Source organism: Oculina patagonica, chromosome 14 (assembly GCF_052425735.1).
Source record: "Oculina patagonica isolate OP01 chromosome 14, crgOcupat, whole genome shotgun sequence".
NCBI classification, from domain to species: Eukaryota; Metazoa; Cnidaria; class Anthozoa; order Scleractinia; family Oculinidae; genus Oculina; species Oculina patagonica.
In genome coordinates, this window is record NC_135771.1 from 17,807,839 (window position 1) to 17,878,487 (window position 70,649).

At 38.6% G+C, this 70,649-nt stretch overlaps 6 protein-coding genes and 2 long non-coding RNA genes across 9 annotated transcripts; 2 read left to right on the forward strand and 6 right to left on the reverse strand.

Annotated features, from left to right (window-relative positions):
* Positions 1–6,636: 6,636 nt before the first annotated feature.
* On the reverse strand, positions 6,637–15,152 carry LOC144638682 (uncharacterized). The gene is made up of 6 exons (XM_078497910.1): positions 15,044–15,152; positions 14,365–14,584; positions 14,152–14,268; positions 7,789–7,965; positions 7,325–7,413; positions 6,637–7,072 (listed from the first exon to the last, which is right to left on the reverse strand). Exons 4-6 carry the CDS (start codon positions 7,900–7,902, stop codon positions 6,952–6,954), a joined length of 324 nt encoding a protein of 107 aa, XP_078354036.1. The 5' UTR covers positions 7,903–7,965; positions 14,152–14,268; positions 14,365–14,584; positions 15,044–15,152; the 3' UTR covers positions 6,637–6,951.
* Positions 15,153–16,484: 1,332 nt separating this feature from the next.
* Positions 16,485–20,325, reverse strand: LOC144638644 (allatostatin-A receptor-like). Its single transcript, XM_078497860.1, has 2 exons — positions 20,256–20,325; positions 16,485–17,782 (listed from the first exon to the last, which is right to left on the reverse strand). The coding sequence occupies exon 2, from the start codon at positions 17,776–17,778 to the stop codon at positions 16,807–16,809; it is 972 nt and encodes a 323-aa protein (XP_078353986.1). The 5' UTR covers positions 17,779–17,782; positions 20,256–20,325; the 3' UTR covers positions 16,485–16,806.
* Positions 20,326–23,679: 3,354 nt separating this feature from the next.
* On the forward strand, positions 23,680–25,460 carry LOC144638693 (uncharacterized). The gene is made up of 2 exons (XR_013567984.1): positions 23,680–24,361; positions 24,779–25,460. It is a non-coding gene; the product is annotated as an uncharacterized LOC144638693 (long non-coding RNA).
* A 735-nt stretch (positions 25,461–26,195) lies between these two features.
* Positions 26,196–27,465, reverse strand: LOC144638692 (uncharacterized). Its single transcript, XR_013567983.1, has 2 exons — positions 26,775–27,465; positions 26,196–26,399 (listed from the first exon to the last, which is right to left on the reverse strand). It is a non-coding gene; the product is annotated as an uncharacterized LOC144638692 (long non-coding RNA).
* A 4,507-nt stretch (positions 27,466–31,972) lies between these two features.
* LOC144638683 (uncharacterized) lies at positions 31,973–36,793 on the forward strand. Its single transcript, XM_078497911.1, has 2 exons — positions 31,973–32,310; positions 36,740–36,793. Exons 1-2 carry the CDS (start codon positions 32,023–32,025, stop codon positions 36,761–36,763), a joined length of 312 nt encoding a protein of 103 aa, XP_078354037.1. The 5' UTR covers positions 31,973–32,022; the 3' UTR covers positions 36,764–36,793.
* A 5,579-nt stretch (positions 36,794–42,372) lies between these two features.
* Positions 42,373–47,643, reverse strand: LOC144638681 (uncharacterized). Of its 2 annotated transcripts, none has more exons than XM_078497908.1 (4): positions 47,494–47,643; positions 45,260–45,336; positions 44,194–44,463; positions 42,373–42,515 (listed from the first exon to the last, which is right to left on the reverse strand). In XM_078497908.1, exons 2-3 carry the CDS (start codon positions 45,321–45,323, stop codon positions 44,195–44,197), a joined length of 333 nt encoding a protein of 110 aa, XP_078354034.1. In that variant the 5' UTR covers positions 45,324–45,336; positions 47,494–47,643; the 3' UTR covers positions 42,373–42,515; position 44,194. The 2 variants fall into 2 exon arrangements, with proteins under 2 accessions (XP_078354034.1, XP_078354033.1); XM_078497907.1 differs by having other exon boundaries at positions 44,194–44,466.
* Positions 47,644–50,348: 2,705 nt separating this feature from the next.
* Positions 50,349–52,638, reverse strand: LOC144638636 (uncharacterized). Its single transcript, XM_078497844.1, has one exon. It carries the CDS (start codon positions 52,636–52,638, stop codon positions 51,376–51,378), a length of 1,263 nt encoding a protein of 420 aa, XP_078353970.1. The 3' UTR covers positions 50,349–51,375.
* A 1,940-nt stretch (positions 52,639–54,578) lies between these two features.
* LOC144638616 (uncharacterized) lies at positions 54,579–70,447 on the reverse strand. Its single transcript, XM_078497816.1, has 8 exons — positions 70,251–70,447; positions 67,403–68,041; positions 66,177–66,473; positions 65,335–65,730; positions 59,852–60,139; positions 58,900–59,151; positions 56,789–57,061; positions 54,579–55,776 (listed from the first exon to the last, which is right to left on the reverse strand). Exons 1-8 carry the CDS (start codon positions 70,330–70,332, stop codon positions 55,454–55,456), a joined length of 2,550 nt encoding a protein of 849 aa, XP_078353942.1. The 5' UTR covers positions 70,333–70,447; the 3' UTR covers positions 54,579–55,453.
* Positions 70,448–70,649: the final 202 nt, after the last annotated feature.

Genomic DNA, 70,649 nt, shown 5'->3' on the forward strand with positions numbered 1-70,649 from the left:
TTCTACTCTTTGTGACAAACGACTTGACGACCAATTGTTCAGAAATGAAAATCGACACAGTTCTTGCTAAATAAAAAAAAAGTTTTACGGCGGAGTCAGGCTCAAAAAATATACCGCAAGATCACACCCCCATTCATAGTCAGAAACCAGCAAACCATCTAGTTTGCTAAAAAAAACACTGCGTGACATCAATGACGTTACCTTTTTCATTTACAAAAATAACTTTAACTTGTCAAAGTAAGTGCAATTTCACAATGGTGAATATCAGTACAGTATGGGGCCCAGTATCTCGGCCGGGTCCAGTTCTCGGCCACTTTGTGTTTAACGCGTTTTTTCACACTCCAGTTGAATCAAAAGAAAAAGGTATTTCCTTCAAACGATAGACTGATTCATGTGCTTTAAGTATCTTGAGTTTGATCGTTCAATTCGATATAGAAAGCTCACACGTCGAGTTTACGCGGAGGTAGGTGAATTTGCATTCCCGAAAAAGTTGTTTGTTTACGGCTCCAAATTCATGGATGTAGTTAAATTCGTATTTTATCCAAAAGCCCCCACCATACGAGCTAATTTTTGGCATGTGAAACGTAGAATAATTCAGCTTTCTGCTTTAGTTAACTTTTCGTTGAACCGTTGTATTTTTTGGTCTTAATTTACTTCGAAATTTTTTCTTGCGACGTTTGCGTATTTGCCAGTTCTCGGCCACCCTGCTCGCTATCACAGCTTAGCGCTTGGTTTTTAATATAATTTCATCTGCTGCTGCCAGAATGAAAGAAATAAATGTTTTAAAAATAAAGTTCAATCTTATCTCTAAGTTTTGAGCTGACTCTTGTCTTGTCTATTATTTCTACAACACCTAAATCTTTCAAGACCTTTTCACTGCAAAATAAACCATCTAAACGCACGGGTCACACAATGCGGTTTTGCCAGAACCTGCACATAGGCAACTAGGCGCGTTAAAATCCTTCTTTTCTAAAGTAAAACAAAGCATCATAAAAATAATTTGGGATCGATATAGTATAAATAGGTTTACAGAGTGATTTTATGACTGTGAAAATTAATTGAGCATTTTTTTACAGATAATTACGCACAAGCTTTTTAGTGGCCGAGAACTGGGCCAAGGTGGCCGAGAACTGGGCCCACAAATGGAGCTTTTATTTTTATTATTGCTCGGGCAAATTAATTTTTGACTGGTCGATAGCTTTACACCAAAAAGCTGAATAATGTAGCTAGTTCTGGGAGAAATTTCAAGTTCCTGCGGTTCTTCTGAGGTAAGAAATACAAGTTTACGTCAAAAGTGGCCGAGAACTGGGCCAAGGTGGCCGAGAACTGGGCCCACAAATGGAGCTTTTATTTTTATTATTGCTCGGGCAAATTAATTTTTGACTGGTCGATAGCTTTACACCAAAAAGCTGAATAATGTAGCTAGCTCTGGGAGAAATTTCAAGTTCCTGCGGTTCTTCTGAGGTAAGAAATACAAGTTTACGTCAAAAGTGGCCGAGAACTGGGCCAAGGTGGCCGAGAACTGGGCCCACAAATGGAGCTTTTATTTTTATTATTGCTCGGGCAAATTAATTTTTGACCGGTCGATAGCTTTACACCAAAAAGCTGAATAATGTAGCTAGCTCTGGGAGAAATTTCAAGTTCCTGCGGTTCTTCTGAGGTAAGAAATACAAGTTTACGTCAAAAGTGGCCGAGAACTGGGCCCCATACTGTACTTTGCACCGTAAGCTTTTTTCTCTGTCCTTCCGCCGAAGCAAAAAAACACAATCTGATTACACATTAACCCAAAAGTCGACCAAGTGTGCCTGCAACGATTTCCTGTCAAAACTAAAATGAAAACCATTGCGGTATGCGTCACCCGTAGCGGTTTTGTAGCAACCCCGAGCTATCCCCGTCTTTTTGGCCGCGCCAGGAGACTACGCTCTAGGACGACCAAAGGGTAAACCTTAAATCGGCCACGCCCGATTAATAATAATAATAATAATAATGTAATGTTTGACAGAAGCCTAGATCTTATGGACAATCGTTCTTGGAGAACAGATTTTCTCTTTCGGTGTTACGACAAACTGTCGTGGTTGACACATTTTTCGTATTCCGATCGTTCTTAGTGGAAGAACAAAATTTTCAACTTCCGTTTTCTGTTCGCCCTTTATTAACGTGGCGCGCACGCGTAAAACACAATCCGCTGGTCACTGTCAAGATTACGGTTGCGAGCCTCTCTTGGGCCCGCAACAGACAGAGCTGAATAATGTCTGCGCGTGCGCCAGGTACCCGCGGTATGAATTGCGGGCTCGGGCGCGGGCTTATTTAAACTAACAGAAATTTAAGGATCTGAAACGGCTGGCACAAAAAACCGAAAAATAAGGACGTGGTTAAAAAAATAAGGTTTTAGTTGCCACTTTTGAGAAGAAACAACATTTTTCCAAAAAATGAGGGGGTGTCGGCATTGTAAAAAAATTGTTCTCGCGCCGACAAACAGCCTTTCGAGAAAATTTTCAGTAAGTTGTCAACTCCGCTCAATTAGCGACAATTACCGGTGGTGTTTACGTTTCTTTACTGGCTTTTTTGGCCACTTTACCGTCTACTTCTTCAAATGTTGGTTTGCTGGTAAAACAAGGAACAGCAAAGAGGAATGTTATGGTGATTTTAGGTCCCTACCACCAGCAGGAGCTTCAAACTTACGTACCGAAGGAAACTGTATTCTTTTACGACATTGATAAGCGATGGAAGGACAAGACAGTCGCTGCTTTCGCCGGTTTAAGGGCAACATTTGGAGAAACTAACAGATATATAAGTTAGCCTTTTCGACTTCCAAGGTAAAGAAAACTTGGAGTATCACCCTAGGATCAAATTGTGTAATGGTGTAAAGTAAAATTTCACAAAAATGTCGAAGGCGTCTGTGAGTAAAGCAATATAAGCTTAAAACAAAACTAACTTTAGGCAGGTTGACCTAATCGAAACCTTTCCCTGAGAAGCAGTCTGCAAATATTTCAAGTCTGATCATTTTAAAAAGCAGCAATGAAGAACAGTTTCTAAGGGAAGAGAAAAGTTGTGCAAAGCTGAAAAGTGCAGCCCCCTGCAAAAAGAACTAAATGTAATAATTTTAGCGTACCTCCCATTTGAATAATTCTTAGCATTATAATAGACTTTACTTTTACCCCAAGCTATAATTATAGACTGTAATGGGCCCCTAACTGTTTGAAAAGAAATGTCTTTTATTAGAATCAACTATTGACAGGAAATATTATTATTTATCAGTTTTATTATTAAAGCAGAGCCACAATCAAAATTGTGATTTGTTTGGTTGATCACAAAAACCATCTGAACTACAAATTGGTCCATCGGGGGATTTACATGACCCATGTTTAGGTATAGGGGTGCTTCTGGGGGTTTGAAACCTCGACAGTTTAGGACATTAAAAACTTAAAATACCTACTTTGTGAAGGACAGCACCCCCTTTTTTAGACTCTACTTAGGACAAAGGGCGCATCAATAATCATGATCATTTGTACGCTGTGTTATATTGCTGATTGGGTGAATAAAGGACACTGACAACAATAACGTCCTGAAAGTATTTTAATGTCTGCTAAGTAGATAGAGATAAATGTTTCTGATTTTGGATTGCTACATATTCAATGACAGTCTTGCAGTTATACCCTGTCTAGGAGGGGTTCAGACCCAGATTTGGACAGATGAACTTGAAATTATATACCAGAGCTGGAGAGGTAAAAAAAAACATACCCTATCCAGCAGTACCCCTCAGGGGTACATCAGCTGGTAAGATAATTGGACTTAGTACCACATGCCATGCCATGCTCAGCATCTAATAATCTGCTCTATTCAGAATTACACTGAGTTGAGAACACATACAAACATAGAACAAAGTCAAAGTAAAACAAAAGTCAGCCTAGCATGCAACACAAAATAAACCGCCTGTTCTGCAACACCGTCTTGCAGGCTACAATCAGCCCAACTATGTTTTGTTTTGGAATTTAAAATCATAACATAATTATTGTAATAAAATAAAATAAAAAAATGAATAAAAAAAATCACAAATGTCTTTGGTTATATCTGAGTTTATTCATTCTCTGCTGCATTGTAGAGATAACACTGAGTATTGCCCTGGCCCCAGTTGTTTCGAAAGGTGGATAACGCTATCCACCGGATAAATTGCTATCCAGTGTATAAGTGTTAGCAAGACATACTACACTACCCAACGGATAGCGATTTATCCCGTGGATGGTGATATTCACCTTTCGAACAACTGGGGCCTGGTGTACAAGCCAAAGCTCTTTACATCCAATGGTGATTTTGTATTTCAAAACCAGCTGGTTACCTGTGGAAGAAAATATGTTTTAGTTAATATGAAATTATTGCCATTACAATTTTCTGGTGTCCTCAGCTGGTGTGTTTTTTTTTTCACTTAAACCAATTAAGACTGACCACAACTTTGCCATTCAAAAGTCTTAAGTTACTGGCATAGTGCAAGTGCTCATAGACACTATGGTGACACAAACTCACCCACTTACAGCAAGCGGAAGCTGATTTTTCAGTCATGACATCATTAATCAGAATAATTTATTTCATGGTTATCCTTTTTTTGCTGATTTTGGTTACATCTGGAACAACTCACACAAAGATTAATATTATCCTGAAGAAGCTTGATTCTTAGGGTGAAATAAATATCTTTGCCAGACAACTTTGAAAGAAGTTTAACCTGCAATGCTTGTCAAGTGACAAAATTATCAATCCCAATTAATCAGTTGATATTGATAACACCAGTACACAATGCTTACAGACACATATTCTCAAATTGTGGTAAATTATGGAAGAAGTTTATAATTATAATACCCTGACAGAAACTCCTGACCCTACATAATTTGTGCATTTCTTTCAGAAAACTTATTGAAGGCGTGACTCTATTTTAAGGTTGCACAGGTTATATAGTTTTTTAACCACGACAAGTCTACAGTCACCATAAGAAATTGTGAGAATTATAAGCTCCTATGTGAGCACTCCTTTCAAAAATAAAATTCTACCCCAAAATAAGCTTATATGAACTTGACCTCTTTCGACTGATCACAACGGGTCTATAAGCAAATATAATCACAAGTATTTTTCTCACTACAAAGAAAGCACAGGTAGCCAACACAAAGTTGAAGAAATATATGTGCGTTTTTTTACATGGAGCTAATATGTGAAACAGTACACAGCAACACTACAGTTTTCGTTTTGAACACAACAGTGTGTACGCGTTTAGTGAACAATGCTGACATTATAACTGGATTTCACTTGACTAAAAATTCAATTATCTATAAAATTCTCACCTCTTAATCACTCCAATCTCCCTTGTTGTCATCAATGGCCTCCAAACATCGTTTTTCCGCAAAAAAGAAACAGGCGAAGCGAAGTTCCCTAGTTCAGGCGGTTGAATCAATTCAATGCTTCAAATATTTTAAATTACGTTACAACTGAGTTTTGTCGAATTCCCTGGCATTTCTGGGCCAGAAAACTTCGATGTGAACTCTGAAGTGTTTAAATTTTTATCTATCGGAAGAAGGCAGAGGAACAATACGCGTTCTGATTAAAAAATAAAAGGAAATTCTCTCCTCTCTCCTTGCCGACTTTCAGAACGACAAAAGAACCACATATCACGTTCGCGCCGAAATTTGTCATGTCATCCCGCACATGCGCAGACGTTATTCAGCTCTGTCCCCGCAACAAAGAAAATAACAAAAGCAAAACGGTACGTTGGAAAAGGGAACTTACCTTTTCAATCGCCATTACTATAGCCTGCGTAGCAGGCGTCTGAGTAGTTTTTGTAGCGCGCGTATGGACGCCTGCTACGCAGGCTACCATTACTATGGTACTGATAGATAGCGGGCAGTCCGTGTTATTACGAAAGCGTGTCGAGGAAATGTGCAACTGAATAGCTCATAGGCACGTGGTTTAAGGTCGCGGGGGACACCTTAGGCTTATCATTATGCATTTATTTAAAGTATATGCACGACTTACAACGACTGACATCAACAACTTTACGAGATATTTATGACTGGATATAAATATGGGCGCGTGCGCGTGATTTGAAAAATATCTGTTTCTTTGATATTTTAATCAATCTAAAACAACACTTACGTTATACGTTTATATAGATTGTACAATCTTGAATCGCCCGAAATTGTAATTAATAGTTCGGCACTGACAATATTATTTTAAAGGTTGATTCCAAACAAATGCGCCAAGGGGTTTTTTTAACCATGTAGTAAAATTCAGTGTAAGATCCAAGATGGGAACCCATGTTGAAAAACCGAAATAAAAAGGTGGGGCCCCGATTGAAAAAGTAAAAAGTGGAGCTCCGGGGGGGGGGGGGGGGAACAAATACACGAAGTAAACAAAAAAAGCGGGCGATCGAAAAAGCACTGCAGTACTTATGTTGGTAATTCATGGACGTACAGTGTAGACATTCTCAATCGAACTCTTAAATTTTATTGCTTTTCAAACTTTATATCTGTCTTTTATAAAACTCTTACAATGTGTAGAAATAACAAATAACATTTCTACATACAAATTTAATCTAAGAGAAAAATTTAAAATTTTTATAAATGCATGTCTACATTGTATGTCTATAAATTGTCCAAAGCACGATTAAGCTAATCCAGGATTAGTGTGAAGTTTGATTCCAGTTTTTTAACTTATCATTGAGGTTTTCTGTTTATATTTTCTGTCCTCCATTATTGACATCGACTAATCTCAAGCTCCACAAAACATAAGCAATAAAAACACTTTTATCCACGAGAAATTGAACCCTCGATAAACTTTTAATCCTGGGTTAGTGTTAATCGGCTTTCGAACAACCCGGCCCTGAGAAAAAGTGAATTTCTTTCCAAATTGATATTTTTGTTTCATAATAGAAATACTCCCTCAGCGTCTCTTTGCCAGCTCATAATGGCATCAATGAGTCTTCGGCCACTCTTTGAAAGAAATCTGATTCCCCACCTCTTTTGATGCTAGCCTATCAATAGTTTGTTTTACTTCCTTCTTTATCATTTCTTTGTCTAAAAGATCCATGGGTCTATAAATGAGACATAGGTGTTACATGATATAAAACAATATCTGCTATTTTCCCAACAAAATCACCCGAAACCTCATTCAAAAGAACAGTTATTTTACTATGCTATGAGATTTTCCGCTATTTAAGTAATATAGATGTATCCCGCCCTAAAGAGTATCGGGGTTTAGAGCCATTTATAGATTTTGCCATGTTATATTGTGTCGTACAAGGCGTTGCATGAAAAGAAAAGAAAGCTAAACATGCTCTACTTACATGACTTCGACGCCAGCTGCCTTGAGGATGGTCAGCGCCTTTGCACTGATATTGGTTGGCGAAATGAAATAAAGGCGTTTCACTCTTGCCTGCATTTAAATAAAGAAGGATAATGACTTAGACATGTTCACGTGGGAAACTGCTTGAAACAAACTTGTTTTATAGCATCTGTTACAACGAAGACAAGGATGGACGATTGATTATTGTGTAGTAGGTCGGTTGATTCCAGGGTTAATTTAATAACGAGACCGTCGTCTCAAAGTTTGTCTTTCATTTTTTTTTTGGGGGGGGGGGGGGGTAACAGACTGGAAACTTATAAAACCTCTTTATCTAAGACAGTTTGAAAGTATATTACAAAGTTTTTTTTTATTAATGGTGTAAATTTAAATCCAATGGTAATGACATGAGAAGGAATGAAACATGGAATCTTCACTCGGTACAATACAATATTTTGAATTTCTCACCTGTGCGAGATTCTTCACCTCATTTTCACTTGGAAAATGCGTCGAAAACGCATAGAAATGGTTGCCTTCAGAAAAGCGAAGTGCTAGAACGTTGCCGATTGCGGACACCATCATGGTCTCACAACCAGGCCCTCCTTCAACGCCTCTAGGATACCCTTTCTACGATAGGGAACAGATCTGTAATTGCAATACATAACATGTCATTTTTTCGTCTCCTTTGCTTGTTTACAAGCAAGAAAAGAAAAATAGTGGATAAGTTGTTCTATCTCGAACCACATTCTTTTTTTTTTTTTAATTGCAAAACACAGAAAAAAAACAACTTACAGTTCACTTACTTACATTGCTTACGGGACAATTACCTACATCACTTACTGGATAATTACTTACAATACAATTGCTTACATTACTTACACTACATTAAGTTACATTATATTAATTAATTAATTAATTAATTAACGAGACTACTTACATACAATACACGTTACTTACAATACCAACAAAGTGCAACACTTATTAAGGTTGACCTACAAATACAATTATTTCAGTACAGTGTTAGCCTTAGGGTTTTCTTCATTTTTTTAACAGTTGCTTGTTGCTAAATATGTTTAATTATAATTATCACCCACTTAGATTTCTAACAATTATCATTTGACGCTGCTCCAGTTTTGAGGCTGTTGTAACATGCCAGAAAGACAGAGAAATGTTTCATTTCAGGGGACAAGTTTCGTGTCCTACAGGACCATATATAATATCTCGCCAAAAGAAAATTAAAATTAAGTTTCTGTTTATTTTTGGATGTGTCTGGCCTTAGGCCTAAAACTATATTTAGAGAAAGGTTGTATGTTCTCAGCGCAAGATTTTGGCTTACAAGAAGTTGCTTAAAGTTTTGCCAGAAGGTAGAGACAACTCTACAGGACCAGAAAAGATGAATTAGGCTTTCCTTCTCAGTTTTGCAGAAACTACAGAGATCGTTATCTTTTATTCCTACTTTTTTAAGAAAATCATTAGTCGCCAGTCGTCTATGCAGCAATTTGAATTGAAATACAATTAGTTTTGTAGATTTGGTACACTGGAAAGATAGCTGGTACGCTGCATTCCAGTCTATTGGTTCATGGGCTTCAAAGGGGCAATCCATAGCCCATTTTTAAGTCGTGAATGTAATGAACGAATTATTGCGGTCTGCTGGAGTGTGTAAACTCCCTTGGTAACCTAGCAATTTTATATTAAGTTTAAATTAGTAATAGTAATTGGACTGAGTGGAGTACAATTCAGGGAGTAATCGGGCGAGTCATTTCGAAATCGGCCGAGCGCGCAGCGCGAGGCCGATTTGAAATTACGAGCACGATTATTCTTTGAATTGTACGACACGAAGTTCAATTACTAATTAATCGTGTCAATAACAAAATTCGAGGTTAGGAAGTCTTTAGGAACCTTTTCTTTAAGAAAAAGTCAAAGGTAAATTCAATTGGTTGCACAAAAAGTTAGAAAACAGCAAGAAAAAAACATTCAAATGCGCGTGATTGACGCGCGGATGGCGTAGGTGTCCAATTACAGGTATCCAATTTGAAGTTGCTCAAATTGGATACCTGAAATTGGACACCCACGTGATCGCGCGCCGATTACGCGACAAATAGGCGCGCGCAGAACCAATCAAAATCGAGGATTTTGTTATAGATACGATTAAGTTCAAAATGGCGGATGAACGTAGACAAGGGCTCAGCCTGGTTTCCCGAGTTGTAATGCGAACTTGTGGATGTACATCAGGAGAATACGAATATTTTTTTCCTTTCTGGAAGGAATTTTTCTAGTGAGGCCAGTGCTCGTATTCACATTTACACACAATGCAACGGAAAGGATGGCCAAGGAATCAAGAAACTTGCACGCCGAACAATAGCTTATTTTGAAAGTCCGCGGATATGAAATTAACTTATCTTTCATTGAAATGCAATCAAATAGTTGGTAAGTAATAAATCACCCTAAATAAGGCTGTATTTTCCGCTACAAATAAGTCTCACTAGTGATGCGTTTCGAAAAAATTAGAGATATCTATAGTTGGCTTCCTTTGTCTTTCGGTCGATCATTCATTTGCACGTTCGTCAAGTTTTTGTATCTAGTAATATTTTATATTCGTTGTCACACTCTCGTTAACGAAGTTCCCAAGTACATCTATCTCGTGACTTAAACTTAAATCAAAATTTCCTCTGGCATTCGTAGCTCATTAGGTAGCAAGCCTTATGTGAATGAAAAATTTGCTCTGCTTTTGAAGGTTAAACTACATTTGTAAACACAGTATTATGCATTGATCAGTCCCTTACAATTATTTTTTCTTCATACACATGGTCTGTCAAAAAAGGGACACATTAGTTCAACTGTGGTAATTGTAGTTCTCCAGGGGTGTATCATTGCACTCCGGTAATTTTTTGCTTTGTCAACATCCACTGAGTGCTATGGGGTAGACATTCAAAGAAATACTGAGAGAGTACTATTGTTAGCAGCTTAATTTTAGCGAATTTTTCTGAGCAAGATTTAGCGACTATTTAATATAGGGATTTTCCAAAAACTTCAAAAAATAGTAATATCGTGTAAACCAGCTTTTACTGGCCGGTGATGAACATATGGCTAAGATGAAAATAAATGTTCAGTAAAAGAAAAAAACTACCGTATCTTGACATTGAATGAACAAAAATTGCATTGCCTAAAAGAACAAGTTACCAGTATCCATTTTTGTGTTCCATTAGGGTGGGAAGGGGGTACCGGGGAGGTACTTGAAATTTGACTAAGACAAATTTTAGCAAGTACTTAATTTAGCGATTTTCGCCCAACTCACTAAAATCGCTAAAATGTAATAGCCACTTATATAACAATAGTAACCTTAAGATCGATTTCTGTACATGTCCTATGCCTCCCCCCCACCCCCCCCCCCCCCAAAAAAAAAAAAAAAAAAAAAAATGCATGCAGTCATCTCAGCCGAAAAGGAACCTGGTTGCATGCCATGCTGATAAATAACAAATTGCTTACACTTAGATGGTTTGTTGTACGTGTTGTCCTTCAGATTTATTTTGACAAGGCACATAGAACAATATCCTACAATACAGCACATCACTGAACTCTGCATGGGGCTAGGCTGTCAAGAGGTTTGGGCTGGAATGAACATCCTGCAGTAACTTGTATGAAACACATGATCAGAAAAAGAATTTTATTTCAAATTTACTCTCATTTCACAAACAGTGAATACTGCTCTCTATAAATTGACTTTTAGCAGACTGTACAGCTTGAAAAATAAAATATTTGGAAGTTATTGTTATTGACTGCTGAAAAACAAAGAGTAAAAGATAAACAAGCTTTAAGGTTCAGATCCTTTAATCCAACATGGCCATCAAATTTATGCAGGATGGCTGGCAATGTATAGAGATTATATTTAAAAACGAATTGATAAGGCTGGTTAAAATGCATTGATGATTTTCGTGGCATGTAAAGGGGTAAAGTAAACTTTTTGGTTGCAAGTAAAGATACCAGAAAAGGAAATAAGTAGCAGTTTTCATTTGTTACATGTATCAGGCCTCTAAATTGATAATAAATTATGTTGACTTTACTGTTTCCTTTCAATTTCAATTCTTAGAAGTCACATGTATGAGGCATCTGTTAGTTTCTTTTAATTATTTGCCTTCTGTCACAGTGTCTCCCATTCTTTAACAGAGAAAAATGTTTGTCGAATAATACCACTGTCCTGTATGAAATGGCTAAGTTACCTGGTTATTAATTAAAGAACCCTTTAGCAATTGTGAAACAGTTTGTTGAAAAAAAATTCCCTAGCTTCTTTCCATTACCAGCTTCGCAGCATCTTATAATAATAATAATCTCAAGGTACCTCATATCTTGTTACCACTATACGTGTCTCTCTCAGCATTAATTATTTTAAGCTCTGAAATAATCTTCACTTCTTAGCTGCTTAGCTAGAAGGCCTCGATGGACTACTGGACGGTTATTTTTCAGTTAGAATATGGGGTTATTTATCACTTACCAGCTAGAATTTTAAACATGACTCAACTATGACGTACGTTAACAGATTTCATAGACGATTACAAAAATTGTCGTTTGTCAGCAGACATTTAAAATTTATTTTGGCTAATTCTGGGCTGTCAGTTTATAATATACCACATTCACGACTTTGCTCATAGAGCCTTTGATTCTTGACTATTGGTTGGACACCTTTGTTTAAGACTAATTGACTTTTTATAGGCCTGTCTGCTTGCCTTACTTGCTTTCATAAATTTCGTATAAAAGCTTTCGTATTGTATATTTGTATTGATAGGAAAGTATTTGAATCTTTCATCAAATGCGAAACCCTGTAAATTCCTTTTTGCTGCCATTTTTTGTAGAAGATTGGTTCGAACCACATTATTGTAAACTCTCAAGGGACTGCTTTAATTTCTCAAGGGAATACTTTCCGCTGTGGGTGATCAAAGCGCGTGACTTGTAAAGTGTCACTCTATAGTTGTGCTTCAACACTTCCGTTCTTGTGCTAAAAACGTGACTTGTCAAATTTACAAACGTTATATAACAATTAATCTTACGTGACATAACCAATTAAGAATGTGAGGGGCTCAGCGCTCGAAGGCAACGAACTTTAAAACGATTAAGAACGCAATTTGTACTGGTACAAGTCTTTAGGCGCTAATATTAATTTAACCTAAAACGATTAACAACGCAAATTTGTACTGGTACAAGTCTTTCACACACTAAAACGTTGCTAATAGTTAACCAAAGGGAACTCATTTCATGGCAATTGATTATTTCTGCTGAGTTGCACAATTTAGAATTGCAACATCATTCAATGCAGGTGTGAAGTGATATTTACAAGTGTTTTTGTAGCCTGTTGTGAAATTACTTCCGGTGGAAGCAGTAAACGCTAAACGTTTTTGCTTCTGTTCAGAAGTTAATGCATCGCCATTAGAAAAAAAAAACAGAAATGGCATGTGTAGCCGTAAGATAAAGAATAACGCGAGGAGAAGCGGCTTTTGGTAATATCCAAACGAAAATTTACTTCTCAATGTGGGGTTAAGATTGCGTGACGAGACAAAAGGTAACTCTGTCGTGTGTAACTTTTATCTGGAACCCTGAACAAAACCGAGTAGTAATCATTCTAACTCGAAAGGAAACAACTCATTTGATTAAAGGCAAACGTCAAAATTTACTATTTTTAACCAAGCCAAAGTATATGAGTCGCAGAGCGCCCAGCTGTCGCGATCGACAAATACAGCATTTCCTCCGCGAAAATAAAAATAAAATGCTTGAACTGACTGAATACGTTTGAATTCTTCCATGATATGTTCGAACAACAATGCCCAGGATAAACCTTCTACTCATACTAACTTCATGCAAAAAAGTCAATATCTCAAAGAGATCTATGATTAGGCCATGACGATCACTTGATGTTATGAGGCGGTCGGCGGGATCTACTAAATTTTGTTTTGAACTACCGATCAATTGCTGGCTTGCAACCACATGACAAGGCGGCCATGTTGAAGGTCAAAATAATAAAAAATGTTTTGGCGGAATTTGCATGATAAAGAAGTTTAGTTCCCAGCGGAGGGAAACGCTTTGTTGTTGTCCATCAGCATGACCGCCGTGACGCCAGTTGCAACCCAGCAGTGGAGTCAAATGGAACTGGGAGCTAGGTATGCTGCCAAGCGATAAATACGCCTCATATTCCCTTTGTTACTCGAACTGAGACTGTTACTGGTCAGCGTGTGCCCTGTATATTGCAAGGCTGATCGGACAGCTAAAAGGTTAAATAAATTTTACTTGATTCGTTTAAAATTGTTTTAACCTATTTCTGGAGTATGGCCGCCATGTTTTTCGACGTCGTCGTCGTCCGGACGTTTGGCGCACACGGCCGCGAACCATGACGCTAGCCATGTTATCTTCATCACTTGTTATAAGTTATGTTATACACGACGACATCAGCTCTGCTGTAAAGTTATCGTGTCTATATAAAAGATCTATTTAACAAATAGATTCCATTTTGCCATGCGTCTGTTCAGTTATAGATCACAGATGACGTCAAAATGTGGTAAGAACAAAAAAAGTGGCCCACGAGCCGCTAGGCGAGTGGGTCACTGTTGTTCTTACCACATTTTGACGTCTTCTGTGATCTATAACTGAACAGACCCACGGTAAAATTGAATCTATTTGTTTTATATAATAAAACTAAGATTTGGACTATGAACTCTGATCACGCACGCGAGTCACACCACCGCGTGACGTCATCTATGCGTCTGTACTCTAATAGATCATAAGTTAGAACCAATCAAAATGCGCGTAGAATTCAGGTTATTATATAAATCACAATAACACACGCACCTTTAACGTTTCAGAATCTATAAGCAGTGCTCCTTCGCTCTCGATTCTCGGCGAAGACCTTGAGCTTGCAATAATGGAAAGGAAGAGGAAATAGTCTATCCATTTCCTGAACAACACCTAGTTTAAAGATTTTCGGAGTAAGACGTTAACTTGGTTAAGGAAAAATTGACGATCATAGTTTCAAATAGTTGGCAAAACAAATTTGTTAATTACCTTTTCAGTTTGGCTTGACCCTGGTTGGATCAAATCTCTGGCCCACTGACTTGTAATGTCGGTTTCCCTCAACTCTTTCTTTTCCACTTTTAACCATTTGTATAATTCCGAATAGGTCTCATTGGCACAAATGTCGTTTGTCGTCGCCTGATCGAGTATCTTGATGAATCTTTGTTGAAATGCTGCCAATTGCAAGTTTTCATCATTTCTTTTGAAGGGCCTGAAAGCAAGGAAAATAAAATATTTAATTTATTTACATGCACACTTTAATTATTACATAATTCGTTTTTAATTCACGATTTAGATTCAAGATTTATCCAGAAAGGCCAAAACTGTGCATTATACACCAAATGGCTGTTCCGAGCTGAGAAACAAAATTTAATAACTGGTTTCCTTTGGGATCAGTCATTAAATGTTTTGTTATATAGCACGACGAGGACTTTGAAAATGACGCAAATCGGTCAACACTCGCGGGCAATATTACAATGTTACCTATGACGTCATAGATTTTGAATTGTTGCCCGCTAAGAAACTTTTCGGGGGAAACAGTTTTAATTGTTAGATGTCATGTGACCACGAATAAGCCAATAAGAGCACGCTGTTAGGGAAAAATGTCTAGTTATATAACAATTTGAGTTAAAAACTGGCGTTTCTGATGTCGTTACGTAAATCAACTTACACATACTCCACATTTGCTTCTTTAAAGATTTTTTCTGACTCCCTATATTTATCCCTGAACGAGAGGTAGCACACTTTTCGAACTCCAGCCTAATAAAAGATAATATAGGAAGAATAGGTGGTGTTTTTAAAAATGCATTAATATAATAAAAGTCCAATTTCTTGAGCGAAAAAATCATTGACAAAATGGCTACTCTTAGGCCGCATTTCCTTACCCTCAATTCTGTTGATACAGAATGCTAGCTGGGAATAATTCGACATCCATGTAGTCCAAATGATATGCGCGGTTCTGACTCGAGTAACTAGAGAGAGCTTAACGTTATACGGCAAACGGCAAACGCGAGCTTGCCTTTCATTTTGCTACCTTTTTATTGAATTCTAAAATTAATCCTTATCAATAAGGGTTTTTTAAAACATTTCACAATAAAAGTTAACGGTAAAAATAAGCGACGTTTCGACCGATCTTCGGTCATTATCAAGCTAAGTGTAAGAAATAAAATTTGCATAGATATATATAGCTACAAAGAGGTAAAAATGTGTGAGAAATATTAATGAAGTAAAAATATGTAAAAATGTAAGTAAAAATAATTTACAACGTAGTTGCTAAAAACAATAAAAGGCATGAAAAGCCTATAAATAAATATTATTTAAAAACTTTCGCACGTATAGAGTCAGACTGTACATTGAGACTGGGTCTCAGTTCGTGGATAAAAAACATTTCAAAAATAAGACAATCAAACTTCGTTTTACATTTCTTTAAAATCGAAAAATTCTTTGTTAGATCGTTAGGGGCCAAAGCGTGTTCCTCGCGATAATGTTTTCCAATTGATGACGATGCGTTCTTGTGCTCATCGACGCGCTGGTGCAATTGCCGGCCCCTAAGGATCTAACTAAGAATTTTTCGATTTTAAAGAATTTTTTTTTTTTTTTTTTGGTTTTATGAAATTTTTTATTATTGCAACACACACACACAAAAAAATACATCACAAAAAAGTAAACAATACAGCTACTTACAGACCAATTGCATACAAAACTTAAAATAAAATAACTTACACTTATTTTACACTTGTCATGTAATATATACAAAGTAATACAAAGACAAATAAAGGGAAATATACGCAGGAAATAAAGTAATATGAGGGCTATGCATTAGATTAATATTTGAACATATTACAACTTTGTTATTATTCTTAATTTTTTTTTTATAGTGCGAGCAAAGTTATCTATTTCTTATTAATTGTGCAATAAGATACCCGGAGAAAGTTATTCAGTCATTGTTTGAAAATGAGAGCAGTTTTCTAATTTCCATTGAACAGTGACTTTACTCACGAATTCATTGACAGAGAGTTTTTTCTCAAGACGTTTAGAAGCATAGATATATTGTTTGGCCAAGATGATGAGGAAGTCTAATCTGCGATTTATGGGACTGGAAAGCCCTTCAGACAGATGCGATATGTCATGAAGAGCAATTTGTTTATTGGATAAAATGATCGCAGTATCTTGACAATGATTAAACCAAGATAAAATTTGTGAATAAAAGATTGCAGAATCATTACAGTCAATAAAGGTATGTTCAATTGAGTCCGAACTAGAAAACTAAAAATGTGATCATTTTTCAACTAACAGTTAAAATTTTGACCAATTCTCAGCTCTTAGTTACACTCTATCCAGACTCTAGGTCCCTTTCAGAAGTGCCCTTACATGTACTTGGACGATTACAACAGACGAAATACTGATACTCCTGGCTACAAACCGTTCTCTTATTCACAAATGTGTGTCTTGGGTCTGTTGGGTTTCGTTTATTGCTCTAGGCCTCATCTCATTGTCCTCCGTTCTCTTCCCGATCATCCTGGTAAACGCTTTGTACATCTTGCTGTTCATGCCAACGTACAACCATGGGTTAATAGCACTGTTATTGTAGCCAAACCAATAGCAGGCAACCGATACATTGCGTAAATCTTTCTCCCATTCTGTAATCGCCACATACAGCTGATAGATCTGCCCTGGAAGCCAGCAGACAGCAAACGTAGTGAAGACGATGATGAGCATTCGAACCACTTTCCTCTTGGTGATTTCCTGTTGCTGGTGGTTTTGGCTCAAGCCATCCCCTGGCGCAACATGGAACCATAACTTGCGTGCAGTTATGGTGTACAGAATGGAAATGATACTTACAGGAAACAGATAATTGATCACGAAAAAGTAAATGTAGATCCCGGGAATGGCTATCGATGGGTCTCCCAAGATGGAAAAGAAGGCTCCACACTTATATTTCGAGTTTTCGGCAGACAAGTCGACAAAAACTGGAACGATACACATCAAAACCATTGGCAGAATCCAGACAACCGGTGTCAGGACTTTTGGTCTTCGGAACCAAAGAAGGCGTTGAAATGGATAAACGACTGCATAGAACCTGTCAACCGCCATGAAGGTCAGACATAGAATAGATGTACTTATTGTGAAAAAAGCGACGAATAGCACTGTTCTACAAGTGATTTCTCCAAGGACCCCAGACATCGGCCACACGCCCACCATGTAAAAATCTGAAACGGTGTAAGGAATCACAACCAATGTGACCAGTAAATCTGCCACGGCCATGTTGACAAACATGAAGCTGGTCAGTGATCGCACGTTAGGTTTCTTCCACACGATGTAGATGAGAAGAGTGTTTCCCACCAAGGATACAAGGAACGTTATGGCGTACATGACGGTAAATAAGATGTTTTCTGTGGATGCCATCTTCCTGTTGGGAGAATTTTTCTTATAAATATAATGTCGATTTATGAATTGTGTCATTTATTAAATTATTGCACTATTTAATTGGATTTTATTTATTTGATCATTTTTAAGCTAAACCAAATGTAAATGCAAAGAATAATATTGACAAAGATCCTTGAACGCAAAATGTTTCTAATTACAGTATACAGTCGAACCCCTATTAAGCGGCCACCCATTAAGCGGCCAACCACTATCAAGCGGCCAGTTACTAAAGACCCGAAAATATTGTCAGTAAAATACTGTAAATATAACCTCTTTTAAGCGGCCACCCCTATTAAGCGGCTGCGGCCACCTTTATGCCGCCCCGATGAGCGTTCTTCTATTGTTTTTACCTCTATTTAGCGGCCAATAAGAATGTAATAAACGATATTTAAATTAATTTCCAACAATCTCAGACCGTGACGGCCGATAAAATCATTCAAACACAGGTTTATTGTCGTCTTCCTGTGATTCCGTTATTCCTTTTAACCTTATTTTGTATTGAAATAATGTTACCTTTTAAAAAGACCTTATGCTAATTTCTGACAAACCCCTATTAAGCGGCCAGTTGCCATTTCCCCGAGGGTGGCCGCTTAATAGGGGTTCAACTGTACTTGCAAATTATTGTGCAACTTCTCTGTTCATTTCGGAAATGTGCTACTACAGTGGAACCTCGATTTAACGAAGTGCCAATGGACTGGGAAAAATTGTTCGTTATATCGAGGGTTCGTTATATCGAAAACCTCGATATAACGAATTCTCGGAAAAACAACCAAAATATTCGTAATATCGAGGTATAGTTAATCAATTTTTAACAATTTTACGCTGCACTACGAACCCAGCATTTTCGGATATTGACGATTTCTGAAAATAACATCTGTATAATGTCTAATATATGCACATAGTAAGAGCATACTGTACTTGTACTTGTTCTCTTGTTACAGGATTAAAGGATTTTCATCTTTGTTGGTCTGTTTACATTCATCTTTTGTCGCGTGTTGACATTTTTTCGTTATATCGAGGTACATTTTACGTTGGGTCTCTGGATTGTGTTCGTTATAACGAGGATTTCGTTATATCGAGGTTCGTTATATCGAGGTCCTGTTCCATACATTTTACTGTACCTTTGGACGGGCTGAAGAAAATCGTTCGTTAAATCGAGGTTCCACTGTACCTTATTCTCACTAAATTTCGCGAGTATAAAATTTCGCGATTTTGAGAGGAAGGTAGTATAAGAGAGTACAAAATTTCGCGATTTTTTTCTATTCAATAGCTTTGACCTCAGAACTGTAACAACATTATTAATACGATCGTCATCGTAAAAAAGAGACGCGGTGGCCTAATGGTTAGCGTGCTCGACTCCGAGTCGAACGGCCCGGGTTCGAGGCCTGGCCGGGGCGCTGCGTTGTGTTCTTGGGCAAGACGCTTTACTCTCATAGTGCCTCTCTCCACCCAGGTGTATAAATGGGTACCGGCGAATTTACTGCTGGGGGGTAACCCTGCGATGGACTAGCATCCCATCCAGGGGGAGTAGCAATACTCCTAGTCGCTTAATGCTACGGAAACCGAGATAAGCTCCGGCTCTATGGGCCACTTAGGCTCGGACAGACTTTACATCCTAAAAAAAAGCAAACAAAACAGGCTGAACATAACAAAGCATAAAACATTCCACAGTCTTAATACCCGATAGTACATCTACGCCTGCATAAGCGAGATTTAGAAGAACTTAACTGCAGAGCACAGTTCGGACAGTGAGAGTGATGCAGAGGAAGATAACTGATGAAGAAAATTAAGCCAAAACATGAAGCTGAGACATGTTGAAATAACTGTAATAAAGCAATTAAATTTTATTATCTTTAATATTGATATTATAAACGGTATTAAATTTTGCGATTTGAGTTTTCGCGTGTCTTACATTTTGCGAGTATTAAATTTCGCGATTTTGAAAAAAAATCACGAAATCGCGAAATTAAGAGAGAATAAGGAAATGGTTCAATGACCAAATGAGCCAAGATTTAGAAGTTGCCATCGATTTGCTATCCAAAGGTAAATCGCATTAATATAGTAAACTTGAAGTCACGAGAAACCGTTTGCCGAACAAGGGGACATTTTCAGCATTTGCTACTTGAAACAAGCACGTATTTGACGATCATGGTTTGACTTTTTACCGACAAAACAAACGGAGATTTAGAGTTCGCATCATTTTGATAATGTTCCTTCACCGAACATGGCAAGAATCACGAACAGCATAGCAAAACCAGTCAAAGTTATAACCTTCGCATTACAAAAAGATTGATAAAAAAAGTCTCCATTATAAATAAGATTCCTTTTGTAGGTACAGAAAAATCGATCAATGACTGAGTGAAACGCATTCGAAATTTAAAACGATTCCACTTTAAATGTTTCGATTCATATATTTTAAAGTAAGATTAAATATTTCATGTTGAACCTATTCCTACCTTAACTTGGCTGTATCACTGATTTAGAATATATAGAACCACAGACCAAACGTTCACCAACGTTAACAAATTAAATAGTTTAAGCCATGCAACAGCATCAGTCAGAATGGCACGGAGCTCTGACATTCCGCGGTTCTTAAACTGCTTAGACAAGCGACTAGATGCTAATTTACTATGACTATTTAATTTTCCATTAACTGAAAGACAAAACTTTACATCCTATGCATTAGATATTGTTAGTGTAAATTTGAGATCACTCTTGCAGAATGACCGACAACATATTAAAATATTCGATCGCCTTTGATCTTCTTTTTTAGTAGATGTGGCACACTTGGCTCGTTAGTTTTAAATGAGATTCCTTTTGTACGAACAAAAAACTCGATCTATAACTGAGTGAAACGCAAGCGAAATATGAAACCATTCCACTTAAGGAAGATTAAGCCATCTTGCATCTGTTCTCATGTAACTTTCCTGCATCAATTTAGAATATATATTATTACAGCCAGAACTGTTCCCCAACTGAAATACAATAAAGCCAACGCACAGGATATGGTATTCAGCCTGAGCAGACATTTACATTCCGAGGTTTTTAAGCTGACAAGACAGGGCAAGCGACTAGATGCTTAATATTTACTTTTACCATTTAGTTTGCCATTTACTGGAAGACAAAACTCTGTCAACATCTCATGCATATTATTACTGTAAAATGGAAATTGTCATTCTAGCAGAATGATCGACAAGATAGTGAAACACTTGACCGCCTTTGATTATTTTTTAAAGCAGAATTGGCGCTGCTTGCTTGATTGGAAAAAAAGGTTGACTTAAAGAGAATATTTTGTGGGGAATTTTGTAAATGATTTTTCGTTACTGTCTTACGTGAAGATGTTCTAGCCGACCTAAAAATCAACGCAAACCAACTTCCATAAAGAAAATTTTCTCGTTTATTATGGCAAAAATTAATAGTCTGTGGTTAGAGAAAGGTACATTTAATGTAAACTTTATGTTTATTTAAATAATGGTGAAATCAGTTTTAACATCCATTCTAGTTTGTTTACACGGATATGATTATAATGCATGAAAATATTAATTCTCAAACATTGCAGTCAAATTTGTCACAGATTTGTGAGTTACTGTAAAGACCAATCGAGTTCAGAGGCGCAAAGCAAAAGGAGCCCAAACACACTCAAGGAAGATTAAAGGGACCCTGAACTTGCTCAAACAAGCTTTACGGAGGCTCAAAGGGGTTAAACAAGCTCTACGGGGCTCAATCAAGCTCAAAGGAAGCTCAAATGTAATCGCTAGTACGTAATCTGTAATTATTGGAAACATTCATTTGAATCCCATTAAAATTATGTTTATTTATGTGAAGAGAGAATAAGCAAATTTCTAGCACGGTGAAAGCAATTTAAATATCCGTTCTATTTTGTTTACAAGGACAATTGCATGCAATGTTGATTGTTAAATATCAGAATCAAAATCGTTATAAATTTCTAAGTTACGGCAAGAACTGAGTCCGGATGTACGAAGCAACGGGATGTCAATTTAGTAAATAGTGACTAATCGCTGCAGAATTGAGAATGGGCGCCAGTAAGTCTGGCAGGAAGACAGAAATTAAGGTGGATTTCCACCGACGCCTAAAATTACGTGCGATTAGGGACTGGTCAATAAGTACCGGGGGGGGGGGGGGGTGGGCCGGAGCAATTGGAAAAGTGGTGGCTCGAAAATTTGTGACCCACCCCTTCTTTCTGGCTCAAAACTGACTGACCCACCCCTGATAGGGGGTTGAAAATTACATGACCCACCCCCTTTGCTAAAAAAAAAATCAAGTGACCAATCATTTATTTAATCATCAGTTAGGGGTTGAAGGTTTTTGATTTGACTTCAGCTTTTAAAGTGAAATTCCCTACATAGACATTTTCTCTGATGGACCCTGCTGTTCTCAACACACCAAAGAAGGATGAATTTATTACTTCTTATACTAGCCTTTTGTAAGTTTCCCAAAAATTTGTGTGTAAAGTCCATGGGGAAATCATATGCAAAAAACTGAATCTGTTTGTAATATTAATTCATAATCAATTATTGAAGAGTTCATATTTTTATACAGAAATTAATGATAGAAACTACAACCACTGTCCATCATTCATAATATTTGCAAAGTGTTTTACTAAAGAGTTTACTGGTATTAAAAGGCCTAAAGCCAAGCGTGAATCTATGCAGGTGAGAGACAGGCAAAACTGATGTTATGATCTCGCTCCCTCTAGGGGGGTCAGGGGGCATGCTCCCCCGGGAAATATTTATATTTGGGCCTTTAAAAATCGCTAGAAATTCATTTAAAACTTCTGACACATGGAGAAATTTATCAATTTTTTGAACTAATGAATACAACTTTCTTGGAACTATAATAGTTGATTTTCAGTGAATAAATAAGATGACCCACCCCCTATGTGTAGATCAAAATATCATAACCCACCCCTTTTCGAGGGCTCAAAAACTGATGACCCACCCCCTTTCTGCTCCTATTATTAAGAATTATTTATTAGGAAATGTACTTCATTACCTTATGAAATGAATTTCCTAAGGTAATGAAGTACATCTCCTAATAAATAATTCCTAATAATACATTTCCTAACCTAGTGATCATGTTCATGTTCACTAGGTTAGGAAATGTATTATTAGGAATTATTTATTAGGAAATGTACTTCATTACCTTAGGACTTTAGGACTTCATTACCTTACCTTCCTAAGGTAATGAAGTACATTTCCTAATAAATAATTCCTAATAATACATTTCCTAACCTAGTGAACATGAACATGATCCCGGGCGTATTTCTCTTCAAAGTGAAAATTATTCTTGAGGTTTGGCTGAAATGTTCGATAAATGTTCATGCTGCTTCTCGTTGACTATTCGCTCATAAGTAGTTGAACTGTTATTTAGAAAACAATTGAAAACCAATTAAAATTCGTGGACTTCCAAAAGAACACGGTGACTGTGTGTACTAATAGCTAATGCTTCAATTATAAACTGAATACATTAGCTTCTTAATCCTGAAACATCTTTGATCCGCTTTTATCATTATAATTGTAATATTTATACAGCTGCTGATGTACAGTTGCGATATCTTCTTACTTAAAAATATATTCAAAGAGAATTTAGACGTGTGTGTGTGTGTTTTTCTAGCACAGTTTTTTTCCCGCTGAAGACATGTACATATGCCTTTTCTTTAGCCTTAAACAGCAGTGAACATTTACTTCAAAGTTTTCCACCGTTAAATGCTCAAAATCGTTTCACATACTTTACAAGAGAATGTGTTATTAAGAATGCCGGTCGCTAAGAATCCAACATTGCCTGGCAAGAGGATGGAACTTCGATTTCTTTCATACTTTAAAGTTAGGTAGGCTAGGGTAAAACTTAAATCTATGGTGGGTGATTACCGTCATAATTAAACTTTGGATTATGTTACTTGTTATTGCATTTTGTTTTACAATAAGTTGCTTGTGTGTTTGAATTTTATGTTGGTTGTATCAATTTTCTGTCAGAATTCAGAAATTTTCGCCTAATCAAATTTTCGGTAACTCTAAACTTTCTAGTCATTTGAATTTTTCAGGTTGTGCCAGTTTTCGGGAACTATTCCAATTTCAGACTGTTTTCCAATGCTTTGCATCTCCGATTCGTTTTTCGTTTCTGGTGTATTTTTTGCCAGTAGTTCGAATTTTCGGACACATTCAATTTTCTGCTAGTAGTTCGAATTTTCGGACACATTCAATTTTCTGCTAGTTCCCGGCGCCATATTGGAATAGTAACCGCGCAGACATGATAGCGAGGCTACCGGTGACCCGTGGCTGAGCGTGAAGAGAGATTACAGTGAGGATTCGGCAATTAGCCCGTGTTTTTTCGCGTTTTTCGGAACATAAGCGAAAGTTTTGATTCTAATAATACTCCTTCGTCATCTTCTAAGATGAATGGAAAATATTGGGCCGCTTTTGGCTGTAAAAAAGGCGAGTAAACTTCTCAGGGGCTATCAGTAGTTTGCGTAACAAAACACAAGGAGATCCAGTGAAGAAATCGCATCCATGGTGTAATCTGATAAGACGCCAGCATGAGCATGGTGAGGACAATTTTCTTCGTCTTTAAAGCAATTTTTCTTTGTACTAATCATTACAAAAAAGGAAATATACACAGCTCTCCTGAGCAAGTCGTTGGGATCAGAAAGAAAGGTTTTTAACATGCAATGTTTACAGAACTTTTGTTTTATACTTGCTTCTAATCACTGAAGTTGTTTGATAATATTTTATATCTAGGAAAGCCCTTCTGTTGACAAGTCTCCATTTAAATATATATCTCAATTCAGAAATTATTCCCAATTTTGCCTACGGTTTTTTTTATTTCTGTATTTATTTTGAGTCTGATATAAGCTTATTGTATTTTGATAAGATTTAAAAGAAATAGATTATTGATAACAAAGAGTTGCTTTTAGGTAAAGTTGTAAGCTTAGTTTAAATCCGTTTTCAATATTGTCTCATAGGTGAAAACTATCCCAGTAAACATGGATTGTGAAATTATCACACAAGGAAGTCACTATTTAAAAGAAGGCACAGAGAAACATCTACTCAAGAAATAAAAATGCAAAAGAAAAGGGAAAACTTTTTTCTCATTAACCAGGAGTATTATTGCACCCTATTAAATCACCTGATGAAAAGTCTGATTGATCTGCAAAGAGAATAATGCATCATTGAATTTAAACTGGTTGAATTTCAGGCAAAGTTTGGTCTCAACCACATTACAGTCAGGGTAGTTTAATCGTCCATCAGTGATAACCCATCATTTTGGTATTATTTCTCCAGAAGAGGTTAAAAATCAACTTTTCTATCAGCTCTAGATGAGAGAATTTGGTCAAATTCAGGGAAAAATTTTAATTACTGTTACATCTCCTTTTGTGTACATGTGTATGTATTGACCTGGTAAAGTTTTGGGGCTGTTCATTCTTTGACAGTAAAGGGTTAACCACCCATAAATCTTTTACACTGAAACCAGAAAGTATGTCAATACTTTAAACACTTTCTGAATGTTTATTATCTCAAATGGGGAGCTATAAAATTTAAGGTCCTGCATGTAGTATTGAAAATATTTATGTAATGTTTAAGATGAATGTGTTGTTTAAATAAGACAGTAAAGAAAATAAAAATAAATAAAATCTTCATCATGAAGCTGGATGGAACTCTGCTAGATTAGCTGTAGTTCGGTGTCCATATGAAACTCTACCATCAATGGGGAAGAGGAATTTCTCTTGTTGTAACCTCCAGGTCAATCTGTAAAAGGTAAGGTAAAGTCTGTGTCCGAGCCAAGTGGCTCATACAGCTGGAGCTTATCCCGGTTTCCGTAGCATTAAGCGACTAGGTCTACTCCCCCCTGGATGGAATGCCAGCAGTAAATTCGCTGTTACCCATTTATACACCTGGGTGGAGAGAGGCACTGAGAGTAAAGTGTCTTGGCCAAGAACACAACGCAGCTCCCCCACCAGGACTCGAACCCGGGCCGTTCGACTGGGAGTTGAGTGCGCTAACCATTGGCCACCGCGTCTCCCACACCAGGTCAATGTGTAGGGGTGGAATTTGTTTTGTCTGAGAATGTGGTGTTAAAAAAAAATTGAAAAAGCAAGCCTTTTCTCTCCAAAATAGTCAATAAAATTCCTTTAAGGCCAGAATAAGGCAAGGACAAAGAACAAATACAGTTGTCCCTGGACATGTAAAGTATAGCAATGATTTTATCATTCCCTCAGGCAATTTTTGTAAATATAACTTTAGACTTGCAAGCATTATTGTCAGTTATACATGGTCCACATTTTGTGCATCTCATAATAATAATCCTTACCATACTGTTTGGGTTGGCAATACTTTTTTATAGTAACAGGAACTGTTAAATGGCTTTTTGAAACACCTTGATTCAACACTGCAAATGATTTATTTCAAAACTTAGTAGCTGATGCAGTCATTTCAACTGAAAACATTTTTTATTCTTAAAAAATTGCCCTCTGCTTGTGTTATTTTCCATTTCTTGACTTGAATAGATGATTTTCTGAGCTTCTTTCAACTGGCAGACTCCTTTTAGAATGTTTCACAATCTATGTTGCTGGGATTTCTCTTTACCTATGAGATAATATTAAAACTTTATTTAAACCAAGCTTATAACTTCACCTAAAAGCAGCTCTAACCAATATAAAATAAACTGCCACACTCAGAAATAAAATAAAAAAGAAGTCTGCAAAATTGAGAATAATTCCTGATTTGGGATAACTATTTTACTGAAAACTTTCAAGAATTGGGCATTGTGTAATGTAAAGTATTATTAAACATCAACTTCAGTGATTGAGAGCAAGTAAACAAAAGTTCTGTAAACATTGCATGTTAAAAACCTTTCTTTCTGATCCCAACGACTTGCTCAGGAGAGCTGTGTATATTTCCTTTTTTGTAATGATTAGTACAAAGAAAAATTGCTTTAAAGACGAAGAAAATTGTCCTCACCATGCTCATGCTGGCGTCTTATCAGATTACACCATGGATGCGATTTCTTCACTGGATCTCCTTGTGTTTTGTTACGCAAACTACTGATAGCCCCTGAGAAGTTTACTCGCCTTTTTTACAGCCAAAAGCGGCCCAATATTTTCCATTCATCTTAGAAGATGACGAAGGAGTATTATTAGAATCAAAACTTTCGCTTATGTTCCGAAAAACGCGAAAAAACACGGGCTAATTGCCGAATCCTCACTGTAATCTCTCTTCACGCTCAGCCACGGGTCACCGGTAGCCTCGCTATCATGTCTGCGCGGTTACTATTCCAATATGGCGCCGGGAACTAGCAGAAAATTGAATGTGTCCGAAAATTCGAACTACTAGCAGAAAATTGAATGTGTCCGAAAATTCGAACTACTGGCAAAAAATACACCAGAAACGAAAAACGAATCGGAGATGCAAAGCATTGGAAAACAGTCTGAAATTGGAATAGTTCCCGAAAACTGGCACAACCTGAAAAATTCAAATGACTAGAAAGTTTAGAGTTACCGAAAATTTGATTAGGCGAAAATTTCTGAATTCTGACAGAAAATTGATACAACCAACATAAAATTCAAACACACAAGCAACTTATTGTAAAACAAAATGCAATAACAAGTAACATAATCCAAAGTTTAATTATGACGGTAATCACCCACCATATAAATCACTGTATAGTTCTTTCGATGGAATATCCTTTTACTTTAAAGAAAAATGCAAATAACGAAAATCCGTTAAAATCGTCATTTGAGGCGCTAAATTATTCATGATTATTGCACGAGTTTGAGGGCCTCGCGTGCAAAAATAAATCACTCTACCTTTTTTAAAACACTCAAACCATAGTTAGCAATCTCTAAACATCTACTGAAATGATTTTGGGAAATATTGCGTTGTTCTTTGTAAACAAAATAATTTAATTTTGAAGGCATACAATTCACTGAAGTAAAAGTACTTGGTAAATAAAATTAATTTTCACCATGTGCGAAACCTTTAAAACGTTTAAGCTTCTGGTGGTTGAATGTAAGAAGAATGGTGTATAAATCCCTGTAAAAATTTCTCCGGGCAAATGATTAAGAGCGACGTGAGAGCTTCTCGAATTCGGTAAAATATGCAAATATTTGACCTTCGGCGGTCAACTTTGAACTTACGGGTCAGTAATGAATGACATAAATATTTCAATCCGTGCACAAGTCTTAACCCATTTTGGGTCAAAACAATCACACACAAAAACATTATGAAATGTTCTAACCTTAATCTGCTGTAAAAAGCAGGTCCGAAGGCCACTTAAGCACGATTCTGGCTCTAGTCATTCGTAGCAATTTGAGCTTCGTTTGTGTAAGTATGTCGTATTCACTGCGCCAACTGTCAACATATTTAGTTGTTGAAATCCAATCTTTGATCAACTTTCGGCGTATTTCATCACCACTGCATCTTCTTCGACGACATAGCCGTTTGTTAGTATTGCTTCGTTAATAGTACACAAAAAAATTACATCTGATCGCTAAACGGCATGATGTCGGCGCTTACAGTCCCATCTTGCACTGAGCCGTCTGTTGGTCACGCAATACTGTGTCATATACATTTTTTTAGGGGGTGGTGGGTGGGTGTGGAAAAGGTTGAATATGCGGAAATGCTTGATTTAACACTTTATGACAAGTACGTACTCCAGCCAGCAACAACAACAGTGATATCTTAAAGCAGACAAGATAAAGCACACGTACTGTCAGGTGATAAGCTTTTGGTACAGTGTAATGCAACTGTTCGCGAATTCGGTTGCTCAGCGGGCTTGGTTGTAATGCTGGGGTGGGAGGGGGATATAAAACTTTACAAAACAGGTAGATTTTTAGGTAGTTATTTCCCTTTTTACTGTAGAACTGAAAACGAAGAGAAAAACTCGCGTCTATGGTTTTTTTTTTTTTGGGTGAAGGGGTGGGGGCCGGGGGTTCTTGGTTGGTTGGTTTGCAAAGTTTTATTTTTTTTTTCACAATGATACCTAACCAAATATCGCATTTCCTGTATAAATGGTTAATGACAGAAGTAATGAAAAGTTTTGATTTTTTATTTCGTGATCGAGTGGCAACTTAATAAAAACATTGCATCACCATTTTTTTTTTTCGCCCTACGGTAAATCTGGGTGACCTGTGGCTTCAGGTGGTCATTCGTCAACCTGTAACAAAGTACTTCTTGGGGTGCCGTTTTGAACATACTGTCGAATTCATGATGCCTAAATTTAACAATTACTAATTTGAAGTGCAAAAGAAATTAAAACATGTTAAAACAACTCAGTTAAAAAAATATCATGCTAAAAAGATAAGCAAATTGCTAAGGCAATTCGGCGTGTGAAAAAAATCGCCAAATTTAATTTAGTGGCTTCCTAAGTAAACAAAACCTTGGTCGTGCTAGTTATTGGCGCCGTCTGTTTGTTTTGGTAGCACATAAACAATTTTTCAAAGTTCAGTTTATTTCACTGGAAATGGAAGGTTGTTGTTCTTTTAAGGCCCTTGTTGGTGGTGTTTGTGGTTTTGATTCTAAAGATCGAAAGCGTCACAGGGAAATCGTTCCTCTACTGTCGTGTGAGAAGGACATCAGCAGTCACAAGTCCCAGTATAAATTTACCGGACCTGAAAATGAGATTGATCTTATCTTATGTCGAGCAGCTAAGTTTACAAAGAGCAAAAGCTTGAGCTCCATGACGATATGTCCAAACCACCGATCGAAACTTGGAATAGGATGGAGTAGAGGCTCCAGTTCAAGATGCAGGGTCCCGGAGGAAATTTCGCAGCATGGGAAGGTAAAAGGAGCGTGGCCAAAAGGTGAACGAGGGCTGGGTAAAAAGGAGTCGGAAGTCATCCTACTCAAGACTGGTTCGTTTGTGCAAGTTGGATCAGGTAAGTTTTAATTTTCATTATGTCATTAAGAAAGATTATCAGAACAAACCTAATGGTGTTCCTTCTCCATTTAGGTGTATGTAGGAAATGTAGGGAGAGGTTGAAAGATGTTACCGCTACTACAGGACATGATCATTCGGATCCAGTTTCAGAAATGAGAAATGATTCCAACATCAGTGATCAGATGAAAAGAATGACGTTGGTGAGTATACGACACTTCACGTGACTTGAAGGAGAACAAGAAACCTCAAGCAAATTATAAGCGGGCGTTTAACGTTTATTTGACCACTTCTATCAATTCTTTGGCTAGACACGGCACCACACAGTAAAAAATCTTTAGAAAAGCACCCCGGGGGGGGGGGGGGGGGGACTCGAATATGAAAGTGACGCGGATGCTCGTCGCCTCGCTTACGGGTGTAAATTTCGGATTTTTGGTCTCGCTTAGGGTGTTCTGGGCAAAACGCCAATATATGCCAATATTTTAAGCCATTATGGTCTCGTTTAGGGTTTTACACGAAGAAATATACAAATATAAATTCTATTCTTAGTTTTTTGGTATCTTTTAGGGGTCACGAAAAGCTTGAGCCACACCCAGATTGGTCTCTTTTAGGGGTTCTTTTCAAATTTTCCGACGAGCATCCCCGTCCGTTTCATATAGGAGTCCCCCCCCCGGAAAAAGCACTCACTTGGGAAACACACAGGTCGTGTTTGCGTGAGTCACGGAGTGTGCGTGACATGAATTTTCTTCACCGCGTCATCTCTTGCTTTAAACCACATGCCTGGCAGGATGAATTCCTACTTACGCATTCAAATATTTATTTTGTACTGAATGTTGAATGACATAAACCAAACCAGTTGAATTACATTAAAAAGAAGTCCATTCACGATAAAATAAACAGTAAACTAAAGCCATCCCGTTGTATTTCTCCGTTTAGCGCCGACGACTCAAGTTCGAGCTTTGACCTGTTACGCAGATTATTTACTGGACCCAGGCCCCGCCCGGTCAATAAAACGCCACAAATGACAGTCAGACACGCCTTGAAATGCATGAAATCCACTTTTTTGATGCAATCGAAACCTATGAAAATTGTACGGTGAGGCGAAATCCTATCGCATTACCTTGGCTTTACCAGTCTCATGGCGGTTTAGAGTGTGAATATGATAACATCAAAAGCCAGTATATCAACCGTGGTGGATCTAGGGAAGGGGCCCTGGGGACCCGCCTCTCCCCCTCCCTTATTCTTATAGCAACAAAGGGCCGAGAAAATGTTTTCGAAAGCAACACCCCAGATACAAACAGTCTATACTACATCACCGGCATGCTTTGCTATGTTTGCGATTTTTCACTTAAGTTATAATGTCCTTCAAACTTGTGGCAGTTTGCAGTTGGTCGTGCTAAGGTCTGACGAAGGTATAGCTTATAGCGAATATAACTGTTTACCAACCAAGTTTCGGCAATCATTGGCTGGATATTCTCGAATATAATGAATCTATTCGGAAGATTCTTTATTCTCTATGTCCTGAATATGTCATCAGATACTGAGTTTTGATCCTAATTCAGAAGACAATAATGTTTGGACTTTTTTTTCTGTCCATAGGATGATGATGACGAGGTAACCTTTAACCCCGCTGTTGTAAGTCCAGTATCTCAGACACCACAAAGTGTGAGTTCGAATGTCGAAACACCATCAAGTATCTATCAACCGTCTGAAGGTTTTGCAACTCCATCTGGAGATGACTTTGAAGCACGCAGCACTTCAAGAGACAAACTTAATTCATTTTTGGCTTCTAGAGACATAAGTCCAATCCGATATTCAATGATTACGCCTTGGGACGAAGCTGCAGAACGAACGAAACGATTTCACAAGCGCAAAGCGAGACAGGTTGTCATTTCAGCTTTGGAGGAAATAGCACCTCAAAGCGCAGAAATTTTGCTCAACTCCTTGCAGTCATCCAAAGAAGATGAACGCGACATCGATTCTACGTTGATGGGAGTTCTTGTCGAGTGCTATCAAAACGCGAGTCATTGGAGCACGCGTAGACAGATACTGTCGATCATGGCTGATAAGGTCAGCTTTAAATTAATCAAAACGTGGATCCCTAATCTTACCCGTTACAGATACAACATCGCGCGACACCACATCTTACTCCATGGTAGAGGCTCCGCTGTTCCTACAGCTGAAAACACAAGGATGAGAGTATCACCAGTAAAACTTGACCACTTCTTGACATTCATAACCAGTCCGTACGTAATGCAGGATTTGCCATTCGGGGAGAAAACCTTGAAATTGTCCTCGAACATTGAGATTAAAATCCCAAATGTCGTGAGGACCATGATTCCCGAGCAGATTGTCCAACAGTATCAGTACTATTGCCATGAAACCGGCTTCGATCCCTTGAGCCGCTCTACTCTCTGTAGGGTACTTAAAGTTTGCTCTGCGTCGGTGCGCAAGTCTTTGCAAGGACTTGACTATGTCTCAGCAGAGGGCGCAAAGGCATTTGACGAATTGGCAGCCGTAGTTGACAAGCTAGGTGACAACCATGGTAAAGGGCTCTCATGGGCTAAAGACCAAAGCGAGAAACTAAAGCTGTCAAAACGGTATCTCAAAGGTGACTTTAAGGTAGGCCAACAAGTTCAATACAACAAATTAAGATTTTTTAGATAGTCTTCCTTGTACTAATGTGTTTCGCTGATTTATTTTACGTAGCTCCTAAAAGATGTTTTGGTTTAGCATACCGGCTTTTTAAAAGATAATTTTCATCTAAATAACACATCTTTAGAAAATGTGAGAGATTGATTTTATGACGCTTATTTACGTCATATTACGTCATAGTCAACAGATAAGAACTGCTTCTTGTAAAGAAAATTACACTCAGCTAAAAAATTATGCATTCAAGGTGTAGTAACAACGAAAAACCAATGGAGGAATACCTTTTTATGCATGAACTTTACGTTTTAGGGTTAGTTCCTGCTGTAAATGACTCATATTATCCTGTGATTTCATATTCAGATTTGATTAGCTGTAGAAATATGTAACTGAAAATTTTCCGCCCGTTACAATTCGATTTCAGGTACATGTATCACCAAGTTCTAGAGTTCCAGATCATTGCAGGGCATACGCCCTCAGTTATCGGGGTGATCCCGATTACGTCAGCCCCTGTGATCACGAGCACGATCTCAGATGTGATCGGTGCGAATTGTTCTCGAATGTTGTCACTGAAATTGAGTCTTGCCTAGAAAATGTTGATATCTCATGTGATGAGAAAGAAGAGATGAAATACCTCGTTTCTTTAGCTAAGAAGAGAATCGAAGCGTGGAAAGCTCATTTGCTCCGTTCAATCAACCAAGATGAAGCGCGGCTGGATGTCTTAAAGAACTTAGATGCTCACTCTGTTCTTTTAACCTTTGATTGGGCCATGAAATTCCTCCCAAGAAAATATCGCGAGAGCCAATCCGATTGGTTTGGAAAACGAGGTATTTCATGGCACATCACCACTGCCATGAGAAAGTTTGAAGGTCAACCCCAAATGCTAACATTTGTACACATTCTTCAAAGCTGTAACCAAGACAGCATTACAGTTTTGAGTATCATTGATGACGTCATTAAGCAACTGAAGGCAACAATGCCTGACGTAAATCGTGTGCACTTCAGGCAGGATAACGCTGGGTGCTACCACTGTGCATCCACATTACTGGCAATTCAGCAGGTAGCTTCCAAGTACGACATTAGCGTCAGATTGGATTTTTCAGACCCAAAAGGGGGCAAAGGGTCGTGTGACCGCAAAGCAGCGTCAATTAAAAGTCATATGAGAATGTATCTAAACTCAGGTCATGATGTTGAGACGGCGGAACAAATGCAGGATGCCATTGAGTCCTCTGGTGGTGTTGCTGGCGTGAGGGCTACAGTATGTGATACACCAGATATTCCCAAGCCCGTGTCTGTAAAATGGGAAGGTGTCAGCTTCATTAATAATATCGAATACGAAAAAGATGGACTGAGAGTTTGGAGATCATATGGAGTTGGCCCTGGTAAATTCCTGCCTTGGAATCAGTTGAATTTACCGGAAAGCCATACCACACCAGTACTAAAAACATTAAAGGAGGCCAGTATGCCAAAGGCTCAATTTACCGCAATCACATCTAGGAGAAAACCATCCCAAAGACAGCAGTTGGCATTGGATGTGGCTGAAGCCTCAGATGAACAGAGTGACGAGGACAGCAAGTGTCACAATAAACTATTTTCATGTCCTGAAGAGGGATGCATAAAATCCTATCAGAGATTTTCTTCCCTTCAGCATCATCTTGAGGTCGGAAAGCACAGCTATGCACTAGAGAATGAAACGCTTTTTGACAAGGCAATGTTGTCTTATGCAACAAAGCTAGAACAGGGCATTGCCACTACTGAAAATCCTGTAGAAGATACTGAAACACTACAGCCTCTGCAGCTGGATTCCTGTCCATCGTTACCAATGGGCTGGGCGTTGTCCGCCAGTGCTAAAAGAACCCGACTGACCGAAAGCCAGAAACAATACCTCACAGAGATATTTCAAATCGGCGAACGGACTGGACAAAAAGCTGATCCTTCTAATGTATCGAAGTCAATGAGAAAGGCCAGAAACCCAGACGGCTCCAGTAAATTTGAAGCTTCAAGCTTTCTAACATCACAGCAAGTTGCAAGTTTCTTTTCACGCCTTGCTGCAAAAAGACCGGTTGCTGCTGCTGTTGAATGTCAGGACGAAGAGGAGGAATACCAGGAGGAAATGGATAGAATCCAGGAACAGACAATACAAGATTTGAGTAGCGAAGTCATGGCAGAAATTTCAATTCAACATCCCATCATTTACAACACGCATAACATTTGCGAAATAGTTGCTTGCTCTAAACTTTCAAAGTTTTCTGTTCAGATGCTTCAGGACATGTGTAATTTTTATCAACTTGACATATCATCAATTAGCATCAAACGAAAGAAGCCCTACATTGAACTTTTGACGAGTTTAGTAGAAAGCTGCAGCTGCAAATCTGAGTAGTTAACTCTAACATGACTTCAGAAGCTAGCTATTTGGTGTTATAAGGCAGCTCTTGAAAACTTCGTTATACAGTCTTAATATAGGAAAGAAGTAATTGGTTTGAACCCAATATCAGGTCGTAAAGTGTGATCGATCGGGTGAGAGTTGGGCCGAAAACTCCGGGATAGGGTATATTTTTTGAGGTTTTTGGTCCATAAGTAGGGTATCATTTTTACTCCCTTTGGCAATGTGTTCTGGGTGTGATCCTTAGATAGGGTACCTAAATATATCAGCTAAAATAAACGCCCAGCTAAACGAAAAAAAGGTATCTTTAAACTGAACTTATTGTTCAAGTATTAGTATAAAGCGATTTTATAAAGATTTGTGTTTTGCCGTGTGCGTTTCGCCGTTTTTTGTGTCGGCACGGAACGCTGTTCCTCCCCTTGAATAGATTGTTATTTTTCGGGTTTGGGCCTTAAAAGGGGTATCAATGTTCGCTTTCTTTACCCTTACACCCTATTCGAAATTTATGGGAGTGCCCCCCACCGCCCCCCCCCCCCCCTCCCCCGTGTCTGAAAAGAACTGTTTTGGTCACTGACGCGGCAGTCATCTTCAAAGTCAAGGGCACTTTCACGCACTTGACTCTCAGATGGCTCCTGCTCAGGTTGTCAAAACGTAAGTCACTAACAATAGTTTTTCTCAGCACTACTCTCACCCGGACGATCACAATTGACGACTTACAGTCTTTATACTCTGCAAGCATAAAGGCCTATTGAAAACATAGAACTTTCCAGCATATTCAAAAGAAGCTCCTTGCATAGCAACTGTCGACAGATTTTAAACACGAACAGCGATTATTTAGCAACGAAAAAGATCAGAAAATGTTTCGTGAGGGGTTGTTGGGTGGGTGCGCTACTTATTTGTTTTCAAAATAAAATAAGTGGAGGATAGAAGTGCGTATAAAATTTGAGCCAAGACCACTGTTTCCAGTTTGCACCATAATGATTAGTTAATTTATTATATATGTTTAAAGGTATAACTGTTATTCAAAGGGATAGCAGAATACGGGCTCCTTTTATACTAATTAATCTCCTCTGACGCGCTTCCCCCACCTCAAAAAGGTAAAAAATACCAGTCCTTAAGTGTTGCCCATCATTTTTTATACAGCGCATTTTTTAACATTTCCGACTGTATTTATTATTTAAGGTGAGCTGATTTTGCTCAACCCTTTAGTCACAGAGAGCACCGTATTCTGTTGGGCGCACCACCTACCCGTAGAGAACTGAACTCCTACCAGCAGCAATTAGCACATAAGCCATGGTCAGCTAGCCATGCCTAGTGGATTAACCAATTATTGGCATGCTGTTGTAACCTTGGACAAGCTATTCAACTGTGGTATTTGTTCTACAATTTTGATAAGGCCCCGAAAAGCTCTTGTAACTAAGAATATTAAAAGCGTTAGCATGTAACCAGTGATAAATTCGGTTCAGAGTAAAGAATAGATAACGCAAGTCGAAACTCTTCTAATACACGTTTTCTTTTTCTTAAATCAGTCCTGTGTTCCAAGGCTAGATTATGTACAGTTGAACCTTGATATAAGGATAAGGTTGTATATCGAATGTAAATTAAGAGACACACAAAAATGGGATCACTGTTAGGAATCGAAGTTTAGTTATACCGAAGTTCTTTTTTACGTATTTTATTATAACTGTAGCAAAGAGTATCGTTTATTTTACCTAGGAATTCGTTAAGTCGAGTTTACAATAAAGGATCGTTCAGTCGAGCTTTTCACGACAAATTTAGCCCTACCCCCCCCCCCCCCCACAACCTGCTAAATCCCCGTGACTTGCGTGACGAACAAACGGATACGTGACTTCACTGCAAAGATAAGCGTCGACATTATTGTGCCATTTTAGCAGCGATCAGATGTATTTTATTTGTGGACTATAAACCAAGCAATACTTAACAAATGACAAAGCCGTCCATGAAGATGCATTGGTGACGATATGCGCCGAAAGTTTATGAAAGATTCGTTTGTTTTAGACCGCTGAGTATGTTGCACGTTGACAGTTGGCGTGGTGCAGACTTGAAACGAAGCTCAGATGCGACGAATGATAAGAGCCATAATCATGCTAAAATGGCCTTCGGACCTACTTTTTACAGCAGATAAAGGTTAGAAAATTGAATATATATTTTTTTATATGCTTAATTTGGTCTTAAATGGGTTAAGACTTGTGCACGGAACAAAAATTATTTCTGACCCGTAACTTCAAAGTTGACCGCCGAAGGTCAAATATTTGCATATTTAACCGAATTCGAAAAGCTTTCACGTCGCTTTTAATCATTTGCCCGGAGAAATTTTTACAGGGATTTATACACCATTCTTCTAACATTCAACCACCAGAATCTTAAACGATTTGAAGGTTTCGCACATGGTGAAAATTAATTTTATTTACCAAGTACTTTTACGGCAGTGAATTGTATGCCTTCGAAATAAAATTATTTTGTCTACAAAGAACAACGCAATATTTCCCAAAATCATTTCAGTAGATGTTTAGAGATTGCTAACTATGGTTTGAGTGTTTAAAAGACGGTAGAGTGATTTGTTTTTGCACGCGAGGCTCTCAAACTCGTGCAAAAATCATGAATAATTTAGCGCCTCAAATGACGATTTTAACGGATTTTCGTTATCTGCATTTTTCTTTAAAATAAAAGGATATTCCATCGAAAGAACTATACAGTGATTTAAGTTATACCCTAGCCTATCTAACATAAAAGTATGAAAGAAATCGAAGTTCCATCCTCTTGCCGAGAAATCGAGAAATTGTCTGATTCTTAGAGACCGGCATTCTTAAGATGGGTTCTATTAACACTTTCCTCGATATACGGGTGCATTTGATATGCAAGAATTGGTAACAACATGGCTCAGCAAATAACGTGTCATGTGTATACTCGTTTCTTATCGTGATAGCACCTGGAAACAGTGTGATTTTGAAGTTTTAAGCGATTCACGAGAATATTCCTGAAAACTGATCGCATTGCTCGACTTAAATGCATCAGCAAACGCAAGGTAAAGCAACAAATGGCCATGTTTAGCCCAACTGGTCAAACTTTAGCTGTAAATGATGAAAAAAGTACATTTTAGCTAAAAATAAAGCAATAAAGGTCGAGATAAATGCTTGATTTTAGCTGCCGGAATATTAAAAAAATCATTCAAGTCCAAACGTTGAAAAAAAAAATTAAAGGAAAATCGCCCTTGTAGTTCGCGTTCTCTAAAACGCAGAATTCGGTTATTTCACGCCGTCGTTTTAAAGATTAAGACCTGAGAAATATACCAAAATTTATTACGCACGTGCAAAGCTATTGTAATATCCCAAGTTTTTCAAATGCTTTTGATAACAACTATCCACTGGATAGTGATTTATCCGATGTATAGCGTTATCCTTTTTTCGGCTTAACTCACTATTCACAAACATTTTACAGACAGTAAGCTTTTGATTAAATTTTCGTGTGTTATATTTCAAGCCATAACATACATACAAACACGAAAACCAAAGGGCGGTTGAACGAGGAAATTTTAGCGCTGAAAATTGGATAAAACTAAGTAAATTTATCTCACCTGAATTTAAGTTTCGACAATGCACACAAATACGTAAGCCGCTTGAGCAACAGTCCAAAGGGCTCATCAAATAATGTAAGATGATTGCTGTGTTCTCTTTTGCTTACCGCGCCCTGAAGCGCTAACATCAATGGGCAAATACAAAAGCAGGTGTAGATGAAATGGTTCATTAAAATTTTATCTTTTTTAAAAGTGTCTAATACGCTATTGGCCATGTTAGAACATGGTTTTAATCTACAAGCCAATATTTTTTGGATATTTGAACTTTGTGACAGCTGTTAAGAAAAAGTAAGTAGCTTAACTAAATATTTGTTCTTTCCCTTTTTACATACACGTGCCATAATTTATACGTAACCGTATACAGTTAAAACCCGCGCGCGAGTAAAGGTGGATTTCCACTGTGGCGTAAATATTTGCGTATGTAAACCGTGCAGACAACATAAAGTCGACGCACGTAATCGCGCGCGTAAAATTTCATTTTTACGTACGTTAATAATTTTTATGTACGTTTATGTGCGTAGCTATAGACAAAGACGCGATAGTGCAAATCCACCTTAAAAAAGAAACGCCTTTTATTACTTCTTTACGCGACAGTGGAAAGTTGCCTACGTATCTTTTTTACGCACGTTTTACGTACCTTAAAATTTACGCTCAGTGGAAATTCACCTTTACGCGACAGTGGAAATTTGTCAACGTACATTTTTAACGCATGTTTTACTTACGCAAATATTTACGCGACAGTGGAAATCCACCTTTAGAGCGCTAAGATTAAGAGCAAATACAAAAGCAAAATGGTTCATTAAAATTCTAATTTTTAAAATGGTCTCATTAGCTAATGGCCATGTTAAAGCAAAGTTTTAATCTACAAAGGAATGTTTTTTAAACATGTAAACTTTGTGACAGCTGTTTAAAAAAGTAAGTAGCTTCTCTAAATATTATCCTTGTCTTTTTACATACAGTTGCCGTATTTGGTATAATTTTGGGTGCACAAAACGTGCTCTCAAATTTGTCTGACGTTCTCACGTTTTGAAAATGGTTTTACGTCTCATTTACTTAGCTTAAATAACATACAATCTTTGTTTTTCTGACACCACATCAGACAGGGTTGCTTTTTTTTCTCCTTATTATCTCCTTATTTGAAAAATACCAAATTTGCAGTCAGGAATTGACATAAATGCTCTTTATTAGTTCTGACGCTGACTTATTTGAGCGTAAAACAACGCTTATAATGTACTTTTTTCAAGACGTTCTGACCGAGAACCTTCGGTTTTTAACATGACAGAAAAAGTCATGGTTCTTGGTCGAAACGTCTTGAAAAAAGTACATTATAAGCGTTTATAATTACTTATCTTTATTCATACCAAAACTTTGTCCAACACTGTACTTTCACGACTGCTTTGAGTAAAGATTATTTTAAATTTTAATCACTTAGTTAGGTTTCATTGCAACACTCTAAGTTTTTGTCGGACTCAAAGGTGGCTAATACCAAGCTTAGAAGCGATTACTCAAATATAGCGCAGTAAATAGTGAATTATTCTGGTACAGTGTACTCGATTTTTGTCCAACTAAATATAATATTAATTAATCCGACTCGATTTTCAGATGGGTTCCATCTTCATTCTGTTTAGAGTGCCAGGAAATTGTACAAATTTAGCAATGTGTGCTCTATCGGTCACAAACATGCCAATTGTAAGAATATAAGATTTAGTAATATAAAGAGTTCTTTTATATACTTGATGCCAAAATAAAATCAACTGTAAAATCACAGACATTCGCAAAGAAAACTGCACGACAGAAATGAACAAACAATGAATTTGCGAAAGAAATTTACCCGTTATATGCTATTCCTATTTTACTTTTAAGTAGGTTTAAAAAGGCAAAGAAAATAAGTGCTTAACTTGTTTTAAAATATTTTTGTTTATAGCTTTACAAATTTCTTTTCCGTTGCGAATTTGTTCAACATATTTTCTCTAATAGACATGAATTGTGACTATGTCTTTTCCTTTCCAGTGAAGAATTCAATTGATCTATTTGGAATGACTGTGGATAACGAACTCTGCTTTGATGAACATATATCCAATGTGTGTAAAAAGATAAATAATCAGCTTAATGTTATGATACGGTTCCGTAAGCTCTTTCCGGCAAGTACACTGCTACGCCTTTATAAAGCTTTTGTACTTCCGCACTTCCTTTACTGCGGGCCCGTATGGCATTTCTGTAGCGCTCGAAATCGTGACAAGCTAGAGACGCTAAATAAAAGAATACTTAGGGCTAACTTAGATGACAGAGACTCCAATTACGATGAACTTCTGCAGCAGATAGGTAGTGTAACCCTCAGTGACAGGCGGATTCACAGCATGCTCATCATTACATTTAAATGCCTGCATTTGCAAGAGTACCCGCAGTATTTAAAAGATCTTTTCACCCTGCGATCTGTAACTTACTGCCTAAGGGGAAGTGATATTCTTCATTTAAGAAAGCCGTATTCTACAACATACGCTGACTCGTCCCCAGTCGTCTCTTATGCGAAAATTGTAAGACGCGAAGGATGTTGTTGAGCAGTCGACTCAAGACCGACTCAAAAGACGACTGGGGACGAGTCAGCAACATACGGACTAAAATCTTTCAGCTATTTTGCTGCAAAGACTTGGAACTCATTACCAGAAATTATAAAAAACTGCGACATCACTAAATGACTTCATTACAGCAATCCGACAATGAACTTTTAACTAAGACTTTTAATCATTGGCTCGTCTGCGTAGGACGCGAAGGGTTTTTATGACGGACTCTGTAAAGGGTGCACGGTAAAGAGTCAAATCTTCCTCTACGTACTATTTTTTTCTTGATCAAAGTTTGCTGTGACTTGTTCAAATGCTGAATATCAAAAGCTCTGGTTAAGTCTGCCTTCGCGTCTCGTGGCTCATTAGGCCGGAGCCAGAAGTACATTAGATTACGTATTTCTGCAGGAGCTTATCCTGGTCTCCGTAGCACTAAGCGACTAGAAGTATACTACGCATATTTCTAATCCTACCCCCACCACGCGGATAGAATGCTAGTCCATCGCCCGGGGGGGGGGGGGGGGCACTTTCTATAAATGGGCTAATGGGGATGTGCCGCTAGATGGGGCCGCATTTTCACGACTGGACTGACTATAATGGGGTCGCCATTTCAAGCATTTTTTATAGGGTGACTAGGATGGGGTCACACTTTTCCGGGATTTCGAGAGTACGAAAATCTGGCAAGTTGTGATTTATGAACGGAAATATTCGCCGAAAAAAATGTTACCGTATTTATTACTGTTGTTCAATATTTGACAAACAACTCCCAGAAAGTGACTAAGTTGAGGTCGTAAAAATTAAATTTACCCAAAAGTGACTAAGATGGGGTCTATAATGGGCCATAGAATAAGACTATAATGGGGTAGTGGTTCTGAGAGGGCAGCGGCACATACCCAACAAAAATTTACCCAAGTACCCCCCTCCCCCCGGGGTCCATCGCAGAGTTATCCCCAGCTTCAAATTTGCCGGAATCCATTTATACATTTGGGTTAAGAGAGGCACTATGAGAATAAAGTGTCTTGCTCAAGAACACAACACAATGACCGCAGCCAGGGCTCGAGCCCAGGGGGGTGGGGTGGTGGGGGGGGGGTACTTGCAGTATACATGACGGGGAGATCAGACGTATTTTTTTGGGTTGAAAATTTATACCCTCGGTATTTTATTGGGTCAAGAGATCTGTCATGTATTTTTTTAATCTTAAAGTCTGTTTTATTAAATAAATCAGTATCGAGGTGCTAGATCTTTACTTTTTGGGGTAGAAAATTTTGATGTCAGGTGTTTTTGGGTGTAAAATTTCAGGCTCATGTATTTTTTTTTTGGTTCGCAATATGAAGCTCCGTCGGACCCCCCCCCCCCCCCACCCCCCGTCATGTATACTGCAAGTACCCCCCTGGGGGCTCGACCCCGGATCGTTCGATGAGGATTTCATGAAGCGCGCTATCAGGAAACCACTTTATTTTAAATCAGTAGACCTAAAATAATTAAACCACAACTGAAGATTATTAACGTAATTTACGTTCTTTATTCATTTGTAACTTCAACGATGAAGGAAAAAAGTTTTACATTATGGAGTAAAAGGCTTTTTAAATTTCTAAACTGTCAGACTAACTCCATCATCGTCCAGTTGCTGAATCCACTCAAACTGTAATAAAAAGTCAAAATGAAAACAAGTTCCCAATTTAATATTGCAGAAATTAAGGCTAGTGAGAACATAAGGCGGGGACTCCCACAAAGCAAACTTTCAAAAACTATTTACTCTAAAAACTAGAAGAGATATATTTTAGAAAATTTTACAGATATGCAAACTGACTTGAATTTGAGGTGCTGTAAATATATTGAGCAGGCTCGAAAAGGTCTGTTATTGAGAATAATTGATCTTTTGTTTCCAAAGAGGAAAGTTGTCCTGATAGGAGGGTACCCTCCATACCAAGTCATTCCTAGAAAGAGAGTTTTTCATGTATCTCTTTATAAATAGCTGCGAACTGTTTATATGAGAAATTACATCACCCGTATTGAAGGTACGGTGGCCCTGCAGTGTCGGCGGACTTTTTTTTCATGTAAACACTTTGCATAATTATTTTTTATCGCATATAGCTACCAGGAACAAGTCTAGACATACAGAGCATACATGAAACCTTGAGGAACAATTTTGGCTCGGTTGGCAGAGATACATTTTCTTATGTAAGATGACTTGGGAGAGACGATAACCCTCCTACAAAAGACAACTTGACTGTTCTTCCTATAACCAGGCTCCCTGTCCCCTCCGTTCTGATTATAATATCTTTAAGCATGAGCAACACAGCATGGAAATGGAGATTTACGAAAAATTAAAGGTTGCTTAAATCTCCTTTAAGTTAGTTATCCAACTTTTACGCCGTTAAACCCCCCAGTCAAAACATGTAAGGGACTGGTCGGGGGGGGGGGTGTGGGGTGGGCCGGAGCAATTGGAAAAGTGGTGGCTTGAAAATTTGTGACCCACCCCTCTCTTCTGGCTCAAAACTGACTGACCTACCCCTGATAGGGGGTTGAAAATTACATGACCCACCCCCTTTGCTCAAATTCTGTAAGGGATTGGAGATTCTTGATTTGATATCCGCTTTTAAAGTGTTATTCCCTACATACATCACCCTTCTTTCCCCTGATAGACACTGCTCTTCCGTATTCGTCTTTTTCCATTCCTTAGCACACCAAAGAGGGAAAAATTTCTCACTTCTTAAACTAGTCTTTTTTAAGTTTTTCAAATTTGTGTGTTATGTCCATAGATAAATTTAGACACATATGAGAAAACTGAAACAATACGTAACATTAATTCGATTCATAACAATTATTCAAGAAATACAGAAATTGATACAGAAACTATCTACAACCGCTGTCTAAAATTCATAATTGCAAAGTGTTGATAAAAGAGTTTACTGGTGAAAGCCTAAAGCGCAGGCTGAAGACAGACAGTCAAAACTGATGTTGTAATCACAAGCCATCTACGGGGGTCAGGGGGCATGCTCCCCCGGAAAATTTTTATATCAGTTGGGCCTCCTGAAATCGCTAGAGAAACATTTAAAACTGCTCAACGAGAAATTTATCAATTTATACTAATATAAATAAGATGACCCACCCCCTACGTGTAGATCAAAACTACATAGCCCACCCCTTTTGGAGAGCTCAAAAACTAATGACCCCCCCACCCCCCTTTCTGCTCCGGCCCACCCTCCTCTCTACTTATTGACCAGTCCCTAAAGATAGCATAAAGCGGTTTAGCTTTACTAGAGCGTTATACCACAGTAAAGTCATGTTTTCGTGCTGTGCAAAGTATAACAGAATACCTTAAGCATGAAACTGTACTTTGCAGCCGCTTGTATCGCACATTACTGTACGGCAGGTCCCCCTAACTCCACAGCGAGCTTTCATCACGTCGTAAAATTCCCTGCTGGCGCAGTAGCGTGCCATTCTTTTTGTGGGGCTGGATTTCGTGGTGACGGTCAGGACACAGACTGGGTGTACTTCTTCGGGACAAGGCACATCTTCGATGCTTGCCTCACAATCCCTCTCTGCATTCTCCCCTTGGGCAGAACAAGTTGGGCACTGAAATGGTGCTGCTGTAACGAGTATAAGAGATTGAAATTAATGTGTTACATAGAGTCTTAAAGTTGAGTGCCTTTAGTAGAAGCAAGCTATATAACTTTAAGATACAATTTAAATATTTTTAAAGATACATATCCGCCATTTTAGTTGGAAGTACTTTCTCTCAAAGGTATAACCCTTAACTTCACCTTTAATTTGCAAATAAAAGACTCTTAAACGTATCATTACATTTACCTTTCCAGAAAATTGGATTTCCGAAAGGTATTATTAACTTTAAGTTGCGATTTGGACCTTTAAAGTATCTCAAAGGTTACTTAAAGGAAGTTTTGTCCTTAAATAGCTTTAAGAGGTTTTAATGAATAGCTCAGTAACAATTTTAGATCGTTATTTTAAGAACGACCATAAAAATCTTTAAAAAGTGTCATTTAATTTCCTCTTAAAGATCAGGAAATCCGTCATTTTGTTCTGTGGCTAAAGATCGAGAAATGGTGGTATCGTCCCAATTATCTGCCTTGGTCTTATAATTGACCATTAACCTATTAATTTTTTTTTGCTCCCGGCCAAAGTTGACCCAAGTCAATACAAGTGCACACATGTACTGGCCAAACGGTGTCGCAATTAGACGCAAGTTTTTAACTTCAGTTTCCGTTTACCAGCGACCCCGTTTGGCCAGGCCTTTATATAGTGCACCGATAGCTGGAATGGTAAGATTTTTTAATCAGGGATAAAATGACTGCCAGTTGAAGGAGCTAGCAAGGATTTTCTTCAATCTCTTGAGCTTTGATTTCAAACGGGATTATTTTTTACCTCCTTCAGCCTGGACAAAGAAAAGAACAGTGCAGGCAGCCAACATAAAAATCCTCAAAAACATCTTGTCACAATACCTACAATTTTAATAAAATAAATAAATCAGATTAATAAGAGTGTTTCGTGGAAACAACATTAATTCAGTTTTCGGCATGGTACTTAAAACCTTTAAGCATATATTTAACACGCTTTCATCCCTCCCCCAACTGCCTAAATTAGTCTATAGTTCAGGCTGACTTCAAAGTACCAAAAGTGGGGGAGTGTGAGCTCCATACCCTCCCCATTTCGGTTTTTAGTCAGTGTCGTTGAAACATCATAGAAATTATAACAAGTTCTTTTTAAGAAAGTGCCTAAGTTTTTCTCTCTTTTTGAGGCAAAATGACGGCTTAACTCTTTCAATTTACGAAAAAGGAGTAAGTGTAAAAATGAATTGTAAAATAGATTTAAAATTACATAAAATAAGGTATTTTTATCTTCAGTTCATTTTTATCACTTTTCTTATATTCTTTAATTTTCGTTATTAGTTACTACCACTTGGCACTTATCCTTTCCTAAGTAGTAGATTTTCTTGACCACGAGGTCCGATTCTTACCAAAATTATAGAGCATTTGTCTGAAGAGTGAATATCTTAAGATTTATCTTGTTTAGACGCCCAAGCAACACAAAATCAAGAAGCTCAAGTTTGTCGCACCGATCGTTTTATGAAATCGTTTATTGTTAGCCACGCGATGTAAATTACAATTTTTTGTAATTAATTTTAAAAAGTTTAAACCATTTTTATTGTAATTTTTACAAATTGTATGTAATTCAGTCGTACGACTGCAATGCATGATATTTTTATTAATAAACGAGTTTTATCTGAAGCTCATCGAAAAACGTTTTCCATTGTCTAACTTTGAAATGGATTTTCTCGGGAGCAAATGAGAATATGCATGCCAAATAAAGAAAAAGCCTTGCAAACTTTATTGCGGTTTTCGTGAATGGAACTCTGAAATATAACACTACGATTGTGTTTCGCTGCCGTCAAAAGGCGACAGCCAACGACCGAAAAACAGAAACAAACAAAGACAAACACCAATCACACTAACAATGACCTTTGACCCGAAAAGTGAACTCTGTTCCCGAGAGGCCGAGAGAGACGGCAGCAAAAGCAACCAGGGAGGAGAAGCAGAGCGCATCACTGAAAACCCAATAATAGCCCATTGTCTCCTAAGTGACTAAGTCCAGTTTGTTTAGTTGTTTGCGGTAATGCGAAGGCAATTCCTTAAGCAAACGCAGTGTCGGGTTTACGATTTTGTTTGCCGAGGGTTGCGTGCACGTAGCAGAACAAAAACAGTTAAAATTGTTTGAAGTGTTTTGTTCTTTACATATCGAATTTCTGTGTATCTTAGCAGCGTTAACGAGTCTCTTATCGAAAATAAATTATCGAATATTTATTCCAAACTCAAAAAGCTTCTTCTTAATATGCTTATAGATAGATTATACATCGGTCTTTCAGGGCTCGTCTCCTGTCATGTAGAAATTTTAAAAAATAAAAAGGAAAACGAGTTTTTGAAATACGTAAAACAAATACTTAATCGTTAATCTGAGCTAAAATCGTCTTAGTATCTTTGCGGCGATCTTTTGTTTTCCCCTACACGGGCATTTTAAAGAAATCAGTTGGAAAATGGTAGGTCAGGTGAATTTTCCTGACTACTGAATAATGCTCCGAAAACGCCAGTAGACAAAGAAAATTTATGTACAAAGAAATTTACTGCTTCCTTCCCTTTTTATTTATTTGGCTGCAAGCAGTCTGCAGCTTTTGTCTCTGGGATCTTTGAGCATAAGGCGATAAACACGCCCGAGAAAAAGAGAGACCAATGGAAATCTGTTTGATTTTATTCGAACTCAAAGCAATGAACTGCTTGCGAAAATGTAAAAAAAAAAACAGTAAAAAACCTAGTTCCTCTTGTCGGGACCTTTCTACCCCAAGAAATCATCAAGTGGAAAAAAAATTGTACTAAAACTTTTTCCTTTACATAAATTACTTGCCGTTAGGTTTTCTGGGTAAAAATATGCTACTTACGAGCCATATATTGTATTTTACGGAACGAACAGGATTGGATAGATTTCATCAAGAAACTGTAATTGCACTGGTTTTGCATAAGTATACAAAATCGCGAGCGAATAAAATCGCCTCTCTGTTAAAAATGAACGTATTAATAAACAAAAAGAAGTGTTATAACGTTACTTACTGGGATGGAGGTTTCTCTTTAAAGGTATACTCTTCCTCGATACGCCAACGGCCTTTGTTTCAACTAAGGTCTCTGTGAAGAACTATAGATGCGATCTGTGCATTTTGTCCTTTAAGAGGATCTAAATACTGTAACGTTAGAATATGAAATTGACAGCTGAACATTGAGAAAATGTGTTGTAAAGGCTTATCTTTTAACTGTCTAGACCAGATGGCTCCAGAAGAGCTCACAAAGTATATCGCGTGCGTGTTCCTCTTTGTATTTATCTAGGGTGGGCTTCTAAATGTAGTTACCGAATGAAAAATTTTTGTCCAGCTAAATATCTTGAAATTCTTACCCATTTTATGAATTTTAACAAATGTAAGACCAACCATAAAGATTGTGAACGACAACAACAATTGCTGTATTTCTAATCCTAAGTTTATCGCTAATTTTGTACATAAAAAGTACGTTTAAACTTTGCGATTTTAGACAAAAGACGACAAAAACTACGAAGAGGGGTTGACCAAGAACGTTTCTCGATTGTAACCTAGGAAATTAATCTGAAAGTCGGAAACGTCAAGCGAAACTTGAGTTCTAACAAGAAATAAAGTAATGGTTAAAAACCACTTAGCAGATAAAGAAAGCAATAAATGGTAAATTAAGGTGACGCTTCTAAGCAAGCACTATCTCGCTGTAAGATCAACATGGGGCTCATATGACCCCCATTGTTAAGCCGTTTTCGTTTCCTGAAATAACCACTTTGCCTTAGTATTAATAAATTAGTTCCGGTTTTAGTTTTCGGAAACTGGCAAGGAATTGTTAATTGTTAATTCAATACCACTTTTTTCTCATATCAAAGTAGGGCTATTATTGCTAGCGAATTTCCGTGAGAAATTGGTTAATATGTCAATGACAACACATTTTCTAGCAAGGAATTTGAAAATACTATTTACTAAAGTTAAAAGGCACGCAATTGATGTGTCTCTTTATGCATTTAGAGGTCCCATGTATGTAGCAATGTAATATGAAATAGACAGCTGAAAATTGAAAAAAGTGTTGTAAAAGTAATTTTTGGGTTTCGTTTTTTTTTTTTTTTTTTTTTTTTTTTTTCTTACGTTAATGATTACTACCCAGGCTTGCTGGCGCCAGACTGAATGAGACTGAAGAGCACGAAAACTAAGCACCCTAGTTGGCATTCAGCTATGGGAGGCTCGTTAAAAAGTTTTGCCAAGCTAAAAATCTAGACTGAAACGTATCCATGATAACATATAGATATAGGCAAACCTAAAAGCGGATCTCCCCATTTATATCTTTCACCGGAGTTTTAATGCTCCCGTTTTGGTAAATAAGCGGCCACAGCGCTAAAACTATACGGTGGCCCACAGGTGCAAGACAAATTTCAATCGCTCAGGGTGTCGCGCAGCCAAATGCTCGCAGCAGAACGAATTATCTTGAGCCAGTTAAGCCAGAGAAAAATAAACTCAATACGCTTTAATAACATTACATTAGAGTTAACTCTCTGCTTTCTAGGAAGTAATTTCTCGGTTTGCAGGGTCTACCAATTTCGCTTAGCTATGGATACTCCGCTCGCGCGAACCAAATTTCTTTTTATTTTACGAACGAGGAGGGGATGGCCACTGGAGTAGGCGTTTTTGCTGATGGACATGTTGTGGTCACTTTTTTGAAAATGAAAAGTACCCAAGAAATACTGCAAAACGCAGCTGTCGTTGCGCTGTTTGTAGTGTGAACTGTTCATAATTTTGTTCCTTTTTGAATCCTCCAGCAACAAGAAGACGAATGGAGTGGACAAGTAAAAATATTAATGGCCAGGCCTATTTAATCCTTGTACCGGCACTAAAAAATTCATTACTATGCCCTAGAGACATCACACCGTGAACATAGCGTCTACGGCCGTTATGGCTTGAAGTCGGACTGACCTTCTTCCCACAAACTCGTTCTCAGGGAAGAGTGAAGCCCTAGGAACGAGGTTTGTGCATAATGAATCACAGTCTAAAAACTACGACTCAACGAAGCCTTTCGTTTTAATATACCGTAAACTTCCAGTTATAAGCTCTGGGGTTATACAACTTTGTAAGGGGTTTTGGGTGGGCTTATAAACGGAGGGGCTTATATCCGGGAGGGCTAATAAGCGGAATAAAAAAAAACGTTTCGAAACGAGCCACGGGAGTGTTGATCGAAATACTAAAAACGCATAATAAAGCAACATTTAGCCCTGTTCAGTACTCTCCGACGAGGGGGACAACGGGAGGGCAAATGGAGAGGCCAGAAGATGGGCCAAAACGGGGGAACAAAGCGGGAGGGCAGACCGGAATTACGCTATACAGTTCCAGCTAGTTTAAGTGTACCAGCCGTCTTATCGCCAGATGACATTTAGCCATAAATTCATAAGCACAATAGCGGGCTAAGAGAAAAATTAATCAAACCTCCGGGCGAATAATCAGTTATTGAAAGGAGTCGTTTTTAATCAATCCCTCCCTTGAGAGCTGCTACGTGTTTGTTATTCAGACAACATAAACTTCAAAAAAGCCATCATCAGGCCAAATGCAGCTTTATAACGGAGAGTGCTTTTCGATTAGGTTTACTGGTGTTATGTGCGTTGTTTTAGTTTTCTCTTAACTGCCGGATGTCCCAGTACTAGTTATAGGGAAATTGTCACTGTCAATTAGCTATACGACTCATTATAAGGCCCATTGCGTTTTGAAATTAAAATTTGCACTTCTTTGAGAAAATTAGCAATTGTGCGGTACGTAGACAAAACAATGTATGCTAGGCATTGTCTTTCACTTGGTACGACGTGAGCTAGTTGCTACCTAAACGACACTAAACAGTAACAAATGTCACGACAGATATGATTTCAGAGAACGCTCAAACACTTTATTCCTGTCTTTTAGTTCTGTGGATTAAATACGTAAACAATACTTCTCACAAGAAAGCTCTTTAGGATTGCGTGAGAAGAAGTGAGATAATTTATTGTTAAGTAATAAAAAGAAACTAAATGCAAATTGACTATAACAGCTGCAGTTATCGTGAAACGCTGTATAAGTATGGCGGGGTACCAAAAAGCCAGGGTTTTGTATTTCGTAATCGAATCGACTAGAAAGAAGGCTGTTTTAATTGCAGTAATTGCAAGAGAAATAAAGTAAATATATTTCTAGTAAAGTTCACTTCACAAACACTTCTCAGTTTTTATTTACAGTAACTATTTACAATTTTGAAGGTATAAATTACCAGAAGTGGTCAGAGCAGTTTTGTCTAAATAATAAAATGACTGGCTGAGAAATTATGGCCATTCATCCCGCTTGTTCAAACTGGGCAAAATTGAAAATCAATATCGTACAGACATTCGATTTTCTTTCCCCGATTTTCGACGCATTGGAAATTGGGTAAGTGAAACGCTGCTTAAAGAAGTATTAGCATGGCATGATGACAAAAAAAAAACAGTTTACCTTTCTAAGATGATTTAACAATTATCAATCTTAAAGGGACTGTGCACGGATTTTATGCAAATTTAGGCATGGGAAATGACCATCAAATTCGATGAACTAAAAAAATAACCCCTTAAAACAGTGAAGGAACATTTTAATAACACAGCAAATACAAAAGAAGGTACGGATGGCTAAAAGTGACGAAGATTGAAACGGATTGCGATATAGGTGTTTGAAATATTGTTGGGCTGAAAAGTATTCAAAGATAATCTCGTTTACTTGTATCTTTAAATTATAACGCTCGGGAGACACATTTGGTTGCAATGAAGCTATGGTTTTGCCATTTAGATCCATAGAAGTAATTTCTTTGCAAACACTAAGTTTCATAGCGAGTATTTGGCAAAACTTAGTAAAATAAACTGAACTCAGCCGTGACACAGTCCCTTTAAATAAATTAGAAAGCAGGTGTTGCAATCACGACCGCGAAGCCGTACACAGATTCATTTCTGAAACTAGCAGCAGCAAAAGAGTCTTCATCTGGACACCACAGAGCCTGGGCGGCCATTTGGATCCCGCTATCTCTCACGGCTCCAATGTACACCAAGCAAGCTAACTTACGCTGACCCTCTCCTGGTCGCTTTTCGCAATCGCCACCACCAAGAAGACGAGTAATTATCTTGCAAATGCTTCTGCTCGCACGGTCGCAGCTGGTTGGAGAGTAGTTATCCATAGTCAAAAGATGGGATCTCAAGACCTCTTCCAACATTTCCTGCAGACGAATGTCATCGTCGTTGAAAAATTGTCCAGTGTGGTTTTCCCTTGCGTCTGGCTCGCCGCCAACAGGTTGGCGGCATGTCTTCTTGTTATCAGATACAGCAAGCTCCCTCCTGGCCTTGCCACTAGTCGTCAAGTTTTCCAGATTCACGGCCAGATCCTGTATCTGGCTGGAGAAGTCGTTTATCATTGTCTCATAGCCGCTTGGGGCGCCAGATGGGTCCGACCCTCGACGAGGTTCGGCCTGATTAGCTAACTGTTCGTAAGCTTTGCTAAAAGAAGGATACAGCCTTTTAGCTAGTCGAACTTTATTCCCTTTTGGTTCTTTGTTGGTGTGTGCCATTTCGTGATTGTTATGTTTAGACCCGGTAGACGCCGCTACCTTGCCCAGAAGATGCAATGGTGACACTGCCTTTCGCTTGAGATACGGCCGAAGTTTCTTTAAACTCGCTTGCCTTTCGAAGCTCTTGACGAGGCTTTTCTGACAAGGAATGGTAGGGTCCGAAAGCCGTCGTGTTTGTTTCGGAGATACTTCAGTCGGGGCCGGCGCCGAGCTAGACAAGCTCCTCATCAAAAACATTTTGTTATTTCTTCTACTTGTTGGTGAACTTTTTGGTGAAACAGGCAATTCCGTGTTTCCTTCTGCAGATCCATCGAGCTTTAACTTCTTAGCTCGCGCCTTCTTTGACTCGTGTTTTTCAACGTTGTCTTCGCTGAAGAGGCAGTTTGTTTGCTTGTTATTGTGGCGGCTTTGTGAACTAACCTTTTCCAAATTAACCGGCTTCTGCAATTCAGAACCGTTGCCGGTTTGAACGCCTGGTTCCGGACCGGATGCGAACGACAGTACTGGAGTTATTCTAAGGAAGACGTCGATCTCCGCATTGTCATCGCCATTTGAACAATTTATAGCCTCTTCAACTTCACTATCATATTCCGTCGTCATCTCGCTCTTAGCTCTGTTTGCAAAGCGACAAGACATTGCGTAAACAAAAGGAGTCAATTATAAAAGTTAAACAATAGCTTGTCCAAATCGCTTAATCTCAGCTTTGTGACCTTTGTTCGCTGCTGCTATCGTGTGCATGGCATCTTTGTAGTAGCAATTTACATCTTCACTACAAAACTTTATCCTTTGATTCCTTTAAGGAAAGATTGATTTAAAAATTCAAGCAAAAAGGACATGTCTATAACAAAGTTTACTTTTAATTTGGTGTAAAGGACTATAAAGATATTCATTTTGTCTGTGTAAATTAGTTCACTTATTAATTAGAGCTAAAATAGGACTCCAAAGTATTTATGCAAAACTATATTGAGAGTGACAGAGTGAGAGAAATTCTAGTTAGCGCTGTCGGTAGTTAAAGACTGAAGTAAAGAAACGTCAAAAGCACCAAAATTATTTGTTTCGTTATTTCGTGGTTTTTCATCCAAAAATAATAAAAAACGAGAATGCAAAAAAGACTGCCAATTCTTTTTAGATAGAGCTTCATTTTCACAGAAAAACGGATGGCATTTTAGTGCACGCGTTCATTAGTCATAGAATGTAGTCACCCTGTCGAACAGTTACGCCATAATTTCGCTCTGTATTCATATTCTTTTATCAAAATTCAGCCAAAAGGCAATTGCATGCTACACTGTAAATCCTGACCAGTAAAAACATTTAGTGGCTCAGGTGGGATTCGGGCCCATGACTTTTGGGTTACATGTCAACTGCTCTACTAATTTATCTCGTAGTTTTGGCTTGTTTTCTGCCAGAGTTTTGCAGGTCAATTTTGTGTATTTTCCTTGAACCAAATTCTACTGTCATGCTAAAATATTCCTTGTATTCTTGGACCATTGTGTTTCTTAACTTAAGCCTGAATACTTAATGTTGGAAGATGAAACACATTCGGCGCGCTGTCATGGTCACACTGCAAAAGTTATTTCCAAGAAAAAAACTGAAAAAGAAATAATACCGAAACTATGTTTCATTCGTTCCTAATGGTTTCAAATCCTAAAGACATCTCTTCCGTACCAGACTGTGATCTTTAAATATCGTCTGGAAAGTGGAACGTGCCGCAAACTCATCGCCATTTTTTCCACACGCAATTTTTTTTCGCACGCCCTAATCACGTTTTTCGCACTCCCCAGCTCCCCAAACACCTATACCAGGCCACATTTTAAAACAGTAAATGATATGTAGCAATTATTCACCGAAGTGGAGGTGCATATCTTCCACTTTCACCGACACTGAGGTGAATAATTGTTATAGTGTATATCACAAAAGCTGAATAAAATAGCGGCCAAAAACATTACTTTCGGTAGCCGCCATTACTTTCGGTAGCCGAAATGAAACGCGCGGCCATTTTGTTTATCTTCGGCTGCTCAGAGGTGAATAGTACTTTGATAATCACCTCCGAGTTAGCCAATCAGAGCGCGCGAAAAGTACTATTCACTTGTGTGGTATATACTAAAACATACTAGCAACCAGCCGACAGTGTGATCGACTCTTATGGGACACCATAAAGAAACAATTAAGGTTTTTAACTTATTTTAATTTTAACATTATACATTTATAATTTTTATATTTTTTAAGCCCTGATACGTGTTAGTTTCGGACGTTTTTCTTCGGACTATAGTATATGTATATATAAGTTTTTCAGAGCGATTCTTGCTATTTCAGATAGTAAAATACGAAAACGGTTTGAAATTAATGTCACGCCAATCTCCTTCTCAGAACTCTGTTTTCACTGGTCAGCGACGGGAATGAGATTGGCTTAAAAGTAAAAATGGAACTCATACTTCCTAATGTTGTGTTCTTGATGTCTTCTTTCTAAAAAATAATACTGTGTTAAAGCTTAAATACCGTGTTCTTGGGGTCTTTTTGTTTAAAATGCTGTTTCCTTGTTTTCCTTATTTTGCCTCTTTTTCCTTTCCAATACTGCAGCAATAGCCCCTTATTATTAAAGTTGTTGTTGGCTTGCTTTGAACATCATTGTCATCTTGCTAATATTATTGTTTCCTTGTTGTTTATATTTTTGTTACCATGTCTTCCATATTGAGTCTATTAGAGTCTTGTTTAGGCCTGTCGCGATTGTGCTCGTAAAATGCCAAAAAGTGGCTAAAAAAAGTGCTTCAAACTCCAAAATGTTGCTCGATAGTTGCTCCACAAAATCCAAAATAAAAAATCCAATATAACATATGCTAATTTCCCTTTGAAGGGAAGGTTTCTAAGCATTTTCATGCAATTTAACTGAAGAAAAATATCTAAATAACATTTTAATGCCAAAATTTATTGAATTACAAAAAAAATTTTCAAGGAGGACAATCGTTCAGATACCAATGACGTAATGTTACCTGAAGAGTTTTTAACGCTGAATGATCCGAAAGTTGAAGCATCGGCTGAACTTCCTCGGAAATCTTCGGAAATTTTCGTTATTCTTCGGAAAATTTCGAAAATGCTCGCGTGCTGTTCGAAGGCTATACAAACGTCTCAGGAAATCTTCGGTCTAGGAAAAGTTGCTCGAAAAATGAAAAGTTGCTCAAGATTTGCCTAGCGTAATCGGGACAGGCCTAGTTGCATTGTTTATAATTCTGGGGGGAGGTAATGATATGGTTCTTACTTTTGTTAAATAACGTTTTGCCTGGTGTGGCTTTTTAATTTGCTGTGGCTTGTTGCTAATATTGTGCGGTTGCCTTTTTGTTGCATTGAATATGGTATCGCCTTCAAGCTGTTGTGTCAATCTTTGCTGCGGCAACGATCCAGCTCAAGGTTGCCGGTGGAATCACGAGGCTTTGTACGTCTGACTGGGTCCACCATTTGAACTGCCGGATTTAAGAGGAATGTAAGATGAATTACTGCCATGTGACGTCACCATCCCAGGGGAACCAGTGACGCGCGCTTCAGGGATCATGAAGTCGCTGTCACTGGGCCTGGGACCAGATGGCTTGACTGGCGGTTTCTCTTCCGGTTCTTCATCGTCTTGGGAAGCTGCTGCCTTCCTGGCTTTGATTAAAAGCCACACTAAGACGCCAGTAACAATGAGGAGAAGAATACACAGTGTTGCTAGGCAACCAACGGCGGCTTTCATGCTGGTTAGGAGTTGAGCTAAACGAACAAACATAAGAAAATTGAACAGTTAAAAGCCCAATGTAGAGACCCAATGTGTAACTCGTTTAGTAAAATAAAAGGGCAAGTTACACGTTACCACAGTGCAGTAATAAGCAAGCCATGGCCACTGTTTCTATTTTATTGTTTTTTTTTTTTTATTTTTCGGGAGATTGTCAATGCATTTCGGCTTAAAATATCCTACTAAGGTTTTCGCTTGCTCGTGAGGCTTAAAGGCCAGACGAAGCAACATTAAGCGCAAGGTCTAATTTTGCTATTAAAGGGCTAAAAAATAGTTCTGTCGGAGATGCTCGGAGAGCTACTTTCACTTTAAAGGGATGGAAGCTTTTCTTTGAATAAGTTGATCATAGAATTATTTACAAATCTTGAGTAAGACAACAATCTTTTAGTCACAAGATCTTTCCTGTTGCAGTGGGCTTGTTCTCGACTTTAAAGGGTGAATAATTTTCTTATAGAGCTATAAAGGAAAATTGATATTTGATAATTGGCTGTGACCACACTAAAATAAAGGAAATTGTAGTCACCGTCGAACAACGTCTGAATTTCATGGTGTGTCCACCACTGAAATTGTCGCGCGTAGCGTTGCAGTTATATAATCTCGGTTCTACTTCGGCGTTAACACTACGATCAATAATTTCAAAATCGGAATTCGGCGCTAAATACCATGTTTCGAATAGGCTCATCATGACCGTGCGAGTCCCCGTGCGGGCGGGCGGGCCGGGGCCCGGACCGGAGACGGCGGGGCGGCCGGCCGGTGCACGCGCTGGCCGGCAGACACACCAGGCCCCCCCACCCAGGAAAAAGGGCGGCAAAAGGGGGAGACGGAGGACAGCACCCCCAGGGGGAGAGCAACAGCCGCAGCCAGAAACGGGAAGCCCGGCCGAGAGCCCGGCTTGACAGCAGGCTTTACCCTTTACCGGGTAATGTCATTCCACACTGAATTATTTGCGCAGACTTTATTAATTTACTTTGTCTCACTTATCAAACTTACCGTTCACCACTTTCATCTTCATTGAAGTCACGCCCAGTGCATTCTGGGCTTTGCACTCGTAAACACCAAAATCGTCACCAGTGACTTCTGGGATGTTGATCATGTTTCTTGTGGAAGACCGCTGTCCAGCTAGTGGCTCATCATCCTTGTACCACGTGATGTCCGCAACTGTCGTGTTCTCCGTTTCACAATGTAGCGACAAACTCTCACCCTTCTTAATGGACAACTCCCCTTCGGTTCCAGTTCCCCATACTTGCTTTAGAACTGGAGGGACTGTGGAGGAATGATCTTTAAGTTTAGTTACTACCGTAATGATTCGATTTAGCGCCCTCCTTCCAATAAGCGCTCCCTTCCGAATAAGCGCCCCCCTTCGAATGTTTTTTTGTCAATAAGTGCCCCTACTCCAATAAGCGCCCCCATTCTAAGAAGCGCCCCCATTCTTATAGGCGCCCCTATTCTTATTAGCGCCCCTATTTTGGATAACTGCCGCCCCTACTGAAGTCATCGACGTCGAATAGATAAACACATGAACATTCAACGTACCGTACATGTATATATTTACTGAAGAATTCTTTTAAAAGTAACTGAACTTTCAACAATTTGTTGCTGTTAGTTTCTGTTATTGTTAGTTATTTTAATATTTATTAAAGTTTTGTTTGAACATTTGGTTGTTTTTCAAAAAATTTAATAAGCGCCCTGTCCCGAATAAGCGCCATGTCTCGAATAAGCGCCCTCCCTTGAGATGCCAAAAGTAAACAAGCGGCCCGGGCGCTAAATCGAATCATTACGGTAAGATACCAACTCTCTCAAAGTCTAACAAAAGTCTTTGGGTGCTTCGCGGATTAACTGTGAGCTTTTGTTATTTCACTGGGAGGCGCAGTATGCTTAACTTATGGTATGGTAAGCATGTTGGACAACGGATCGGGCAGTCCGCGCTCGATTCTTGGTACGTTCTTGAGCAAGAAATTTACCTCTCATAGTGCCCCCCCCCCCCCCCCCCCCCCCACCCCCACCCAAGTGCACAATCTTGGGGCAACGTTAACTTGATAAAATGCTAAAGATTAATTTTATTAAACTGCGATGGACTAGAAGGGAATTTGCACTGCTTAAAGCCGTTTCGTGCAACAAGCCCTTCCACTCCTTTGGATGGGAGAGACCTTCCTTTCCCTATTTAGGTCATAAGATCAGTTTACATACTATTGTACTTTTGGGGGGAGGGGGGGAAGTGCGAGGAAACGAAGGGGAGAATGGGATAGTAGTCAGGAAGAGAGGGCCGAGGCGGGCGGGCGCACCGAAGGGGGAGAGGGGGAGGGGTGAGAGAGGGGACAGAGGCGAGGAGGGGAGGGGGAGAGAAGGAGGAACTAGAGAGTGAGGGGAAGGAGGCAGGCCCGGACGGGGGAAGGGAAGAGTGGCCCGGACATCACTCACTCGAAGACACCGAGAAAAGAGGAGAGGGGTACGACAGAGAGGGGAAGGAGGGACGGACCACCCGAGGGGGGAGATGGGTGGGACGGGATGACGTGCGAGGGGAGGAGCGACGAAGGGCACGGGGCGGAAGCCCACGCAGTGAAAGGGGAATGCGAGGGACGAAGAGAAGGAGGAAGGCGAGGGAGAGAGAAAAGGACGAGCGCGCCACACCACGCACACGAGTGGTCCTCAAGGTGGAAACGCAGTGAAATTGAACGGGGAAATCAGCAACCGTAGATCGCGCGTGAGAGGTGCTCACCGGCACGAGTCAGACAGACGTCACAAGATGAGGAAGAGAACGCCCGGGAGAGGAATGGAGATACACTATGCAATGAGCATACCGAAAGCACGAATGCAGAGAAACGCCACAAAAAGTTGAATGTTCGAACAAAGTAGAGCTGGACAACGACAGAAGGAGAACGACAAACGGAAGTAACGATAAGAGGGAAAGTCGCGTCGTATCGGAGAACTTCGCGGGCTAATTGGACTGAAAGCGAAACGCGAAAAAAGTCCCACGAAAATAAGTAGCAATAAGGTAAGCCACACCATATAGAACCGAGCAGAATCGCCTTATTTTTTTATTATATTGTCTTTACAGCTCAAGTGAAAGAACAAAAGGAAAAATAGAAAGAAATCTCACTTACCTAATAATGTTACTGTAACGGACACGATGTCATCAGGTCCAATTCCGTTACTTGCCTTGCACGTGTACAGCTCGTGTCCCTCTGACGTCATATTTCGTATGACCAATGTCTGGCCTCGTTGAAGGAATTTTCTATTTTTGTACCATGTTATTGTGGGCGCAGGACCGCCTTTGGCAGTGCAGTTGAGAACTAATGTTTCTCCCGGTATCTTGGCTACAATCAGGGGTGGTAAAGGATCTATACGGGGAGAGTCTGAAACAACAAAGAATATAGTAGCAGTTCCCAAAAGTCTGCAGTTACGTACGCAAAAGAGGGGAACGGGGGGGGAGGGGGGGTGGGTGATGGGGTCAAGATGTTCTTGACGGGGGAGCAGGGGATTGGGGAATTGGAAAACTTGAAAAAAAAAAGAATAACGAGAAATTAAGTTTTGATAGAATTAAAATAATTGTTTGTTAATAATCAATTGATGGACACAAATAAAGTGTAGGATCTTGGAAAGGGGTCCGGGAGGATCGCTTCTCCACCTTTTAAAGGGACACTGTCACGTGGTTCACTTCAAAACTTTAAGAGCCTAAAGACGTATAGAAATCTACGAATATTGGTCCAATTTTGGTCAAAGTTACTATGCCAGTGTACTGAAGCTATAAACAAGTGATATTTATGTGATGCAATCAGGACTGAACTTTTGATTTTAACTTAAAAAAACTATGTCCAGGAAAACAGTTAAAAACTTACAACGGCTCCCATCTTCCTTTAACACAATTTGCTGTATATCTTTACCTTTATGTTCTAGATGCATTTCGTGTACAAGCAAGAGAACTTTGCCAATTTTGGCTCTATTTACTTTAGAAAAATCCCCGTGTTAATGTCCCTTTAACCCTGACTCAAACCCTACCCAAAGCATTTATAAAACTGGCATTCCAAAGCCACAAACTAAACGACCTCGCCTTACATGTTTTTCCAGTTGAAAATGTTTGGTAATCACTCCACACTCCTCCTCCTGCGCCATTGACTGCCCGGATTCGCACTTGGTACTCGGCGTGTGTCTGAAGTCCAGTTAAACTCGTGCTGTTATGATTCCACACAACTTTGAGTGACACCTGTTCATCATTCGTCACTTTGTACTCCAGATAGTATGACGTCACTAACTGCTGCGGCTGTTCAGAACTTGTCCACGTGACCAGGGCTGAGTGACTGTCCATGAGTTTGACGCGCAAGTCGCGTGGTGTGGAGGGAATCACTGAAAGTGTCGTAAAAGTGTTACCATGGTTACAAGAAATAGTGGTGTTGCCATTGTTATAGGGTTTTTCTTTTATTTCTAGCCATCTCCCTTCGCGTCCTTAATTTATTCTTGGTGGCCAAAAAAAACAGCTTTTACTTGCCGCTGGTTGTTATTTCTGGTAAAAAATCGATTCTCCCGCCCTCTGGTCCCCTGGCCATATCCTCAAGATGTTTCTGACAACTTGTTGCGACACTTTTTTGTCAATAATGACCAATAATGTCAGGACATTTCAAACTTATCCGAAAGTGCGAATCGGCCCTAACCTACCACTCCCTGAAAATTTGTAACTTTCCAATCCTTTCGATAGAATTAAGCGGATCTTATTAAATACAAAATTTATTTTATTTTAATTCCGCTTTGGCATGTAAAAAAACCGTGTAAAAAGCAGTGTTCACGCAAAATTGATTTTTCACTGAGGAAATGCAAAACACGTTCGACTCTTGAAAACAAACAGAAACAAAGCCTTGGAAGGAAAGAACATTTGGCTCATATGCAAATTTGACCTTTTTCATTATTATGTCTGATTTATTCGTCTAAAAATAAATATAATATACTTATTTATCCCATAATTGCAACACAACGAAGGCAAGGCCGAGAAGTGTAATCATTGTAAAACGAAGTTTTGTTTTATTACAAGAAATCTGATATTATAAATACAATACTTCGGCTTTATTTCAGAGTCTATAGTCTTGTGATGTTAATTTTACAAGAGGAACGTTAATATCTAAGGCGTGTTAAAATTACGTAATAAATACTCTATTACGTAATAAAGTATCCATAAATGCGAGACCGTATGGATTTATCCCAGACCACAATTCTGGTTTGAAAAACCTGTCCCGACTTTGCCTCTCGTGGAGTCCTCGCGCGTGTGTCCCAAACTGATGCGCTTTCTCGCAGGCCATTAACCATTTCAAAATTTGAAAACCCCCAAGAGTTTTCAGTCGTAGGGTAGGCTTTTCGTAAAATAAATAAAGAAATTAATCGTGGACTAAACCTTGCGAACATTTTATCTTTTATATACATATTGACTCTGACTCATATGTGTAGAAAAACCATTGCAAAGGCACCTGAATTCAGTTGGAATTTCACACAGAAATTCATTAACACCTAGAGAAATTAATCGTGGACTAAACGTTGGTAATTTTTTTTATTTTTTTTTTTTATTTTTTTTTCATACCGACTCATATGAATAGGAAAACCATTTAAACCATTTAGTTTGAGATTTCCCATATAAAATCATTAACATGTACACCTAGAGATTTCTACAGACACATTATGTATCGATATCTGTGTAGTTTTATTTTTTTTAATCGCCCACAAACATCAACCATCAGTCTGTAATTCAAGCCATAGATTTAACAAGATAATAAGTATCGTATCCATGCAACGAGCGCGAGTGGAATAATTTTTTTTTATCAAATTTCACTAAACCTTGCTAATTTTATTTTATGCGAAAAAAGACTGAAAGACGAATTCATTTCCGCTTCTAAATAGCGGAAAAAATGTTGACACCATTTTCCTTGGTCTAGAAAAACCCCTCGAACGTCAGTTACAAAGGTTAATGAGCAGTTAAGCAGATAATGAGAAGCTGTTTTGTTTTTCGCTTGAAAGATACTTTTGTGCAAAAATAAAGCCGCCTTTCAGGATGTTTTTTTTTTATCTCATAATAAAGCCAGCAAGACTGATGGTCGAAATATACAAGTGGTCAGGCAATTAAAATGTTTGTGAAAACCTCTACACGAAAACGAATCCTTGTGTGAAATATCCCAAACTGAATTCAGGTATTTCGGCTTCGTATAAGTTCACCTTTTTTTCAATATATATAAGGCGATATAAAAAAGGAAAACAAAAAAGAGAAAAAGTAAGCAACGTTTAGTCCACGATAAATTTATTATTTTATTTTCACGAAATTTAGCTCACCTAAAGAAAAACGCTTAGCTGTATTAGATGGTGTAATGGTTTATTGATTTCTGCAATTATAAAAAAATTGTTATGATATCGAGAGACTTCATGCAACTTCGGCGCTACAAAAATTGCATTGAGTTGCGCAACAAAAATCACCTGTGTAAACGGGCCTTAAAAAAGACAACGAGCGGCATGCGAAAAAGTAGGCTAGCCAAAACGCCTTCATGTAAAAGTTCAGTTTCTCTATCAAAAAATAAAGTTACGAAGCGTTTAAAAAAAACAACAGCCATTTTTGTTCTTTTCTCATTAAAAAAGATGAGAAGTTCGATTACCGGCTTTTGACTCGCTACTTGAAACCACTAAATTTCATATATAATTAAATTAAATGACATAAAATTCTGTTCGGCGCGCTAGTAAAAATGTCAGGCTTTGAAAAAGGTAGTTGAAAATCATAGCTTTCTGAGATTTCAAGTTATCGATCACGTTGATACGGGATAAGTTTCTTCTTCATTAAGGCGGCGAAATGACAACAGAACCGACTTTCCTTGAACCACAGGTATCGAAAAAGCTTCACAAGCTGTAGGCGGAATTTCAGGTCGATGGCGTTTTATTTCTACCATCTCGATTTCTGGCGGGCTGTTTTCCGGTTGTCTGTAATGAACTATTTCAAGGAAAGCGCGTCGGAGCTCTTTATTGCGCCAACAGTAAATGACAGGGTTAAAAATTGAACCCAATGTTATGAAAGTTGTGCACCAGCTCCACAGAACACACATAATGCTCGGTTCGACAGTGTGATGTGAAGATGTTAGTAAAAGAAGTGTAATTGTAGGCATATAAGATAATATCAACGCACCCAAAATGAATGCTAGGGTGTTAGCTGCCTTGTTGTTTTTCTTCACTCTGTTAGCTTCTTCTTGAGATTGTTGTTCAGTCTGAAGACGCCTTTTCTGACGCAGTGACACTATGAAAATGTAGACAGAGGTATAGCCGATAGCAAAAATAAAAACGAATGCTAGAATAGCGTGTGTTATAGCGACAGCGTTCAAGTATTGTGAGAAAGTTTCTGTTTCACTGTCTATAGCGGTCAAAACAATTTCGTGAATGGTCGAAATCGCTGTCAAGCCCCATGCGAAAAGTATACCAGCTTTTATCCTTTTCTTTGTGACAATGTGCCGATACCTCAAGGGATGTTTGATAGCTACATAGCGATCTATACCGATCAACAAAAGGTGGGTAAGCGACGCATAGCTAGCTTCTACAATGGTTACTGCACTTACTTTTTCTAACATACAAAACGGCCCGTCGCCATGAATTCGCTTCAATTCTATCGCGATGTTTACGGGATGACCGATTAGCCCAGCCAACAAATCGGAGCCCGCCAAACAGGCTAGAAGAATGTTGGAGTTGGTTCGAAGCGGCCTTCTTGTTGCCACGGCTAAGAGAACTAGCACGTTAAGCAGGATGTTTAGAATGAGTGCTAGCGAATTGATGACAGTTACAGCAATCAGGCTTCTGAACGTATGTTCTGTTAAGAATGACTTTCGCCAAACTGTACCTTGCATATAAGGGCATTTTTCCACTTCTGGGTCAGAAGACCCCATCGACAAGGACGGCGCGATAGACATGTTGCGATCGCTTCTGAAAAGATTATGAAGACGCGATTTGCAAACAGATGGAGTATGTAGTTTAAAAAACAAGGACATAATTCCTGCGCTATTCTTTTCACATACAGCCAATAAAAAAAGCTCGATCGCAAAACGTGAGCAATCGTTTTTACTTTTGGGATTTTCAAAGAAAAGGAGATATTCTATTCATTGCGTACGGACACCTTAGGACCTGGGGGGGAGACTTGTTGTCGAAAAAAAGACACGCAGGACAGACCTAAAAATAGGCATATGAAAGTGGACAACAAAACGTGCATTGAAAGAGTGGTGAACTAAACTTGCCACCTTCCTTGAAGGAAACAATAGTTCTGCAATAATTTCTGTGGCGTTTGCCGCTGACGTCAATGCACTGAAGTCAATGCAAGTACTTTTGGGAAGCTATTTTACATTCCCCCCCCCCCCCCCCCCCCCCCACTTGGAAGTTATACAAAAGCGTGTGAAACATTCAGGGGTGAATGGGTTTTAAAAAACATTTCGTTGAAAGTTTTGAGCTAGCCCTTAGAACTTAACATTTGAGTCAAAAGCATTAGCTTCGTCAAATTTGTAACAGCTTTGTTTCAAGGTCTTACACTGGATCAACCGTGCGCAAACATGCACTTAAAGCTGTGGAAAATCTTAACTTCTGGTCACCCTCGCAAATTTTCCTACTCACTTTCCAATGAATAACTGAATAAAACTGAGGGGCCACGCATAATTTGTGAGACAAATCGAAGATGACGATAGCAGTTTGTGAGAGGAAACGAAAGCAGATGACATGTGAATGAGAAATTTAGACTTTTGAACCAAAAAGTTCGGTATATTTACAATACTTTTTTTGTTGTTGATGTAATTGATTTTGAACGTAATGTTGAGATTTGTCGGCTTATTTTCTATTTTTTTCTCTGAGCTTATTGTTTCCCGAATTTCAAGGATTTTACACAAAAAAAAATTCGCAATTGGCGCGCTTTACAAGCCATAGATTTAACAAGATGATAAATATCGATAAATGGACGACGATCATCTCGTATCCAACAAGCGCGAGTGAAATGTATATTATTAATTTAATATTGCTACACCTGGCTAATTTTATTTTTCTATAAAGTTACGGGCAAGTTCTCGAAGGTTACTGTTTAAAACCAATTCCGTGTTTGAACGATAGTAAAAAAAAAAATAATCGAGCACAGTTTTCGCAAAATATCGTGATTTGTCGAAGCCTTGGGCTTCGGCAAGTAATCGCTATGCTAGTCATTAAAGGGACTATGTCACTGGGATTTCGAAGTTTTTTGGTCCAAACTGTTTTTGAAACCAAGTGGTAGGCAAATTAGCCCATGAAATCAAACTTCGGCTATAACTATCGATTTTTTGAAGGCTTGCGTTTTCAAATTGCAATCCATTTCGATCCGAGCCATCAGCAGCCAAACGCGCTTTTGAACAGTTTTAGTGCTCTAATATAGCAATTGTTACTAAAAAAACGGGGCACAATTTTTAGGTTTCCTACGACACAAATATAAATTTGGGCTGTTCAAAAATCTGTTAAAATATGTGATGATATTGTGCTTAACCTCGTCCAATAATTATTAATTGTTATTAATTTCTTTCACTCACCTCTTCCGCAAACAAATGGATGCGTGACGTCAAACTCCTCATTTTCCCAAAGCCCTGAGTACCCATTCATCTTGGTACAGTTCTTGTTGTTTCCCGGACTGTTATCGGGTAAGCCTGGGCCCCAGTTGGTATATTCCACTGGCATTCCATCTGACCAATGAAAGTTATTCTCCGTGTCACGTGACAGCCCTATCCACACTGGATTGGAACTGGGATTAGCAGGTTTAACCAGTTGTAGGAACAGGAAGTAGTTTTTATCTTCTGAGTTCAGTTTCGCTAGAGTGGCTCTCTCTGTTTCGCACATTGCCTCTGCCTCAGCCCAAGTCTTCTCGTCGCTGTAAAGTCTGAAGCATGAATCTTGAATAGCGTCCCAACCATTCCAGCAATTATGGTCTCCTGTGAGCAAATTTCAAGCTTTATTTTTCATAATTATCTTAATTTTGCTGTCCCAAAACCAGAAAAAAAACTGTCAACAAAATGGCCATTCCTTGTTCCCGATGCTAGAAGGAAAAGGAATAGGTGGTTCTCATCAAAGTTTTAAAAACTGTCTGGTTGCTTGAAAAAAGGAACAGATTATAGAACAGGCAGTAATAAATGTTTTGTCAAAAATGTAGCTTCATAGCTTTTTTCAAAGTCGAGTTATTGCGAAACTAACAGGCTAAATAGAAGCGCGAACGAGACAAGCAGTGCAGAGGGCCGGGACTGGGCCAAGCGCTCTCCCAAGTCCACACCCCTCCCCCCTCCCTTTTTCCATTCCCGTTTGGCATAGAAACAGGCCTTTTAAATCCGCCTTAAATCTACGTATGTCTAACTCAGTTCCTGTTATGAAGCCCTGTACTTACTAAACATTATGACTTCGTACACATCGCTTGCCATTTTCCCGCCTTTTCCATCCCGACAGTCCGTCGACAGGCCGTACTTGTTGTACGCGTCTTGTGCAGTCAAACTTGAATGACAGCTCCCGCCATCTTGAATTGCGAAAAGGACGTAGCCGCGTTTAAGAGCAACGCGGGCACACTTCTGTTCAGCGTCTTCTCTTGCTTTAGGGTCACCGTCTAATAAGAGGTCTTTTCCTTCCAATGAGGGAATTCCTGGTGCTGACGATTTGTCGGCATAGCAACCAATATGATGTGTCTGCACTATAAAGGAGAAACCAAACACGAGTGAATTGATCGTTAAGGGAAAGAACCTTTGTTTAATTGTATCACTTCCGTTTTATTAGCTATGAATTAACCTGTTTCAAGATTCAGGGCTTTCAGGGCAGGAATTTCGGGCTCAAGGGCTATGGATGGACTGAACACCGCCAGCCAGTGTTTGGAATAGATTAAATATAATAGAGGAATAGAACCGCTACAAGATACAATTTTTCCTGCCTGGTGGTTCAAGAACGCCATCACAGTACGATGGTGTTTTTTTTTTTATTTATTTCTTTGCATGCAATCATAAACGAGACGTCGGTAGGCCTGCCCCGATTGGGCTCATAAAACAGGCTGGAAAGTTGCTCACCGGAATGCCAAAAAGGTTGCTAAGAAATTGCCAAAAGTCCAAAACGTTGCTGCATGTACCTAAACTTCAAAAGTTACTTCCAAAATTTCTTAATTTTTTTTATAAACTTTCGATTAAAAGCTTTATTTTTCGTTCTTCACAATAATTGCTAACATTGGTCAAGAAAGAATAGTTTGAAACTTAGCTTTAAAGAGTTGCTTGCAAATACGGGCAAAAGTAAAGGATAACTAACGAACCAGAAAACAACGTTGTCAAGTGACAGGTTACTGATGTGTTCAAAAGGTTGATAAATATTTGGGAAATTCGCATAAATTGAAGTTCAGAAAGGCAAAACGTGCTCGAGATTGCAAGAACCGCAACTAAAAGTTGCTCCAAACGCCAAAAGTTGCCGAGCACAATCGGGACAGGCCTTTATATTGGAGTCTCGCCCGGAAAACCCTAAGTGAGACTACAAATCTGAAGTTCACACTCCTAAGCAAGACGACATGCATCACCTTTCCTTTTATAAGGACGCCCCCCTCCCCCCCCCCCCCCCCCACCTCAGGATTTAGTTTTTACCTACCTTTAAACTGGCACCTGTCCTTCACAGCATTAATCTCCTGCTCCGAAAGAGACTTGTTATAGATTTGCACGCATGAGATGGCTCCCTTGTAGAAATTCGGATCGCCGACCACTGCTCCCATTCTGACATCACCCTGGGTGGCGATCTCAACCTGTCCCATATTGATACGAGACACCTGTGTTCCGGCTATCCACAGTTTTGCAGTCCCATCCAAGTAATCATAGGACGCAGCTATATAATTCCACATTTTTAACCGAATTTTGTCGCTTTTAATGACATAAGGTACCGGTCGATTAGAATCCAGGTTTTCAAATTTCGCAACAAGTTTGTTTGGACTCTCAAGCCACACGTAAACTCCTCTATCGTTTACTTTGTAATTAAATAGAGGCCCAGCGGAATTTTCAGGTCTTATCCAGGCTACAAACGTCATGGAATGTTTGGCGTCTAGTCCTCCGTTATTTGGGAACTCGACGTAGCTTGATGATGACCCGGAGAAGAAGAAAGATCCCGCGGGTTGCCCGTAGTTTCCGGGTGCATACTTAACACCGCTCACTTTTCCAGCCGGGTTTTTCTGCTGACTTATGTCTCTAGCACCGTATTGTTCGTTGAGAGGATAAAGAGCAATGGGCTCTGGTAGACCTGCGTAAAATTAAAAAAAAACTCTTTTAATAATATTTAAAAATACTTTGACTGATGACTAGCAGTTTGCAACATGAAAGATCATAAAACGTTGGAAAGGGTACGTAAGAAAATCCTATAGAGAGTATCTCTCTAATCGTTTCTGCAACTATAATCATATTTCTCTGTTGGCTTCCAGATCAAGTTTTGTGTTTTAGATTATACTGTGGTTGGGGTCTGGTATGCGTAGGCTCGCGTAGCTCCCAAACCCTCTTATTAGCTACGCGGTCAATCGGTTCCGGGTTGCCTACTTCCTAGTTCCTAGTCCTCGTTATTATCAGCGCGGTCGCTCTACAGCAACATGCATATAACGCTTTGGGCGTAAATCGAAGAAACATGGGCTAACGTATAATGTCGCCATATTTAATACGTAATATGGATGTTCATTATTATTTCAATGATCTATACATAATCTAAGCAAACATGATCTTTTTAGAGGCTTTCAATTCATGGGCAAAAAAGAAATGACAATTCAGCTAACTTATAAACCTTTTAAAATGGTTAATGCAATATAATTCAACTAGCTATGAATCGAACTGGAGTAGAGAGCTTCACTAAAGATCTTCTTTTAAATATCATTATCAGTTCCACGAAAACAGAAAATGTTCTTCTTTATATCACTATCATCAGTGTAAAAAATGTCTTCTTATTACTCAGTATAGTTTTGATTTTAAGAGAGTTGAAGGGGATTTGAAAAACAAGGTCTATTTTACTTTATATCTTTTTGGAGGGAGAAGGCAGGAGAAGTTGAATTTATTTTGCCTTTCACATTACATTTAGTATGTGTAAAGCGCAGCATTGCGTGCATATGGTACGTAAGATTTTGATATTAGGAATTAAAAATGTAGATGTTGCAATGAACCGTTAAAAATCACTAAACCGTATAACAATATTAATTATATAAACCTTTAAGAAAATATCTTAAACATTATGGCCCGGAACTGCCTTGCAAATGGTCTTATATATTTTGTCAAACCAAGATAATCTTAGTATAAATTTTACCACACAACACACCTTACATGTAATATATACAAGTCTGTTATAATCATTATTCATAAACAGACTGAGAATTCAAATTTAGTCTATCACAGCTGCAAACGTTTTGAGAGCGCTAGCAAGAAAGCATTAAAAATATCGCGCTTCGAAGCAAGAGTAAATGATTTATTTTCCTCCTAAAAGAGGTTAAGTGAATACGAAACAATTTTGAGTAGTCGACAAGAAAACTTATCATCGACTCCAAGCTATTTAATGAAGATACACGTATAAAGACTAAAATAAACACTATATATATATTGTTTGAAATTTATGGCGCCTATATTCTAGGGGTATCAAATGGTCTTTGCGAGCATTTGCGGCACAGCGTTTTTTTTTGCGGGCACGAGCTTTGACAAAAATTTTTTTGGGGGCAAAGGGCTCTTTTCAAAAACCTATCTTTACTAAAAAACGGGGCGGGGGATCTTTTTAAATTTTGGCGCGCACGCAAAAAAGCACCCTCTAAAATTTTTTTTCTTCTTTTTTGGCCTTCTATTCTGTTTCTGTTATTCATGAAATTTGCACTATGCTAAACAAGTTTTGTCGGCGGGCTTTTCAGTCCATGCCTTACAAATGATGGTATAGAATATTTATTGTAAGGCCTGATTTTGGTGATGTTAAGGATTCTGTTAGACCTAGAAATTTCGTACGGGATATGTTATAAACAAAGAAATGTTAGCCTCGCATCGCGTCTTTTCTGAATTTCATGTGCTCACAAATTAAATGATCCTATCTGTCTGTGAGACTCTTGGTCAAAATGTTGACACATATATAGACTTTACTATGTGTGCGCTCGACAACAACTATTAAACAAACAGTAGGTGTTTGAACGCACATTTACATCGACTTAAAGTCACGTATTTTCAAATAAGAATGTTCGCTATTTAACCCTCGAGGTTCTCAACTTCACTTCATTCAAATCGGAAACTGTTTGGATTAAGACCGAAAAATCATTAATTAAGTTCGTACTCTAGTCATTAATTTTTAACCCTAATTCTTGGTAAATCAACAGCGAAATAAAATGACAGATCGATATGAAACAGTGTTGGAGCCGTGACCTTACATGAAGCCTTTTCAGTCATTTAAGCTTTTGAAACATGCATTATGTTGGTTTACTTGCAAGCTGCTAATGACTTACCTGCATTCTGCCCAGTAGAATCCAAGGACAATGATATTAGGACGATTGCAACGACGAGAATTGCCTCGCTAAACCTCATCATTGTCTAATACAGCGCAATCAGATGTAGTTAGATCTCTAGCCTTTCCGTGACAGAGAAAAATACTACACCGCGCGAACGCTCAGGCTCAATTTGATATCAAGAAGTCACGCTATATTTCCGTGTTTCATTAAACTGTATCAGCTACGGCTGAAATAAATTAAAAGCTAAAGAAATCATTCGAAATACTATCTAGTATTGATTTACGATTTGAGGACAAAGCACACAGGCAAAACAATGTGTCACGTTGCTGAAGCGATCAGATATTCCAAACACTTGTGTTATTCAAATTGAAATTATTTTGAGTTGAATATCATCAC

Excerpts from the sequence above, each read along its gene's own strand:
- LOC144638682 (XM_078497910.1), bottom strand. The coding sequence starts at position 7,902 with ATGATGGTGTCCGCAATCGGCAACGTTCTAGCACTTCGCTTTTCTGAA. Across the intron at positions 7,414-7,788 it reads AGGTGAAGAATCTCGCACAG|GCAAGAGTGAAACGCCTTTA; the intron begins GTGAGAAATTCA and ends ATTTAAATGCAG. Across the intron at positions 7,073-7,324 it reads GCAGCTGGCGTCGAAGTCAT|ACCCATGGATCTTTTAGACA; the intron begins GTAAGTAGAGCA and ends TCTCATTTATAG.
- LOC144638644 (XM_078497860.1), bottom strand. The coding sequence starts at position 17,778 with ATGGCATCCACAGAAAACATCTTATTTACCGTCATGTACGCCATAACG.
- LOC144638683 (XM_078497911.1), top strand. The coding sequence starts at position 32,023 with ATGATTCCCGAGCAGATTGTCCAACAGTATCAGTACTATTGCCATGAA. Across the intron at positions 32,311-36,739 it reads ATCTCAAAGGTGACTTTAAG|ACCGCTGAGTATGTTGCACG; the intron begins GTAGGCCAACAA and ends CGTTTGTTTTAG.
- LOC144638681 (XM_078497907.1), bottom strand. The coding sequence starts at position 45,323 with ATGTTTTTGAGGATTTTTATGTTGGCTGCCTGCACTGTTCTTTTCTTT. Across the intron at positions 44,467-45,259 it reads CTTTGTCCAGGCTGAAGGAG|CAGCACCATTTCAGTGCCCA; the intron begins GTAAAAAATAAT and ends TACTCGTTACAG.
- LOC144638636 (XM_078497844.1), bottom strand. The coding sequence starts at position 52,638 with ATGACGACGGAATATGATAGTGAAGTTGAAGAGGCTATAAATTGTTCA.
- LOC144638616 (XM_078497816.1), bottom strand. The coding sequence starts at position 70,332 with ATGATGAGGTTTAGCGAGGCAATTCTCGTCGTTGCAATCGTCCTAATA. Across the intron at positions 60,140-65,334 it reads TCCATTTGTTTGCGGAAGAG|TGATTCCCTCCACACCACGC; the intron begins GTGAGTGAAAGA and ends CGACACTTTCAG. Across the intron at positions 59,152-59,851 it reads ATTTTCAACTGGAAAAACAT|ACTCTCCCCGTATAGATCCT; the intron begins GTAAGGCGAGGT and ends TTGTTGTTTCAG.